This window comes from Pygocentrus nattereri, chromosome 27, assembly GCF_015220715.1.
Source record: "Pygocentrus nattereri isolate fPygNat1 chromosome 27, fPygNat1.pri, whole genome shotgun sequence".
In the NCBI taxonomy this organism is placed as follows: domain Eukaryota; kingdom Metazoa; phylum Chordata; class Actinopteri; order Characiformes; family Serrasalmidae; genus Pygocentrus; species Pygocentrus nattereri.
The window spans coordinates 23,739,039-23,811,127 of NC_051237.1; the positions used below are offsets into that span (position 1 = coordinate 23,739,039).

The 72,089-nt window shown below is 41.2% G+C and overlaps 7 protein-coding genes and 1 non-coding gene across 8 annotated transcripts; 3 read left to right on the plus strand and 5 right to left on the minus strand.

The window, feature by feature from the left end:
* Positions 1 to 2,661: 2,661 nt before the first annotated feature.
* On the minus strand, positions 2,662 to 3,600 carry LOC108438426 (olfactory receptor 6N2-like). The gene has a single exon (XM_017716218.2). It carries the CDS (start codon positions 3,598 to 3,600, stop codon positions 2,662 to 2,664), a length of 939 nt encoding a protein of 312 aa, XP_017571707.2.
* A 23,635-nt stretch (positions 3,601 to 27,235) lies between these two features.
* LOC119262605 lies at positions 27,236 to 27,400 on the minus strand. The gene has a single exon (XR_005129767.1). It is a non-coding gene; the product is annotated as a U1 spliceosomal RNA (small nuclear RNA).
* Positions 27,401 to 28,594: 1,194 nt separating this feature from the next.
* Positions 28,595 to 29,524, minus strand: LOC108438449 (olfactory receptor 6N2-like; the record flags this gene model as incomplete). Its single annotated transcript, XM_017716239.2, has 1 exon — positions 28,595 to 29,524. A coding segment is annotated over exon 1 (930 nt), but the record flags the coding sequence as incomplete, so codon positions are not given.
* Positions 29,525 to 35,671: 6,147 nt separating this feature from the next.
* On the plus strand, positions 35,672 to 36,613 carry LOC108438428 (olfactory receptor 52K1-like). Its single transcript, XM_037535577.1, has one exon. The coding sequence runs from the start codon at positions 35,672 to 35,674 to the stop codon at positions 36,611 to 36,613; it is 942 nt and encodes a 313-aa protein (XP_037391474.1).
* Positions 36,614 to 41,473: 4,860 nt separating this feature from the next.
* Positions 41,474 to 42,406, plus strand: LOC108438429 (olfactory receptor 6N2-like). The gene has a single exon (XM_017716219.2). The coding sequence runs from the start codon at positions 41,474 to 41,476 to the stop codon at positions 42,404 to 42,406; it is 933 nt and encodes a 310-aa protein (XP_017571708.1).
* Positions 42,407 to 46,929: 4,523 nt separating this feature from the next.
* On the plus strand, positions 46,930 to 47,862 carry LOC119262596 (olfactory receptor 6N2-like). Its single transcript, XM_037535578.1, has one exon. The coding sequence runs from the start codon at positions 46,930 to 46,932 to the stop codon at positions 47,860 to 47,862; it is 933 nt and encodes a 310-aa protein (XP_037391475.1).
* A 4,967-nt stretch (positions 47,863 to 52,829) lies between these two features.
* LOC108438430 (putative gustatory receptor clone PTE03) lies at positions 52,830 to 53,774 on the minus strand. Its single transcript, XM_017716221.1, has one exon. The coding sequence runs from the start codon at positions 53,772 to 53,774 to the stop codon at positions 52,830 to 52,832; it is 945 nt and encodes a 314-aa protein (XP_017571710.1).
* A 7,208-nt stretch (positions 53,775 to 60,982) lies between these two features.
* On the minus strand, positions 60,983 to 61,918 carry LOC108438431 (putative gustatory receptor clone PTE03). Its single transcript, XM_017716222.1, has one exon. The coding sequence runs from the start codon at positions 61,916 to 61,918 to the stop codon at positions 60,983 to 60,985; it is 936 nt and encodes a 311-aa protein (XP_017571711.1).
* Between the last annotated feature and the right edge of the window lie 10,171 nt (positions 61,919 to 72,089).

The following is a 72,089-nucleotide window of genomic DNA, read 5'->3' on the forward strand; positions in this document are numbered from 1 at the left end:
GAACAGAGAGTAGGCGAGTTGGGCTTCACCTGTTAAGAAAGAGGTGAGGCTTCCCACCCACTCCCTTTTGTCCCCGACTTCCCGTTTGTTGATGGTTTCAAATGCGTGATGCTTGGCCTCGATGTTGTCATTGGAGTTGGCGAGAAGGTAGTGTGCTGTTTCTTTGGGCCTTAGAAGAGGTGGGGTGCAGGTGCTGTGCGACGGATGGCCAGCAGATCTTCCGCAATGGTTCTGACACCGCTGGACAGTTCCTGTATCACCACATGCTGTTAAAGATTTATTTCTAAGTGATGTATGAGCTAATCTAATTCTGTTCCTGTAAGATGGCTGAAGAAAAAAATATTTTATTTGACTCATTACATTTTTTAACATGCTTCTTAGGTGCACAATGTCCACATTCTCCACCACTGTGGGGCACTCCTGCTTAGGAGATGGACCACAAAACATGCATACATGAGAAGGGAGTTTAAAAAATACTTTAATAAGCTTTATTCCAGGACAGAGGAACAATATTCAGGTTTAGAGGGGTTGAGGTCAGGGCTCTGTGCGAGCCAGTCAAACTCACCCAGTCATGCCTTTATGGACCTTGCTTTGTGCACTGGGGCACAGTCATGTTGTAACAGGAAAAGCTCTTCCCCAAACTGTTCCCACAATGTTGGAAGTGTACACATGTCCAAAATCTCTTGGTCTGTTGAAGCATTAAGATTCCCTTCACTGGAACTAAGGGTTCTAGGCCACTCCTTTAAATCCACCCCATAGCATGGGCCTTCCTTTCACCTTCCACTTAAAAGCACTGCTCTGATCAACTAGCACTGATATATTACCAACATCTTTAAGAAATCACTGGAACTTTGCTCTGTTCTCATGTGCTTCAAAACATCTATCATCCCAGGCCCCCAAAAATCAAGCATTAGTAGATTAAATGACTACAGGTCAGTAGCCCTGTCCTGTACATAGTCATGAAGGTCTTTGAATGCCTGGTCCTTGCCCAAATGAAAGCCTTCAGATCCTCTGCAGTTCAAGGTCTGCTGATGATGCAGTCAGCTTGGCCCATCACTTGACTGCATCTTGACAGACCTGGAACCTATGCTAGAATTTTCTTTGAGTATTCCAGCTTGGCTTTCAGCACCATAGTGTTAGATAGGTCTAACTATCCCAGCTGTCTGTGCCACATCCCATCCCCTTTAGCATTTGTCATGCAGTGTCACCTTGTGCTCTGGAGAGCATTACTGAGTTGACTCTTTACTCTGTCCTACTGGATGAAGTCTCAGCCACTCTAGTCCTTCACTCTGTAGCCAAAGGACCTGGTGCTTGTGTAATCCTTCTTGTGGTTGAAGACCCAGTGACTCTTCTCTTCTTATCTGTGGCTCAAGGTTCAGCCGTTGCAGAGTCTTCAGCCACAGGCAGGAGGACAAGAACATTCATCAGTACATGAGTGATCCTGCACTTATACAATAACACAGGCCAATCTTCTGGCCTTTGTTATTGTATAAGTGCAGGATCACTCATGTACTGATGTATGTTACTGTATAAGTGTGGAAGAACTCAGGTATGGATGTCTTTTACTGCACAAGTGTGGCAGAATGTAGATTCAGATCACTCTTATATAACAAATGTCTATTGTCCCCAGTTTTGAAACATTTTGCAACTGTATACAAAGGCCTATGATCTCCAAACATTCCTGGCCTATAAAGACTGATTCTGTTTTTTTCCATGTGAGATGGAATAAATAAATAAATAAATATATTTAAATTACCTTTCTACAACAATCTACTTCCACTCCCAGGTTGTAGAAATGTCAACTGCTTTGTTCTGCTTGGAATTCTGTCTAAGAAATTTGCTGGACTAGGATGGACAGGCACGCTCTCGGAGAGACTTTTCCTTGAAGTGTTCATACTGTTATTAAGGAAAGGGTGCTCTTTTCCAAGTAGTAGAGAAGGAACGATACTTGTGACTAAATGTTTTTCCAGCTCATTAAGATCAGTACACAAAAATGGGCACTTAAAGCAGTAAATATTATGCAGGCATCAAAACTGAGGTGTCTGTATGAGCTGGACAGGTGGAAAAAGATTTGTGATTCATGGTGTAACAGTCACTTGACACTATATATAAATATGCGTATGACTTAAGGAAAATATTGTAGTATTTTTTATTTTAGTTTTTAATTTATGACAGTTTTAGATTCAGATTAGGTGATGGAGTGGGATCATATAGAAGGATCAATCCCACAGTAAGACACCTGAAAACTAATGCTGTATACCTTTAATATACATTAATCTACAGGCTTATGGTTGAGTAAAGCAAGCTCACCTCACTGATCCAGCAGAAAGATGTAAACCTTATTGCACCACAGATCAGTTGACAGTTTAATTTTGTCATCAATATCATGAATTTAGAGGCTATGATATTGTGGACCTCTTTCTGAAATAAAAGGAATGCAAATAATAGCTTTTAAACACACAAATAATGTTTAAAACTTTTAAACGACAGTTAAATATATGTTCTTGTTTAGAATGTATTGGTACTGTGTGCTGAAATATGCTGATAAATGTGTTTCAAATTTTTAGAAAGAATAGGAAAAATAAAGAAATAATTTATTATATTTTGGATCTGATGGCATACACAATAAGAAGAATCATGTAAAGGTTTAAAGGAAAACATTTAAAAAGACATATGCATCTTCCTTTTCCACATAATTTTCTTGATTTTACTGTAAATCTCTTGCAATTTTAATCCATACATAACAGGATTAATAAGAGGAGGAATGACGAAACTTTCAACTGGCACTATCACAGAAATAATATGAGGTACATTTCCTTCTAATCTAGTGTTAATCACTTCAAAGCAAGAGTTAAAAGAGAAAGTTATGAAAATGAAAAGGTGTGGGAAGCAGGTCTGTAGTGCTTTTCTTCTGAACTCTTTTGAATTTTTGAAACAGACATCAAATATTCTAATATATGAGAAGATTATGAAGATCACTGGTGGAAATACAGTAATAATTAAACCAAATATTCCATATAAATTTGTAACAGACGTGTCTCCACAGCTTAATTTTGCAATTGAATAATCATTACAGAAAATCCTGTCTAATTTAAATTTACACAGCTGAAGTCGGGATGTTAGTATTATTAATATTCCAATTTCACAAGCAGGAAAAAACCAACAGAAAAATAAGAGCTTTTTAACAGTGGATATTTTAACAAGAGTTGCATATTGTAATGGTTTACATATTGACACATATCTGTCAAAGGCCATAACTGATAACAATGTGAACTCTGAAGCAGCATATGTGTAAATAGAAAAGGCCTGAAGCAGACAGGCTGAGTAAGATGTAACTGGTCTTTCAGACAGAAAATCACTCAGTAGTTTGGGATAAAGAGCTGATGTTCCAAAAAGAGAATTGAAAAGTAAAGCAGCAATGAAAATGTACATCGGCTCATGGAGACATTTGTTTGCGTAAATGACAAAAATAACAACAGCATTAACACAAATAATCAACAAATAAACTGTCAGAGTAATTATAAAATAAAAATATCTGTACTTCTGCAGTTCAATATGCCCGTCCATTACCAAGTACATAACATCAGAAGTATTATCCATGAATTCCCATGAAGTAACCCATAAATCTCTATCATATTAGATTTGTGTGTTGTGCTGGTCACAGTAACAGTCTACTTGAATCAGGCATCATTTAATAGAAATCATAAGAAATGATATACTGTAGCCTTACAGTCATGCCATGGCGAGGAAAATGTCTTTGTGTATTTATACTTTCTCAGATAATGACATCTAATTGTTTACTGCCTTGTCTCTAGCCCAGCCCACTTTTGCTTTTAGTGCAACAGGTAAACAAAGGATTCTCAGGATTTGCACTTTGTCCACTGAATTAAGTAAGGAACTTTTCTCAGTAGTGTATATATATATATATATATATATATATATATATATATATATATATATATATATATATATATATATATTAGGGCTGGGACTTTAACACGTTTATTTAGATTAATTAATTACAAAGATTTTAATTAATTAATTAAGTGATCCTTATTAGTCCCACAAACGGGGAAATTTCACCTCCGCATTTAACCCATCCGTGAAGTGAAACACCACATACACACTAGTGAGCACACACACACTAGGGGGCAGTGAGCATACTTGCCCAGAGCGGTGGGCAGCCCGATCCGCAGCACCCGGGGAGCAATTGGGGGTTAGGTGTCTTGCTCAAGGACACCTCAGTCATGTGCTGTCGGCTCTGGGGATCGAACCTGCGACCTTCCAGTCACGAGGCTCGTTCCCTAACCACCAGCCCATGACTGCCCCAACGCGATAAAACTTTTATCGGAATGAACAAAATTTTTTTTAAGTTTGGAGCCGCAACCTTTGTATTCGCGTGTTGTAGCACGACTGTAAATCTGATGCACAAGCGACATCCGCAAACAACAACGATGCACGACGAAGCCGCTTCTCTTGGTCCACTGAGGGACAACTTTAGCTTTAAAAAACGTCCTGATGGGACTTTCAAAAAGACTACTGTTGTATGCAAGTTGTGCAAAAAGGAGTTTGCTTATCACTGAAGCTACTATCAAGCCTAAAATACCATCTCCTCGCAAAACATGTTGGGGCAAGCACAGCCGACCCCACAGCTGATTTCAGCGTCCCCAGCAGCACTACAAATAACCGCTCCAGCCAGCCCACATTGGACCAGATGACAGGTTTCAGGGCCAAAATAAGTAAGTCTACGTCTGAAAAATTAAGCAACTCCCTGGCTAAATGGATTGCAACAGACTGTAGACCGCTTTCGGTGGTAGAGGATAGGGGGCTACAGTCTGTGTTAGATAGCGACATCGGACCCTGCTTAAGAACTCCCATGTAGGAAAACCATGGCGAGTAAGATTAGGCAGCTTTATGATGACAAAAAGCAGTCAAAACAAGACATATTGAATGCAGTTGATTGTGTTGCATTAACAGGTGACCATTGGACTTCCGTCAGCAATTCTAACTATCTTGGCGTGACCGCGCACACAGTATGCGTTGTTAACAAAGTATGGCAATTAGCATCTTTCAGCACATGCCATGTGTTGCGCATATTTTGCAGAGATCCATCACTGTGTGCCTGGACAGTTGTGGATTTAATGATGTACTAGCAAAGTGCCGCAAGACTGTGGGTCATTTCAGACACAGTCCAGCCAACACAATGGGACTGTATAAAGAGCAAAGGGCACTTGACCAGGAAAATGAACCCCTAATCCAGGATGTTTCCAAAATAATTTTTGTAATTAATTGCATTCATTAAAATTTTTAATCAAGTCCCATCACTATATATATATATATATATATATATATATACACACACATTCCTTTCTGCGTCTACACCCTGATACATGTTTTGTTCTACTTCAGTCACCAATTTATGCCCTGTTCCTCTTAATGATGCTGGTACTTTTTCTGGTTTTCATTCAGGTCCATATTTTGTGTCCATGATTAAGACGTTTTTTCAAATCAAATAAAGTCTTAATGTCATTCCTTAATATATTTTTAAGAAATTGGAAAGAAATGTCATTCTTCAGCCCCCAAGACACACAACAGCAGCACATTACACAGGACTATATAAAGTGCTTAAACCCAACGATGTGAAATGAGTCTGGAATATAAACTGAATACTCCAAACAATAAATATGAATGAGTAAATGCACAAGACAGTAAATACAAGGCAGCACAAAAAATAATTATATATGAGTGGGCTTCATATACATGTACATATGTACACATGCAGAATGTTGTTTGACATTGTCTTGCTGAAATAAGCAAGGTCTTCCCTGAAAAAGATGTCATGTTGCCAAAACATATGTAAAATGCTCAGCATTAATGGTGCCTTCACAGATGTGCATGCCACCCATGCCGTGTGCACTAATGCCCCCCCCCTAAACCATCATGAATACTGGCTTAGAACCATGCACTGATAACAAACTGAGGGGTCTTTAACCCAGAGGACACAGTGTCCATGATTTCCAAAAAGAATTTCAAATGTTGATTTGTTGGACCACAGGACACTTTTTCATTTCCCCTCAGTCCATTTTAAATGAGCTCAGGCCCAGAGAAGGTGGCAGCATTTCTGGGTCCTGTTTACATTTGGTTTCTTGTTAGCATTTAAGAGTTCTAACTTGCATTTGTGGATGCGGTGATGAACTGTTTTCACAGACATTGGTTTTCAGAAGTGCGTCTGAGCCCATGCCATAATTTCCACTGCAGAATCCGTTTTTCATGCAGTGCTGTCTGAGGGCCCAAAGATCACAGCCAGCAAATACTGTTTTTTGGCCTCGTCCCTTGCATACAGAGATTTATCCAGATTCTCTGTCTTTTAATGCTAACATGTACCATAGATGATGAAAAGCAAAAGTTCTTTGCTGTTTTACATTGAGAAATGTTATTTTTTAATTGTTGCACTGTTTGATGGTGCAGTCTTTCTCAGAGTGGTGAACCCTCCTCATCATACAAGGCAGGAGAGGAGAGGACGCTGGCGTGGTCTGTTCACCGCTTCTCCACCTGATTCTGCCCCGGTTTTTCTCAAGTTATCCAAGTTTGACATTCTATATAAAGTTAAGTTCGCTTTCGGATCTCATGCTACTGGTTCTGGATGCCTTCTTCCTACCTTTTGTTGGCAATTCATCACAGCATTTCACTGCTTGGAGACTCACCCTCACCGAAGTGTCACGTGGACCTTCACCTAGGCACCACCTCTGGCTCAAACTTGCACTGGTGTAGTCTGCCTCGATACCTGACTCCGGGATCTAGAGTCTCCATACTGAGTCCTTGCTGTTCACTCACTGTGTTGGATGTTTTTCCCCTGAAACATCACCGAGCAACAAGCTCTGCTCTCCATGATGTTGAATTATTCGGTCAGCCAGCTGATGAAATTCAACAATTTCACTACTCCATCATGCATATCAGTCATTAAACAACTCAAACTCCTTCGGTGACCTCGCTACATTCATAGGAGCTCGTGGAGAAAGTTAGTTTACTCTCGCTCTGGGCACGCCATCCCATCCATCTGATCAGCTGTGCGTGCCACGACGTCGTCATCAGAACGCTGCTGCTACTCACACTAGTGACGTTGGGGTTCCCGTGGCAACACTACTCACGGAGCGGGATGGAAAACATGGAGTGGATTTCAGTGTTCTCCAGCCTATACGGAGACCCAGTGCTCCATCCAATATCAAAATTTAATTATTCAATACACAGTCATTAAGAAATAAATCCTGCCTCATACATGACCACATTCTGGACAAGTGCTTGGATTTAATGTGCCTTACAGAAACCTGGCATCAACCAGAGTTTTTGTCTATATTAAATGAGACCTGTCCCTCTGGCTACAGCTACCTTCAGAAATCCCGCAGAACGGGTCGTGGTGGGGGTCTGGCTACTATCTACCGCAGTGATCTGGACTTATCTTATTTGCCTTTGCCTGAGCCTTCCTCTTGTGAATGTGTGGCGTTTAGATATAAACTGCCATCTCCTGTGACAATACTTCTCATTTATCAGCCTCCCAAACCAAACCCATCCTTCATGCCCGAGATGTACAACCTCCTCTCATCACTCTGTACAAACTCAATATTTAAAAGCCAATATTATTATATTTGGGGATATCAATTAGCCATATTCATGTCAACAATCCTTCCTGCCGCTTTGCAGCTGAATTTCTCCAACTGCTGGACTGCTTCAGTCTAAAGCAACTTGATGTCCCCACACATACTAGGGGGCACACTTTTGACTTGGTCATTACTGACTCTACCCCAATCAGAAATCTTTCTGTGTATGATTTGGGTATATCCGATCATAAGGTAGTCTCTATGGAATTGCCTATTTTGTCTCTGTCCATGAAGCCCAAACGCCAAATCTGCTTCAGAAATTTGAAAAAAAAAAAATCCAGAAATCATGACAGCCGACTTGAAGAATCCTCTACATACAGACCTCCCATCGGTCAATGACGCAGTGGAATTCTACAATAAAAGTCTGAGCAGAATCTTGGATCTTCACGCTCCTGCTAAAACCAGAAGTCACCTTCTCTCGTTCAGCCCCCTGGTTCACTGATTAGCTAAGAGAAATGAAGGCAGATGGGTGCATCCTCGAGCGTTGTTACAAAGCCTCTGGCCTCACTGTTCACAAGTTAGCGTATCGGGAACATCAAAAAGCCTACTCAAGATCCATTATGGAAGCACGGTCACAGTTTTATGGAAACATCATCAAAAACAGTCAAGGGATTTCTAAGCAGTTATTCACCACTATCAACCATCTCCTGAAACCACAAGCCCCCTTACTCACTGAAAGTACAAAAGAGCACTGCAACAACATCATGACTTTCTTCAGAACAAAAACCCACTCAATTCGTTCTGCTATTTCAATCTTCTCCACTCTACATGTGCAGGGTATGTTCTCACAGTCTGAGGTCTCCCAGCCCCTAAACTGTTTTCCAGAAGTCTCACAGCAAGAGGTTGAAGGCATTGTCAAGAAGATAAAACCTTCCACCTGTGCCTTGGATCCCTTTCCTACCTCTCTGGTGAAAGCAAACATCTCTGCCATAAGTCCTCTGATTACCACTGTAATAAACCACTCTCTCCAGGCTGGGTTTGTTCCATCTTCTCTAAAGGCAGCCATAATCAGACCACTGCTCAAAAAACCTACTCTTGATCCGGATGTCTTTGCAAATTATAGGCCCATCTCCAATCTTCCCTTTCTCTCCAAAGTACTGGAAAACGTAGTCGCCGCCTATCTTCAGCACCATCTTAAATGCAATAACTTTTATGAAAAATTTCAGTCTGGTTTCCGCTCTGCTCACAGCACAGAAACAGCTTTGCTCAAGGTCACAAACGACCTTCTGATGGCAGCTGACGCTGACTCACCTTCGCTCCTCATCCTCCTGGATTTGTCTGCTGCATTTGACACTGTTGACCATGGCATACTCCTCAATCGGCTTCATCACACCATTGGTCTCAAGGACACCGCCATAAACTGATTTCAGTCAATCTGACTGAAAGAACAGAGTACTTAACATATGGAAAGGCAAGATCCCAGACACACACTGTGACCTGTGGAGTCCCCCAGGGGTCAGTCCTGGGCCCCATCCTGTTTACTATATACATGGTTCCCCTTGGCCATGTCATTAGTCACCATGGAATTTCATTCCACTGCTATGCTTATGATGTACAACTTTACCTTCGAATTAACGCAAACTCCTGTGTAGCCTCTTCACCATCAACGCCATCATCACAACTTGCTGCCTGTCTAGAAGATATTCAGGTGTGGATGGAACACAACTTCCCCCAGTTGAACAGTGCCAAAACAGAGGCAATCATGATTGGCACCCCACATCAGAATGGTATTACATTCTCCGGCCACAACATTCCACTCTCCTCATCATTATCCAATCTTGGTGTGAGGTTTGACCCTCAACTTACTTTTGAGGCCCATATAAAACACCTCTGCAAGATCTCCTTTCACCACCTCAGAAACATTGCCAAACTTCGCCCCACTCTGACTGTATCTGATGCTGAAAAACTGGTTCATGCTTTCATCTCATCTAGACTCGACTACTGCAATGCACTTCTCATTGGGATTCCTGGCAAGAGGCTACAATACATTCAGAACCGCGCTGCTAGGATCCTGATGAGAGTGCATAAATATGAACACATCACACCCATCCTCTACTCTGTTTACTGGCTTCCCATCTCTACCAGGATCGAATACAAGGTTTCCCTCCTCACCCACCAGCGCATTTATGGCAATGCCCCTACCTATCTGAAAGAACTCCTTACTGTACTGACTTCATCACGATCCCTCCGTTCTATGAACACAAATCGCCTCCTCCCCCCCAGAACTGAACTCCACACCATGGGGGACAGGGCCTTCTGTTCTGCTGCTCCTCGATTATGGAATGCTCTCCCTGACCATCTGAGGGCACCACAGTCGATTAAGAGTTTTAAAAAAGGACTTAAAACCTTTCTCTTCAGCAGAACTTATAACTCGTGATCTTCCTATGTAGTGTAAAGATGTTTTATAGTAGCGCTTTGATTTCATAGAAATGCGAAATGCTTCTACTGTACAGCACTTTGAGATTTGCTTAAAATGTAAAGTGCGTTACAAATAAAATTCATTATTGTTATTATTATCATTATTATTGTTGCAGGGTTAGTGATATTCTGTCTGAACCATCAACTACACCAGAAAATGTTCTTGTGATCACAATAGTTAGTAACAAGAGGTTAATCAGTGTTAACTTAACTTTGCCTGAAGTTATCCAAGCTCTGCTAATCATCTGTTGTTCTCTGAAATCTAGCTTAAGCAGAAGAGATCTAGACACAGTTAGATTCCAGAAGTCAACAATCTATCATTCGAAGTTGTCAATTGTGAACAACTCTGAGATTTTATATTACACCAAACTGTCTACCTGTGACTGACAGAGGAAAGCTGCTTTCTACAGCTTTCAGCACTCCAGCTGCAGCCCACATTAACCTCAAAAAGCTTTTATGTAGCTGTTCGAGAGTGTAGCCCAGCTTGCAGCCCAGCAGCTCTACAAGCAGTTGGAGTATGACAGCTTAATGAAAGCAGTACTTCAGCTGTGCTTCAAGATGTTGAAGATGCCCACTGGATCCCATCCCATCTGCATTTTTTCAGCCAATCTCTGAGGACCTATTGCCCTTCATCACGTTTCTCATCAACAAGTCCTTGGCGTCGGGTGAAGTTCCATCAACTTTCAAGATGGCAAGAGTACTCCCCATCTTGAAGAAACCCATGCTTGACAGCTCTGATGTCAACAACTACAGACCGGTATCACTTCTTTCTTTCCTTTCAAAAGTTCTTGAACGTGCAGTCTATAATCAACTTTCTTTCTTTCTCACACAGAACCAGCTCCAAGACCCCAACCAGTCTGGCTTCAAACCAGCACACTCTACAGAAACTGCGCACATTGCAGTGACGGAGAACCTCCAATCTGCAAGATCGGCCAAATTGTCTTCTGTCCTGATCCTTCTTGATCTCTCAGCAGCTTTTGACACAGTCAACCATACGATCCTTCTGAACATCCTCACCAACCTCGGAATCACTGGTTATGCGTGGAAGTGGTTCAAGTCCTATCTGGAGGATCGCTCTTATCAGGTAACATGGAGAGGGTTCACATCCTCTCCATGCAGGCTCTCCACTGGCGTCCCCCAAGGCTCGGTCCTCGGTCCTCTTCTCTTTTCTCTTTACACTAGCTCTCTTGGTGACGTAATATCTTTTCATGGCTTCTCTTACCACTGTTATGCTGATGACACTCAACTAATGTTTTCTTTCTCTCCCTCTGACACACAGGTTTCCAGTCGCATCTTGGCATGCCTATCTGACATCTCTACATGGATGGCAGTCCAACACTTGAAGCTCAATCCCAGCAAGACTGAGCTGATATTCATCCCTGCGACTACAGGTCCTCATCATGATCTTGCCATCTCATTCGAGAACTCCCTGATTGTTCCATCTGTAGAGGCAAGAAGTGTTGGTGTGACTCTGGATGGCCAGTTATCGTTTTCGACTCACATCGCAAACCTGACTCGGTCATGCAGGTATCTCCTGTACAACATCCGAAGGATCCGACCCTTCCTCACCCAAGAGGCCACCCAGGTGCTAGTGCAGTCTCTTGTCATCTCAAGGCTTGACTACTGCAACTCACTCTAGGCTGGTCTTCCCATGCAGACCATCAAGCCTCTGCAACTCATCCAGAATGCGGCAGCACGACTCGTCTTCAATCTGCCCCAGTTCACCCACTGCTGCGCTCCCTTCACTGGCTTCCTGTAGCTGCACACTTCAGATTTAAAACCCTAATGCTTGCCTACAAAGCCAAAAATGGACCAGCCCCTACCTACTTGATGGCAATGGTGAAATCTCAAACTGTACCACGAGCCCTTCGATCTTCGAGTACAGCTCGGCCTGACCTGTCATCCTTCAAGGTGCACGGAAGACAAGCGTCGAGAATGTTCTCTGTACTGGCACCCAGGTGGTGGAATGAACTCCCACTGGCTCTCCGAACAGCAGAGTCTCTTGCTGTCTTCAAACGGAGACTGAAGACTCATCTCTTTACACAGCACTTAAATGAGCACTGAATTATAAGCTGCACTTATTTTATTGTACTTCACTGTGTATTGTAGTTTATTGTATTGCATTGAATGGCACAGAGTTCTGCATTCAACTCTGTTTCTTTTTCTCTTGGTGTCTGCAGTGACATTTTGTTTGTAGCAGTATCTGAGCTCAGGACTGTCTTTTTCTCTAAGCTATTGGTAACTAGCAAAGATACTTTCTCTAGATTGACAAAGCACTTCTTTTAAGTCGCTCTGGATAAGAGCATCTGCTAAATGCTGTAAATGTAAAAAAAATGTAATGTTGATAGTCAGTTTGGCTGACTCTTCATCTATGTGCAGCAGCTCTGTCTCTCATGTTGAGAATGGCTGTTATCCAAGTTTTGCAATGCAAAATGCAAAAAAAAAAAAAAAAAAAAAAATTCGACCTGGTGGTAATTTATTATCCAGGCAATTCCAAGATAGTTCTCAATTACAAAAGAGTGAGATGATGGATTAGGTAGCTGCAGTCCCCTGATCATGCATATGTCATGTCCAAAAGGCATATCAAGCCTTAACGGATACAGGCTGTAATCAGACCACAATGCACCAAAACTCAGTTCAAGATATGGCACTGAAGTTGATATATCAGGTTGGGTGATTCACAAATATCTTCTATGTTTATTGATCTTCGTGGAGGAAAGTGGCATATAGTAAGTAGTGGTATAACGGTGGTTGCATTTCTCATCCTCTGATTTTGGGGAGCAGTTTGCCAAAGATTTGGGGGTTAGTGAATGAGCTGCTTGAGGATGGGAACTGCATTAGTTGAATATGTGAGACAAGGGCTGTTGAGTGTGTGACAAGTGGATGAAGTCAATGACAGGACTTTGAATGGTGAGCAGAGAACAGAGGGATGGGTTTAATTAATTTTTAAGGTGGTTAACATGATATATTTGTTCCATTTTTTATTTAGCTGGCTGCTCAAGATGATAGTTGACAGGGCCTGGCTTCTCATTTGCAGTAAGGGGCCCTGCCAAGTGTTTAAGAACTTACAGGTGATTATGGATACCAGGACCAGGACATCGTCCCCTGATTTGAACTCTCTAGGATGGGCTGGGCAGTTGTAAACCCACTGTTGGGCTCTTTAGGCCTCAAGATTTTCCTGGATGAAAGGTGACACCGCATCTATTCATTATTGCATCTCTTTCACATACCCAAAAATAAAGTGAAAGGGGAATCCATTTTAACCACATTGAGGAGCCCCCCCAAGGCCTCTGACCATATAATAACTTAAAGGGAGAAAACCCTGTGGAGGCCTAAGGCACTTCACAAATGGCAATGACTACATAAGTGATCAGCAAGTCCCAGTCATGTCCATCTTGGCTTATCACTTTTTTTAACATGCATTTAAGAGTGATTAAACTGTTCCATAATGCCATCCGTCAAGGGGTGATAGACTGATGTGTATATGTGCTTTACCCTGAAGGAGCTGGCAGAGGTCAACCATGAGACAAATGGGTGCCCTGATCCGTGATAATGTCTTTAGGTATTCCAAGCCAATTGCAGAGCAGAAACAAGTCCATAGCAATAGCCTTAGATGTGGCTTCTCAGAGGGACTGCATCTGGGTAATATGAGCATAGTTGACTATGGCCAAGTTGTACTCATGTCCCCACCCTGATTTTGGCAGCGGCCCTACAATATCAAACAGGACTCCCAATTACAGACAGCAGAACGAGGGGAACAGGAGGCAGGGTGACAGTGCTACCTAAATCCATTAGGGCTTGAACTGGATTTCCATCTACTTAGAGTCTGCAAATGGGGCCCTCAGCCTTGGTGCAGCAATGTAGACTGCAGCTGGCCAGCCCTGCTTTGGCAGGATGAAGTGGAGTACCTGGGTCAAGCTCAATGGGCATAGGCTCATCCAGTAGACTGTGACAGACAGTGGGGCAATGAGGCTGGTTCTTGTTGAAATGGTGGTCTTCTCTCTCTGGTTCACACATTTGAAACCATGGACTAGGACTTGATGAAAATGTTGAGGTATTTCATAGAGCACAGGTTATGGCAAAGACAGCATGTTTTCAGCACACTCTGTCTCCTATACCATATCTCTTTGGGGCTGCTCATGGCAACCATCCCTCTAATGTTGTCTGGTAGGGTCAGTAGAATTCTCTCCATGGCAACCTGCTCTGCCACCTCTTCGACAACCAGTGCGCCCCAGGTTATAGCCAGCATTTTGTGATGAAAATAAAGTGGAGCATCTGCTGGCGAGGTGGTTGGCCATTTTTACTGGACCACTGGTGGCATTCGGCTGCAGCCCATTCTGGTCAGGATCTCTTTTTTTAGCTCATCGTGATCCCCTACTTCATCAGAGCAGAGAGTAGGCGAGTTGGGCTTCACCTGTTAAGAAAGAGGTGAGGCTTCCCACCCACTCTCTTTTGTCCCAGACTTCCCGTTTGGTGATGGTTTCAAATGTGTGAAGTTTGGCTTCGATGTTGTCATTGGGGTTGGTGAGAAGGTAGTGTGCTGTTTCTTTGGGGCTTGGAAGAGGTGGGGTGCGGGTGCAGGTGCGGTGCAACGGACGGCCAGCAGATCTTTTGCAATGGTTGTGACAACCCTGGACAGTTCCTGTATCACCACATGCTGTTAAAGATTTATTTCTAAGTGATGTATGAGCTAATCTAATTCTGTTCCTGTAAGATGGCTGAAGAAAAAAATATTTTATTTGACTCATTACATTTTTTAACATGCTTCTTAGGTGCACAATGTCCACATTCTCCACCACTGTGGGGCACTCCTGCTTAGGAGATGGACCACAAAACATGCATACATGAGAAGGGAGTTTAAAAAATACTTTAATAAGCTTTATTCCAGGACAGAGGAACAATATTCAGGTTTAGAGGGGTTGAGGTCAGGGCTCTGTGCGAGCCAGTCAAACTCACCCAGTCATGCCTTTATGGACCTTGCTTTGTGCACTGGGGCACAGTCATGTTGTAACAGGAAAAGCTCTTCCCCAAACTGTTCCCACAATGTTGGAAGTGTACACATGTCCAAAATCTCTTGGTCTGTTGAAGCATTAAGATTCCCTTCACTGGAACTAAGGGTTCTAGGCCACTCCTTTAAATCCACCCCATAGCATGGGCCTTCCTTTCACCTTCCACTTAAAAGCACTGCTCTGATCAACTAGCACTGATATATTACCAACATCTTTAAGAAATCACTGGAACTTTGCTCTGTTCTCATGTGCTTCAAAACATCTATCATCCCAGGCCCCCAAAAATCAAGCATTAGTAGATTAAATGACTACAGGTCAGTAGCCCTGTCCTGTACATAGTCATGAAGGTCTTTGAATGCCTGGTCCTTGCCCAAATGAAAGCCTTCAGATCCTCTGCAGTTCAAGGTCTGCTAATGATGCAGTCAGCTTGGCCCATCACTTGACCGCATCTTGACAGACCTGGAACCTATGCTAGAATTTTCTTTGAGTATTCCAGCTTGGCTTTCAGCACCATAGTGTTAGATAGGTCTAACTGTCCCAGCTGTCTGTGCCACATCCCATCTGCCTGTGGGAGATGGACATCCTAATAAACAGGAGACAGCAGGTACAGCTTGGGAAAGACACATCAATCCTCCTGACCCTCAGTACTGGAACACCACAAGGTTGTGTTCTCTCAACCCTTCTCTTCAGTCTACACTGATGACTGTTTCTTGGGAACCAGCTGTGAACCACCATGGTGGGCCTTATTGTCAATAGTGATGAGTCTACCTACAGAAAGGAAGTTGAGCAGCTGGCCTTCTGCTGCAGCAGCAACCACCTGCTGTTTAACATACAAAAGACTGCAAAGATGTTGCAATACCTCCCTTCCACGTTTTACACGTTAACGGCTCTATGGTTTCCACTGTGGAGTTACTCAATTTCCTGGGCACCACCATATCCAGGAACTTAAAGTGGGAGAGGAACATGGTATCTATAGCCAATAGAACTCAGCAGAGAAAGTTCTTCCGGGGATAACTAAAAGAATTCAACCTGCTACAGAGTCTGATGATCCAGTTCTACACACTCCATCCACATATTCATAACGATCTGGTTTGTTCCTCCAGTGAGTCAAACTCAAACCAAAGACAAACAAGTCAAACTCCTGAGCATAATCAGGACAGCGGTAAGGATCATTGGATGTATGTGCCAACGCTTCAGTACCTCTACGACAGCATGAATGAAGTGTGCTTGTAAAGTTAGAGTTGACCCCTCTTATCCTGGACATCAACTCTTCCAGACATGCCCCTCTGGTAAAAAATTTTGGGCCATCAAAACCACCACAGCCAGACATGCTAACAGCCTTTCCCCCAGAGCTGTAGATCATTAACCGCAGTGGACACTCATACTTTAAAAGCAAAGAAATGATACAGCAGTTTTTTTTTTTATCCTCACTGCATAAGGAATAAAATCATCCAAGGGATTTAAGGATAAAATCTAAAGAGCTCCATTTATCTTCCTATTCCAAATCATTCTCTAGATCCTGTTCAAAATCTCCTGCAGTCTCAGACCATATATAACAGGATTGATTAAAGGAGGAAAGACCAAATTTTCAACCAATACTATCATGACAAAGATGTGAGGTAAATTTGCTTCTAATCTGAGGTAGATATTTTCAAAACAGGAGGTCACAGTAAAACTAATGACAATGAAAAGGTGCGGGAAGCAGGTCTGCAGAGCTTTTCTTCTGAAATCTTTTGAATTTCTTAAACGGACATCAAGTATACGAACATATGAGTAGATTATGAAAGTCACTGGTGGAAATACAATAATAGTTAAACAAACCAATCCATATAAATTGTTCACAGATGTGTCTCCACAACTTTTAACTACTGAATAATTATTACAGTATATTCTGTCTAATTTGAATTTACACAGTTGAAGTAAACTGATGGAAACTGTTTACATTCAGTGGTTTGTGCTTATGATCATTTTAATAGACATCAGCATCACTAATTAATGACGTTCTACTAAAAGACTGGTTTACCAAGAGAGACGCTGGAGGATTTTCACCTAAAATGAATTCATGAAGTGAGTCTTGTTATAAAAATGATAACAGGACTTTAGAGCCATAATTACTCTTTTAGTACTTTTACTTTTGATACTTAAGTACATTTGAAGGTAAATACTTTAGTAATTTTACTCAAATTGAGGTCTAAAGGGAGGAACTTCTTTTACTGGAGTAATATTTTACCTTTGATATCTACTTTAACTGAGGCACAAGGTTTGTGTACTTCGTCCACCACTGCTACATTTCAGTTTTCAGCTCCAGTGTACGCTTACTACTACTACTACTACTACTACTACTACTACTACTACTACTACTACTACTAATAATAATAATAATAATAATCCATCATATTTGGATTTGTTTGTCTCTTGACTTTTTCTTTCTAGCTCTGGGTCTGTTAGAGGGTTCCTATTTCTCAGCTATTAGACAGAAAAAAAAGCACCTACTATCCTACACCACAGGTGCAGAGCATACCTATTTACCTTAATTACTGGTTCTTTGAGACCGCCTCTCTATTACACAGCCAACATGAGACAAAGCCTCCACTGCTGCATATCCTGAAACAGGTCAAGCAACCACCTGGCAGGCAGCAAACTTCTCCCACTGAGATTTGAAGTCTGCTTTAGCTGTATGTGCTGTAGAACCATTTTAACATGTTAAAAAGCCTTTTGGCCTGTTTTGACACTCACCTTTGAACGTAAATCAATCAGTGAGCTGGTGAATAGTTACATCTATAACAATAGCTTGTCTCACTTCCTTTGGGGTCTTGGGCCAGGGGCAGGTTGCATTTGCTGCAGTCTTATCAATTAGGTTCTCATGACCCGAGTGGAAGTCAAAGCAGCTTAGATACCATACCTACCATCCATTCTCACATTTCTGTGGAATAGCATTGTGCCATGTTATACAGTATCTCGTGGACTTTAGGACAGTGCTCAAATGCTGCATATGCAGCAGGCAGCAGTAATTCAGGGGGTAGAATTCTGTTCCTGGTCTGTTGAAATGTGTCTGGTGAATTCTGTTTATGATGTGAACAGCCAGAAGAAAGGGTCACAAACTGGTGCAAATAAAGCTGTTTTTCTTCAGGATAAAATAAAGACAATCTGCTAGTAGCTCTTGGCTAAGTACAATGTTGAATAAAAGTGAGCAGTGCTTAACCAATTTCTTCCCTCAGCTCCATAATAAATACAAAAGACACACACACACAAAAAAAAACAAACAACAACAAAAAAAAAAACCAACCACACTATGACCCATAAGGTCATAACAATGCAAGCCTTACATCACCAAGCACAATGCTAAGCTCAGATGGAGCAATGTAAATTGCCACCACTGGATCAGAGGAAATGTGTTCTGTGGGGTAAATCAGCTTCTCTATCTGATGGATGAGTCTGGGTTTGGCAAATGCCAGGAGAATGTTACCTGCCTGACTGCTGATAATTGGGGCTGTTTGGCCTAGGGCCCTTAGTTCCAGCAAAGGTAAATCTTAGAGCTTCAGCATTTTGGCAGTTGTAGCTTCCAACTTTATGGGAACAATTTGGGGAAGAACTGTTCCCGTTCCAGCATCATTGAGCCCCAGTGACCAAAGCAGCTTCATAAAGTCCTGACTGGGTGAGTTTGGTGTGGAAGAGCTTGACTGGCCCTCACAAAGCCCTGAAATTGTGAGCCAGACCCTCTCATCCAACATCTGTGTCTGACCTCACACATACTCTTCTGGATGAAAAATTCCCACAGACACTCTCCAAAATCTTGTAGAAGCTTCCCAGAAGAGTGGAGGCTGTTAACTGCACAGTATGATTGAGATTAAATGAGTCACCATCTGAGAGTCTGCTGGATAAATCTGGGTTACCAGGATACCAGGAGAATGCCGTCTGTCTGATTGCATGCAATCATGTTGTCATGCATTCTGCGAAGGAGCGGGACTTCATCTCCCAGAGTGCTAGGGGAGACCACGTGATCGATCACGTGATAGGGGACTCAGCCTTTGAAAACTCCAAACCCCAAGATTCTCAGACAGGTCACGTGGTTTCCCCATGCACCTATCAGCGCTCTCAGTCACCGGATTATTGAACTCTTCACCTGATGCTCATCCCCTGCTAATATTTAAGCAGGGATTCCGGTTGAAAACTTCGCGAAGTATTGTTTAGACAATCACTGAGCGTTCTCTGATTCTGCTATTCTGTATATTTTGTGTATCAAACCTTGGACGTATTTTCTGTCCAGCCTTTTGAAATGGTTCAGGGAAGACCACTTCCCATTTCAGCATTGACAAAGCCCCCAAGCACATACAAAGAAATTATGAGCACCAACTCTATTTTAATACCTATAATTTAAGAAATGATATGTTCAACAAGCACATATGGATAAGAGGCCATGTGTCCATATACTTATGACAATCATTGCTCATTTCTATGCAGTTTTGATAAATAAGGGCCACAGTTATTAAATATTCTGTGTCTTAATTCTCATTAAGTTGACAAAACAATTTACCAGAACAATGTCTACAGAGATCATAAGAGATTTTATATTTCTGTTAATATTAGGAACCAAAACAACTTAATGCTAGTGTATATTCTTGAGGTTCTAATTGTAGGCCAACTACAAAAACCCTAAAACAACTAGGCTGTTCTCGCATTTCCTGAAGTCCCCAGAACTGTTTCCTAGCCTTAACTAGGTTTCCAAAAATAAAATTTAATATGAATCAAAAACACCTTTGTCATGTGAGTTCAACAATTTTGACACTTATAAATGTTTCCTCTGTCTGCTGTCGGGTTGTTGAACTGCTCGCGGTGATTTTAAGGCCATATTATATCCTGCGGGAGTTTTCACACGCCATTGTTGTTTGTGTGTACTTGCCCCCCCGAGCGGACGCGGAGGTGGTGTGTGACGTCATACACGCGACCATCGCTAGGCTTCAGACACAACACCCGGATGCCTTCATCGCGCTGTCTGGTGACTTCAACCACGTCATGCTGGACTCCACACTGACCTCATTCACCCAGTATGTGGACTGTCCCACCAGGAAAAACAGGACAATTGACCTCCTGTATGCTAACATCAGTGATGCATACACGGCCATCCCTCTGCCCCCACTTGGAAGATCTGACCACAATCTGGTTTTCCTGCAGCCTCGGTACAAACCCTGTGTGATGAGGCAACCATCAACAACACGCTCCTTCAGGAAGTGGTCTAAGGAGGCAGAGGAGACCCTGAGGGACTGCTTTGCATCCACAGACTGGAGTGTGCTGCATGACTCATCTGAACTTTTGCATGGACACTGTGGTTCCTGTAAGTACTGTTCGCTGCTTTCCTAATAACAAGCCCTGGATTACAAGTGACGTAAAAGACCTCTTAAACAAAAAGAAGAGGGCCTTTAAAGACAAGAACCAGGAGGAGCTGAGGAACATTCAGCGGGAACTCAAGTCCTGCTTAAAGGAGGCTAAAGAGACCTACAGAAAGAAGGTTGAGCAGAAGTTACATGACAACAACATGAAGGAGGTCTGGGACAGTATGAGGACAATCACAGGATGCAAGCCAAGGAGTGACAGTGTAACAGCTGGAGGTGTGGAGAGAGCAAACAAACTCAATCTCTTCTATAACCGGTTTGATTGTCCGGTTTCATCCTCATCTGCTTCTGTCTGTCCTGCCATCACAGCAACCTCAGCCTCTGCCCCTCCGGACACCTCACTCCCTCTTCTCAGTGCTGCACAGATCTCCCTCCCACAGACTGTCAGCACACACAGTCTCCATTGAGGGGGTTGATGTGGAGATGGTCAAGACCTACAAGTACCTTGGTCTGCATCTGGACAACAAACTGGACTGGTCAACAAATACGGACACCCTGTACAGGAAAGGACAGAGTCGGCTCTATTTCCTGAGGAGACTGCGGTCCTTTAACATCTGTAAGAAGCTTCTGCAGATGTTCTACCACTCAATCGTGGCCAGCATTCTCTTCTACGCTGTGGTTTGCTGGGGAGGCAACATGAAGAGAAGAGATGCATCAAGGCTGGACAAGCTGGTCAGGAGGGCCGGGGCAGTGGTGGGAGTGGAGCTGGACTCTCTGGTAACAATAGCAGATAGGAGGACTTTGGATAAACTGCTTTCTATTATGAACAATGATAGTCACCCACTTTACACCATCATCATGAAGCAGAGGAGTGTGTTCAGGGGCAGACTGCTGTCACAGAGCTGCACAACAGACAGACTCAGAAGATCATTCATTCCGAGAGCCATCAGACTCTTCAATTCCTCCCATCGGGGACGGGAGGCTGCTGCTGACTGAGTTTAACCCAGTCACACTACATGGACATTATTCCAACTACTCAACCGCTTAATTATTTATTCACAATTACACTTCCCCAACCTCCCTTACACTCAAGTACATTTACTCATGGTGTGGCATTCATATATTCACATATTCACTTTACAGAACTATATTTTTTACATGTACATATTAATAATTCTATGGCACATCAGTCACTTTTATAACTTTTATAACCAATGTCGTTTGCACCTTGCTCTGTGAATTTATTTATTGGCTGTTAGAAAAATCTACTGCACTGCTCCATCTACAGATAGTTCTTTACCTTGTACAGAAAGTTTTTATACCCTTATATATTTTCTATTGTTCTGTGTTTGATAGATGTTGAATATGTTTCCTACTGTATTGTGTTGTTGCTGCTGGATGCCTAAATTTCCTTCGGGATCAATAAAGTATCTATCTATCTATCTATCTATCTATCTATCTATCTATCTATCCGACATTTGCGGACCTTGGCAGATCTCTTCCGGAATTTTGTTGTTTATTTGGGGCCTCAAATGAACTAAGCTTTACTGATTAGTCCTTTCTATACTATGAATGATTTTTATACCTATATACATAGCACTAATCATCAAAATTGGTAGTGATGAATGAGTAGGACTTCTGCTTCATAAGTGCCCAAATAACGTGGTCATATATAAGCAAAAATTTAAATGTTATGTAGCTGTAAATGTTAACCCCTTAAAATCCCAGACTAATTATATACCAAGGCTCATTATTCAGTAACTACAGGGACTTCAAGTATTTACTAACACATTAGGCCTTGGCTGTTGAAGAGGTTAAGTCATTTGTTCCTCTGATAAGTTTGTCCTACTTGCTTATGTTCTTTCTGTTGGGATCAATCTAAAGAGACATCTAAAACATCTCCATGACAAAGTAAATTGTACCCTTTGTAACAGAGAACCATGTCTTTATACTCTATAGGATTATCCAAACAAGCAAAATTAAGTTTGCGAGATATTACACACGATTATCAGTGTGTTTGCACTGATAGTGTAGGCCAGTTTGTATTAAATGTAGTTTTGTGAATAATGGGAAAAATACATGACTGACAGAAGGTTTGTCTCCTAACATGTATGACGAGATAAAGGAATTTTAATGTGTAAAGAAGGAGTCTCTTTAACGTTTCTGGATGATATTAAAAGCTATTACCAGTTTTCTGCTTTCTGGCTGTTGTTTTGGTCACTTTTGAATGTTGGTGATGCCTTCACACTCGTGGTAGCATGAGACAGACTCTACAACCCACACAAGTGGCTCAGGTAGTGCAGCTCATCCAGGATGGCACATCAATGCGAGCTGTGGCAATAAGGTTTGCTGTGTCTGTCAGCGTAGTGTCCAGAGCCTGGAGGTGCTACCAGGAGACAGGCCAGTACACCAGGAGATGTGGAGGAGGCCGTAGGAGGGCAACAACCCAGCAGCAGGACCGCTACCTCCACCTTTGTGCAAGGAGGAACAGGAGGAGCACTGCCAGAGCCCTGCAAAATGACCTCCAGCAGGCCACAAATGTGCATGTGTCTGCACAAATGGTTAGGTAAAGCTTTCTCTTATAAAGCTCCGCAACTTTGGAATAATCTCCCTATTAATATACGGGACTCAGACACACTCTCAGTCTTTAAATCCAGACTCAAAACATTTCTTTTTGAACAAGCTTTTAGATAAATTTATCATAGCGGTTCTCTCTAGCTGTAGCCTGCAGCTATTCTACTATTGTCCAGTGCACACAAACTTAGTCTGTACTGTTGGTCTCCCTTTAACGATTTCTCTTACAGCTCACACACCAAACACAAACCCTGTTCTAATCATTATCTTTCTCTTTTTCCCCTCATGTCCTGAGCTGCTGTCTGGAGGTGTCCATCCAGGGTCCCTGTGCTTTTTCACAGGCGTGCCCCGCTCTTCAGCATAGTATAAAACCATTCTAACCTCTTTTTCTTCCCTCCCACTCTGTTCTCTCTCTCTGTCTCTCTCGCATGCGTCGAGATGTTCGGTTGGCCTGTCTGGAGGTGCCGATTCGTGTTTGCAGCACTCTGGAATCGGCCCTGTCCCGCTCAACAGGGATTAACACAACCCTTCTAACCTATCTTTCTTCCCTCCCACTCCGTTCTCTCTCTCTATCTCTCTCACATGTGTCGAGATGCCCCGTTGGCCTGTCTGGAGGTGCCCCATTCGTGGTTCCAGCGTTCCAGCCATCTTTTTGCACTCTCTTTGTACTGTTGTTCTTGTTTCTGTTCTGTTTCTTCTGTGCGGGTCGACCCACGGGGGTTGGGTTCCTCGGACTGAGCCTTGGTCCCTTCTAAGGTTTCTTCCTCTTAAAGGGAGTTTTTCCTTACCACTGTAGTCACCACAAAATTGGCTTCACTGTGGTGATGCTCATAAGAGGCGTGGACCTGTTTTTTCTGTAAAGCTGCTTTGTGACAACCTTGTTGTAAAAAGCGCTATATAAATAAACTTGAATTGAAGCCGACTCCAGGTCAGTAATGGTGTGGGATGGCATTTCTTTGGAGGGCCACACAGCCCTCCATGTGCTCGCCAGAGGTAGCCTGACTGCCATTAGGTACCGAGATGAGATCCTCAGACCCCTTGTGAGACTATATGCTGGTGCGGTTGACGCTGGGTTCCTCCTAATGCAGGACAATGCTAGACCTCATGTGGCTGGAGTGTGTCAGCAGTTCCTGCAAGATGAAGGCATTGAAGCTATGGACTGGCCCACTCGTTCCCCAAACTTGAATCCGATTGAGAACATCTGGGACATCATGTCTCGCTCCATCCACCAACGTCGCGTTGCTCCACAGACTGTCCAGGAGTTGGCGGATGCTGTAGTCCAGGTCTGGGAGGAGATCCCTCAGGAGGTCCCTCCGCCACCTCATCAGGAGCATGCCCAGGCGTTGTAACGAGGTCATACAGGCACATGGAGGCCACACACACACACACACACACACACACACACAATACTGAGCCTCATTTTGACTTGTTTTAAGGACATCACATTAAAGTTGGATCAGCCTGTCGTGTGTTTTTCCACTTTAATTTTGTGTGTGACTCCAAATCCAGCCCTCCGTTGGTTAATAAATTTGATTTTCATTGATTTGTGTGATTGTTGTCAGCACATTCAACTTTGTACAGAACAAAGTATTCAATGAGAATATTTCATGCATTCAGATCTAGGATGTTATTTGAGTGTTCCCTTTATTTTTTTGAGCAATGTACATTCTCAACTTATTATGTATTCCTTAGTGATTCACTGACTGTTTGGCAGAGTTGCTTGGCCTTGCCCTCCTTCATTACTGTTACATCATTTAAGCAAACATTGTCAGCAGCTCTGCCTGTGAAAACATAAAACAAGAGATGCATGAAATGCAAGAAATATTGATGTGCAACAACCACAAAAAAAAAATAACATTTTGGCATTAGAGCACCCGTCCTGTTTTTACCTTTGCTGTATTTGTTTCTTAAAACAGTTAGTAATACTGTGTTTTTGTTTGTTTGCATTTTGAAGTGTGTGACATTAATGCGTAGAGGTCATATAAGCTCTGGATCGGTTTGGTTGAGTACTGCGTTTGGGAGTGTGAGCTACCGTCCTCCATTTACAGCATTTAGCAGACGCTCTTATCCAGAGCGACTTACAAGCAGAGCTTTGTCTCTCTAGAGAAAGTATCTTTGCTAGTTACCAGTAGGTTAGAGAAAAAGACAGTCCTGAGCTCAGATACTGCTCGAAACAAAAGTCACTGTAGATACCCAGAAAAAACGAATAGAGTTGAACACAGAACTCTGCGCTGTACAAAGCAATACATTTACAGCATTCAGCAGACGCTCTTATCCAGAGTGACTTAGAAGGAGTGCAAAACAATAAAATAACATAAGTTTAGCACAATATATTACAAACGATACTTAATGCAATGCTCATTTAAGTGCTGTGTAAAGAGGTGTGTCTTCAGTCTGCGTTTGAAAACAGCAAGAGACTCTGCTGTATGGAGAGCCAGTGGGAGTTCATTCCACCACTTGGGTGCCAGTACAGAGAACATTCTTGACGCTTGTCTTCCACACGCCTTGAATGTCTCGTGGTACAGTTCATTGCCATCAAGTCGGTAGGGGCTGGTCCATTTTTGACTTTGTAGGCAAGCATTAGGGTTTTAAATCTGGTGCAAGCAGCTAAAGGAAACCAGTGAAGGGAGCACAGCAGGGTGGTGATGTGGCTGAATTTGGGGAGATTGAAGACAAGCCATGCTGCCGCATTCTGGATGAGTTGCAGAGGCTTGATGGCATGCATGGGAAGACCAGCCAAGAGCAAGTTGCAGTAGTCAAGCCTTGAGTTGACAAGAGACTGCACTAGCACCTGGGCGGCCCCTCGGGTGAGGAAGGGTTGGATCCTCTGGATGTTGTACAGGAGATATCTGCGTGACTGAGTTAGGTTCACAACGACCGATAACTGGCCATCCAGAATTATACCCAGACTTCTTGCCTCTACAGATGGAACAATCAGTTCTCAAATGAGATGGCAAGATCATGATGAGGACCTGTAGTTCCAGGGATGAATATCAGTTCAGTCTTGCTAGGATTGAGCTTCGGGTGGTGAGCTGCCATCCATGAAGAGATGTCAGACAGACATGCTGAACTGCGACTGGAAACCTGTGTGTCAGAGGGTGAGAAAGAAAACATTAGTTGAGTGTCATCAGCATAACAGTGATAAGAGCAGCCATGACAAGATATTACATCACCAAGAGAGCTAGTGTAAAGAGAAAAGAGAAGAGGACCCAGCACAGAGCCTTGTGGGACACCAGTGGAGAGCCTGCATGGAGAGGATGTGAACCCTCTCCATATTACCTGATAAGAGCGATCCTCCAGATAGGACTTGAACCACTTCCACACATAGCCAGTGATTCCAAGGTTGGTGAGGATATTCAGAAGGATTGTATGGTTGACTGCGTCAAAAACTGCTGAGAGAACAAGAAGGATCAGGACAGATGACAGTTTGGCTTGATGAGAAAAGTGATGAAGGGCAGTAGGTCCTTTGACTGACAAATAATGCAGATGGGATGGGATCCAGTGGGTAGCTGGTTGGGTTACTGGATTTGATCAGTTGAAGGACAGCATCTGTGGAAAGAAGAAAAACAGTTTAAGGGATTGAGAACGAGAGGAGGAGGTCTAGTGGAAGGAGTGGGGACAGAGGGAAAAGACTGGCGGATTCTATCAACCTTCTCCTCAAAGAAGGTGACAAAATCCTCAGGGTTTGGGTCTTGGTTCTTAACCCCTGGTGGGATTCTGTAGCAGGCTATGACAGTGCAAGAGATTTAAAGAACATTTCCTCTTTCTGGAAAAAAAGGAGCGATTTTCCTTTTTTTAGATTCTGGCTGCCATGCCAATTCTAAATAAAGCTTTGTCATGGGCATGAATTTGAGTTGTCCAAGCTTCTGTGCTCATCCTATGCCAAAATGTGCTGTGTGTTAAGTGACAAGTAAAAGCAAAGTGCTGGAAAACTGTGTGTGCAATGACTTGCCTCTTTTAGTGCATGCAGTCTAAAATTTGGAAGTACTAGTCAGGCCCAGTCCAGTCGGGTATCAAAGTCATAGAAACTGGTTGGGGTCAGGCACCTCCATGTTTAACCTATCCATGTAGTGAAACATCACATACACACTAGTAGATACACACTAAGGGGCAGTGAGCACACTTGCCGGGAGCGCTGGGCAACCCTATCCACAGCGCCCGGGGAGCAGTTGAGGGTTAGGTGTCTTGATCAAGGGCACTTCTGTCATGTACTGTTGGCTCAGGGGATCAAACCGGCGACCTTCCAGTCACAGAGCTGGTTCCCTGACCTCCAGCCCATGACTGCAAAATTATGCAGTCGAGATTCCTACAGTTGGGGAATTCTCAAGGATCAGCAGAACTAAAGTGCAATGGCTAAGCCTTGACCTGGGTGATCCACCTTCATGCTCATGGTGTGACCCCACCAGGCAAGTAAGCCAGGTAAACCCCTAGCAGGTAAGGTTGTATATAGCAACCTTCTTCTGAAATGAGAGCGTGACATCCAAAGTGTGGGTTGCTGAACACTCAAGTCCCTAACTGTTGCACTCTGCTTGTTGGAGGCAGCCTTATCTCTTTAGGATGATGAGTTTCCATATGAGTTCAGTGACTATTTTCTCTATCCATAAATCATTTCATAGACATCTGCTCTCATCTCTTGTAGCTCAATGTGAAGCAAAGATATAGTCTTAAGCCCCGCACTGGGCCTGACTGTGCTGTCCTGAGGATCCACATTCACCTGCCTGCAATGTGACTGGACCCTTGTCAATTGGTTTATTTACATATGAAGACTCATCTTGAAAAAAGATAGTCAGACTGATTGAGGCTTGACCATCATTATGCCCGAGCACTTTACAATTTAGATAAGCCTGTGTTATTCATACATTTTTGAAAATACCAAAGTTTTTAACTAAGAATGTGTCCTACTTTGCCATCTTGCCACTGGAGCAACTGCAATATTCGACTAGCCTGAAATCAGGGTACTTTGCTAATGACTAGAGAGTTTTAATAAGCTACAAGCTGTGTACTTCACCCCAGCAGTAGCGTTTGTCCCCAGCTTGCAGCCTAGTAAAACTGACTGTTGAGCAGGAAGTGATACTGCATCCTTGTCCCTCATGGCCACAGTTAGTCAAGTGTTTTGAGAAAAAAATAAAATAAATTAAGTGAGCATTGTGTGTTTTATTTTTATCATGTATTCTGTCCTTGTCTCACTCTGCCAGGTATCTGCAGTCCTGTATAATGTGTTGCTGCTGTATGTTTGAGCCTAAAGATCAAAATAATGTTCCAATGTATCAAAGGGATATTTAATGATAACAATAAAGACCATTTGCTCAGCAGAGTCTGGTGCTCACAGGTCCTCTGCTGTACAGACAGCTCCACTCATGCTTTGTTGTCTTTACTCAGAGGATTTCTTTCTCTTCTGAATTGTAACCGTTCAACCTGAAAATCAGATGTAATCATGAATACAGCACAGCATTCTTTGGTTATTTAAACAGGGAGTTTATCATGATACATAAATGAAATGTATTTAAATATTTGAAAAAAAAAAAAAAACACATTAATGACAGACAAAAGCAGTAGAGTTTGGAAAAAAAAAACCTTACATAAACACACAGAAAAAAATCATTTTGAAAAAATGGGTCTTCCTTGTCCAAATAATTCTCTTAATTCTGTTCAAAATCTCCTGCAGTTTCAGTCCATATATAACTGGATTGATCAGAGGAGGAATAACCAGATTTTCAACTGACATTATCATGGAAAAAATGTGAGATACGTCACCTTCTAATCTGCTGTTAATCACTTCAAAACAGGAGGTGACCGTGAAACTGATGAAAATAATGAGGTGTGGGAAGCAGGTCTGCAGAGCTTTTCTTCTGAAATCTTTTGAGTTCTTTAAACAGACATCAAGTATTCGAACATATGAGTAAATTATGAAGATCAGTGGTGGAAATACAGCAACAGTTAAAACAAACATTCCATATATATTATTTACAGATATATCCCCACAACCTAATTTTACAATTGAGTAATTATTACAATATATTCTATTTAATTTAAATTTACACAGCTGAAGTCTGTATGTCAATATCACTGATATCCCATTTTCACAGGAAGGCAAAAACCAACAGAAAAATAAGAGCTTTTTAACGGTGGACATTTTTATAAGAGTTGCATACTGTAATGGTTTACATATGGATACATATCTGTCATAGGCCATAGCTGATAACAGTGTAAACTCTGCCATTCCATATGTGTAAATAAAAAAGGCCTGAAATGTACAAGCTCCAAAGGAAATGTATCGTCTTTCAGACAGTAAATCACTCAGCAGTTTTGGATAAAGGGCAGTTGTTCCAAACAGAGAATTGCAAAGTAAAGCAGCAATAAAAATGTACATCGGCTCATGGAGACGTTTGTCTGAGTAAATGACAGAAATGACAACAGAATTACAGCAAATTATCAGAATATAAACCATAAGCACAATTAGAAAGTAAGCAACTCTAAATTTCTCCAGCTCCACATGCCCTTCCAGAAATAAGTAAGTAACATTAGCAGAATAATCCATGAGTATCAATATGTATTTAACACAATCTAGCAAAAGAGCTTATGTAATTCAGTCCCACTTTATAAGGTAAAAGTCACAAGTGTAGATGTACTCTAGCTGAACAGTCACACTGTGGTGAGGAATCAACTGGATGCATATTTATACATGTGGATTCATATTCCTTGGTGATTTGCTGATATCCCCACATTCTGTCCTGGCCTTATCCATTGTTGCAATGTTTGTAAGTACACACACACACACACACACACACACACACACACACACACACACACACACACACACACACACACTTTCTAAGCCACTTCTCCCTCAGGGTCGCAGGGGGAGCTGAAGCCTATCACGGAAAGATACACCCTGGATAGGTCGCCAGTCCATCACAGGGCAGACAGACACACACCTAGACACAAATCCACGCAGACATGAGGAGAACATACAAACTCCACACAGATAGGACCCTGGTGAATAGAACCCAGGCCCTTCTTGCAGTGAGGTGACAGCACTACACACCACACCCATTTGTAAGTAATGAATTCAATTTAAGCAATGAAAAGCTTCTTATTAGTACATTTTTACTGGACTGATGTGTTTTTGGCAGTTCACTGACTAATGGATTGGCAAACTAGACTTGGCTCTCTTACCTTTGCAATAGTTGCCTATGAACTACAAATTGTGTACATTGAGACTTTTACAACATTGTCACTTGCTAAGTAAAACATCCATCCATTTTCTAAGCCGCTTCTCCGTCAGGGTCGCGGGGGGGTGCTGGAGCCTATCCCAGCAGTCTTTGGGCGGAAGGCAGGATACACCCTGGACAGGTCGCCAGTCCATTGCAGGGCAGACAGACAGACACTCACACCCAGGGGCAATGTAGCATGTCCAATTGGCCTGACTGCATGTCTTTGGACTGTGGGAGGAAGCCGGAGAACCCGGAGGAAACCCACGCAGACACGGGGAGAACATGCAAACTCCACACAGAGAGGACCCTGGTCACCTGGCCGGGGAATCAAACCCAGGCCCTCCTCGCTGTGAGGCGACAGCGCTACCCACCACGCCACCGTGCCGCCCTAAGTAATGAAATGTAATATCCCTGCCAGTGAACTGTTTGTCATTCCATCCAACCATCCATCCATCCAACCATCCATCCATCCATCCATCCACCCATCCATCCATCCTCAACCGCTTATCCGGGTCCAGGGAATGTGAACTGTGAGCTCATCTACAGAATGACTGTAGATGAGGATCTCATCTAAGTAGACAAACACATAGTGGCCATGTGTTTCATGGAGGACCTCATTAATTAAATGCTGGAAGACAGCCAGAGCATTCATCAGCCAGAACAGCATTATTGTTGTAGTGACCAAATGTCATGATGAATGCTGCCTTCCATTTGTCTCCCTGGTGACCCCAGCCAGTGAGAAAGATGGTCAAATGAATCCAAGTGATAATGCTTCCTTGATGTATTCTTCCATGGCTGCTTTCTCAGGACCCAAAAGAGAAAATAGCCTTCCCTGAGGAGGAGTGGCGTCAAGGAGGAAGTCAACTGCACAATCAGCAGATCTGTGCAGACGTAATATCAGGGTCCTGCCTTTACTAAAGGAGAGGACCCCAGCCTGCTATGGACTGAGCCAATCCAGGTGCTCAGTGTGCTGACCTAGATGAAGAGTGACTGGTGTGGCCTGCTGGATGACCCACCCTGACCCCAAAAGAGTTACATCTTTAGCATAAACAAAGACTGGTTTCACCAAGTATACTAGGGCAGATTCAGAGGTTTAGCCATCAAAAAGTTACTGGCTGCCCCTGAATCAATAAAAGCTTGGAGCCTCATTCCAGACTCCTGCTGCCACAAGAAGGTAACAGTGAGAAAGAATCAAGATGTCTTGGGAGATCATGTTAGATCTGCCACAGATGCCCCTTTCTGGAACAGACCTGGGCTTTCCCTTGAAGCTCAGAACAACCTGCATGGAAATGGTTTGGTTGTCCACAGTAGAGACACCAACCCTCTTTCATTCATGCTCTTGGCAAGAAAGGTGGTGCCCTCTAACGGATATGTGAACCAAATAACTGCCATAAACAGCTCTGAGGAGGAACACATGGTGGCCACTTTCTCCCGGACAGGAGTAGTGCAATTATAGAAGTTACTTGGGAGTGCTCAGTGGGGTGTCTTGTGGGCTGCTGCTCAAAAGCTAGGTCACATTGTAGGAGGAAGCCCCTAGACTAGTTTCAGCTCTATAAATCGATTGTCAAGCTGATAGGATCTCAGGAGGAGGAGGTGTTATAGCTGATTGAGCTGGAGTTTCCACTGGTTGAACTTGAGCAAGGGCCCCAGCCAGGCATTTAGTTTAGGATCTGCTGCAGAACCTGTTCATGGTGTACCATGGTGTTCCCTTACATAACTGCTCTAACTGCAATTGCTCTGTTTTTTTTGTCCATGTTATGGCTCAGTCTTGCTGCAACACACCAGGAGATTAGCCCTTTGTGAGGCATAAACTCACAATATTCTTGTTAGTAGACTGAAGCACTAAGGGGTGAACCACCAGGCGGACACTAGAGGGTGGCCTCAATTGCAGAGACTTGAGAAGAAGATAAAGAAAAAAAAAGGAATAAGTACCTACTAATGGGTTCAGATGAGGGATTGCTCACAGTGGGTTCCATGCAGACACATACCTAAGCGGGAGGTCTCCTTACCAAATTAAGAATTGGCTTTGGAGCAGCAAAATGTTTTATATAAACACCCCATTTTGGCAGAACTTTTTTTCTAGTTCACACACACACACACACACAGATGCAAATAATACAAAATCATCTCATGTTTCATCTCAAATTAAAGGTGAAACCATGCCAGAAACACTGGAATGACCTATAAAGTTGTGGAATAACAGTTGTAAGCCATGGGCATAACATGAATTTTATAAACAGTATCACAAGGAAAGCCTGATCAGCATGATTAAGACCAGAAGAGACCCCAGACTCCATGGGTAAGGGGGCCAATCAGCATTGAGAACGAATGTGACAAGGAGAGAGTTGTCTCCCACACCTAAGTACCATAAAAGTCAGAGCACTTCAGGTTGTTGCTGAAGTTGTTCCTCTTTTCTCTTCTGATCATCAAGATTAGAGTCAGAACTTTCCCATCCAACCTTCAGCTCAGTCTAATTCCTATTCATCAGAAGGTGAAACGACATGTGTAAACTTCTGCTCAGGCGCCTCTTTTTGTCCTTCACAGACTTATGGATAACTTAAACTCATGGAGAACGCTAATAATGTGACATACCTGACCCTGGAAGGGCACGTAGAGTTACAGAAATACAGATATGCTTACTTTATGATTACTTTCACAGTATATGTTGATTGTTTGCTTTAACTCATCATTTCTGTCATTTATACAAACAACTGTCTCCATGAGCCGATGTATATATTCATTGCTGCTTTACTCTGCAATGCTCTGTTTGGAGCAACTGTTCTTTATCCAAAACTACTGATTGATTTATTGTCTGAGAGACAAGTTACGATTACCACACCTGTTTGTTGCAAGCTTTTTTCATTTACATATATGCTGCTGCAGAGTTTACACTTATCAGCTATGGCCTATGACAGATGTGTCCATATGTAAACCATTACAGTACACAACTCTTCTGAAGATATACACTCTGAGAAAGCTCTTATTTGTTAGTTCTTGCCTTGCAGTGAAATCAGTGTGGGAATAATACTGACATCCCAGCTTCATTTGTGCAAGTTTACATTGAACAGAATATACTGTGAGAATTACTCAGTTGTTAAATTAAGTTTGGAGACACACCAGTAAACAATTTATAGGGACGGTTTGTGTTCAGTGTTGCCATGTTTCCTTCATAATCTACTCCTATATGAGAATACTTGCTGTGAGGTGGACCCAAGTGCAGAGAGAAAAACTGACAAGAAAGGGCCCTATATGAATTTACTGAGGTGATGGAGTGTGAATTTGGTGATGTGCATGCTGGAGTTGAGGTGGCTCTGAGGCAAGGGAAAGGCCAACAAAGTGAAATAACCTATTTGCTCTTTGGGTAACAAACAGTTTTTGTAGTCAAACAGTTTTTGAGTCATTTCTTGTTCAAGCCTCCTTTTCATCTTTTAAGCAGTTCTGGGGAAATTTTTCTCTTGTTTTTACAGCCTTCTTTTCTTTTTGTTTAAATACCCACATAGGCTAAATACCATATCAGTCACCCCACTACAAAGGTGTGACAAAGGGCTGCTCTTTGCCATGGCCTTAAGTAGAGGAGTCCACAGGTGTGCCATGTTGGGCCTAATCAGCCCGAGGGCATCTGGGAATTGGAGTTCCCTGAACTTATGGAACCTTGCCAACATTGCCCTCTGCTGGCAGTCAGCAGCGCAGGCTGAGGTCTTGCACAAGGATTATAAAACCAGATCAGAATATATAAATACGTACAAAGCTGTTTTCCTCAGTAAAGTGTGACAGTACAGTATAGTATATAGACTGTGGTATATCTTTGTCTCTTTAAATATTTGATATCCCCTGACTATCACCAGGTGTTAACACTAGTGAAAAACCAATTTTTGTGTTCACAGAGGTCCATGGATAATTTAGCAGAAACCTATGGATTATTTTAACAATGTCACACATCTGACTCTGGAGGGACACATTGAGTTACAAAAATGTAGATTAATTTATTTTACGATCAGTTTCATAGTCTATATATTGATCATGTGCTCCATAAGCTGATACACTATATTTTCAGAAGTATTTGCTCATCTGGCTTCACATGCATATGAACTTGAGTGGCATCCCATTCTTAATCCTTAGGGTTTAATATGATGTCTGACCATGCTTTACAGCCAGAATCGCATTTGTGAGGTCAGTCACTGATGCTGGACGAGAAGGTCGGGCTTGCGGTCTCCGCTCTAATTCATCCCAAATGTTTTCTATCAGGTTGAGGCCAGGACTCTGTGCAGGCCAGTCAAGTTCTTCCACACCAAAATCAGCATGAAAATTGTCCAAAACCTCTTGCTGCTGAAGCTTTAAGAGTTCCTTTCATTGGAACTAAGGGGCCGAGCCCAACTCCTGAAAAACAACCCCACACCATAACCCCCCCTCCACCAAACTTTACATTCGGCACAATGCAGTCAGACAAGTACCGTTCTCCTGGCAACATCAAACCCAGACTCGTCCATCGGATTTTCAGACGGAGAAGCGTGACTGATCACTCCAGAGAACATGTCTCCACTGATCTAGAGACCAGTGGCGGCACTTTACACCACTGCATTCCACGCTTTGCAGGCACTTGGTGATGTAAGGCTTGGATGCAGCTGCTCGGCCATGGAAACCCATTCCATGAAGCTCTCTACGCTGTTCTTGAGCTGTTCTGAAGGCCACATGAAGTTTGGAGGTTTGCAGTGATTGACTCTGCACAAAGTTGGTGACCTCTGAGCACTATGCGCCTCAGCATCTGCTGACCCCACTCTTGTCATTTTACGTGGCCGACCACTTTGTGGCTGAGTTGCTGTCGTTACCAATTGCTTCCACTTTGTTATAATCCCACTGACAGTTGACTGTGGAATATTTAGTAGTGAGGAAATTTCACAACTGAACTTGCACAGGTGGCGTCTGATCACGGTACCACGCTGGAATTCACTGAGCTCCTGAGAGCGACCCATTCTTTCACTAATGTCTGCAGAAGCAGTCTGCAGGCCTAGGGGCTGGCTTTATACCTGTGGCCATGGAAGTGAATGGAACACATGAATTCAATTATTTGGATGAGTGAGTGAATACTTTTGGAAATTTAGTGTATTTACTGTTGCTTTACTTAATAATTCTCCCTTTGAAGCATATAAATATATAGATTACCACACCTTTTTTCTTCCTTCTCTTCTGTTTTCTTCACTTAATTCAGTGGAAATTTACAGAGCACCAGCACTCTTTGTTTAACTGTTGCAAGAGACATGAAGGAGGGTCTGGTCTAGGTTCTGTCACTCAATGAAACACTACGTAATATGGGAATATTTGATCCTATATTAATGCACACAATGCCATTGCCATCACCTTAGCACAAGTGTAGGTCATCTTTACTTGTGATTTCTACTTTACTGACTTGACTGAGAATTTCAGTTACTGTGAGTGCTACAACTTACAGACAAATGTAATGCTCATGGAGGCTGATGGATTATGCTACCAATTATACGTTCTTACTTCTGGAAGGACATATACAGTTGGAGAAATATAGATATTTTTATTTTGTAATTGCACTTGCAGTCTACATACTCATTATTTGCTTTAATGCTGTTGTAATTTTCATTATATACTCAGACAAACTGCTTCATGAGTCAATGTACATTTTTATTGCTGCCTTGCTTTTCAATTCTCTCTTTGGAGCAACTGTGCTTTATCCTAAACTTCTGAGTGATTTACTGTCTGAGAGACAAGTTACTTATTACCATGCCTGCATGTTCCAGGCTTTTTGTATTTATGCCTATGCTGTTTCAGAGTTCACGCTGTTATCAGCTATGGCCTATGACAGATATGTGTCCATATGTAAACCACTACAATATGTAACACTTGTTAAGATGTACACTGTGAAAAAGCTTTTGTTTTTATGTTGGTTTTTGCCTTGCTGTGAACTTGGTGTTGGAGCTTTACTGACATCACAACTTCATCTGTGTAAATTCACCTTGAACAGAATATACTGTGATAATTTCTCAGTCGTTAAATTAAGTTGTGGAAACACATCTCTTAACAACTTATACGGACTGTTCATTCTGATCATTGCCATATTTCCCCCAATGATCTTTATAATCTACTCCTATATTAGAATACTTGCCATCTGTTTAGGGAATTCAAAAGATTTCAGAAGAAAAGCTCTACAGACCTGCTTACCACACCTTATCATTTTCATCAACTTTTCGGTCAATGCATGTTTTGAAGTTATCAATAATAGACTAGAATCAAACATACCACATATAGTTTCTATGATAATGTCAGTTGAATATTTAATCATTCCTCCTCTGTTCAATCCTATTATATATGGATGGAAAACGCAAGAGATTTTTAAAAGAATCAAGATCCTGATTTCATGGAAAAAAAGGAAACATGTATCTTTTTAAAATTTGACCAATTTGTTACTGTCTAATTATGGCTACTGTGCTATTATGCATCATACTGTAACAAATTGACCATTGATGCTATTTACAAGAGATAAGCAAAAATACATAAAACATTTGAAATATTGTACAAGGTTAGAATAATAAAAATTGAAAAGATTAAAAAGTTAACCTGTAATTGTAGTGAACATTTTAACTGTATTAGGTAGAGTAGTATAATCAAATTGTAATCAATCTTTTTTATAGAATATGGCTGGATCTATTTGTTTTATTTCGTTTCAGTTTTAAATGAGCCAAAGAATTGAAATTAAAGTGAAAATTATATACAATGATCTATGTGGTGTAACTCCCCTGAATTAATTTCATGCAAATGACCAAAAACTCTCGCCTCAAGTGTCTTTTTACTGATGACAGCAGCAACTTCACCTCAACAAGAAGGTGTCTGTATGTATAATGTAGCCCTTATCAAATGCATCCTAATCAATCAATGTGTACGCCAACCAGCTCTGATTTTTTTCTTTAATAATGGACACCTTACTGACTCCAGATATGTATGAAAAAATATATTACTAGGTGGATGAAATTACATGTGACATTATCATTTTATTTTATTTATTGTATGACTTTCTGTATCAGAATAGATAGATAGATAGATAGATAGATAGATAGATAGATAGATAGATAGATAGATACTATAAATACAATATATACAGTATGTTACGTGCTGTTAGAGTAAGCAGTAATACAGTAATACAGTGAACACTCTGTCATATGGAAATGCAAGGGATAATAAATAAATATTGTGTGCAACTCACAATATTACAAGATTAGTGGAGTCGTGTGGAACTCAGCAGGGTTATAGTGGAGGGAAAGAAGCTGGGCCTGAGCTGACTGGTTCTGGACCGAATGCTTCTGTATCTCCTGCCAGAGGGGTTTGGTTAAACAGTGTGTGGCTGGGAGGAGTCACTGATGATGCTGCGCTGGTGGTGGGAGTCTCTGATGGCAGGAAGCCATGTGCCAGTGATACGCTTAATGGTCCTCACCACTTTTTGGAGGGCCTTCCTGTCAGCCACAGTGGTGCTGCTGTACCTCACTGTCAAACAGTTGGTCAGGATGCTTTCAATGGTGCAGCAGTAGAAGAATGTGAGAAACTGAGGAGGCAGTAAATATAATGTTAATATAAAAATGTAATCTTCAGTTACTTGCTTTCTGAAACACATGTAAAAGTTCCGTATTACATTTTATATCATGACAGTGGAAAAACCATGTGGTTGGTTTGACTGTTCAGATCTCCACAGCACCTGTATGTCTGGCGGTCACCTCCACACCCTCCCTATTCTCAGCTGCTGATACTTCAGTCTCTACCTGCCTGGACATCAACACCTCATCTTTTTCTATTTATATTCATGCACCCCTCTCACAGGCTGACAGCACAGACATCACAGCCCCTTCTACGCTCTCTTCACACATTAATACATCTGATCTGCAGCACCACTGCAGCTCCCCCTCTACCCCTGTGCACATGTACATTTACATGTAGCAGATGCTCTTATCCAGAGCAACTTACAAGAAGTGCTTTGTCTATCTAGAGAAAGTATCTTTGCTAGTTACCAATATGTTAGGGAAAAAACAGTCCTGAGCTCAGATACTGCTAGAAACAAAAAGTCACTGTTGATACCCAGAGAAAAGGGACAGAGTTGAACACAGAACTATTGTGCAATACAATACAATACAATGCAATACAATACAATACAGTACAGTACAATATAATGCAATCAATACTTAATTCAGTGGTCATTTAAGTGCTGTGTAAAGAGATGTGTCAGTCTGCATCTGAAGACAGTGAGAGACTCTGCTGTATGGACAGCCAGTGGGAGTTTGTTCCCCCACCTGGGTGCCAGTACAGAGAACAGTCTTGATGCTTGTCTTCCACACGCCTTGAAGGATGGCCAGCCAAGCCGAGCTGTACTCAAAGCTCAGAGGGCTCGTGGTACAGTTCAAGATTTCACCATTGCCATCAAGTAAGTAGGGGCTGGTCCATTTTTGGCTTTGTAGGCAAGCATTAGGGTTTTAAATCTAGTGCATGCAGCTACAGGAAGCCAGGGAAGGGAGCACAGCAGTGGGGTGATGTGGCTGAACTTGGGGAGATTGAAGACAAGCTATGTTGCCACATTCTGGATGAGTTGCAGAGGCTTGATGGCCTGCATGGGAAGACCAGCCAAGAGTGAGTTGCAGTAGTCAAGCCTTCAGATGACAAGAGACTGCATTAGCACCTGGGTGGCCTCTCAGGTGAGTTAGGGTCGGATCCTATGGATGACGTACAGGAGATATCTGCATGAATGAGTTAGGTTTGTGATGTGAGTCAACAACGATAACTGGACATCCAGAGTCACACCAAGACTTCTTGGGGTCCTGGAGCTGGTCCTGTGTGATTGATTGTAGACTGCACTTTCAAGAAGTGATACCAGTCTGTTGTTGTTGACATCAAGCATGGGTTTCTTCAGGATGGGAAGTATTCTTGTGGTCTTGAAAGTAGATGGAACTTCACCTGATGACAAGGACTTGTTGATGAGAAAAGTGATGAAGGGCAGTAGGTCCTTGGAGATTGACTGAAACAATGCAGATGGGATGGGATGCAGTGGGCAAGTGGTTGGATTACTGGATTTAATCAGTTGAAGGACAGCATCTGTGGAAAGATATGGAAAGACCAGTTGCTCTAACATCACATGTCATGAAGACACTGGAGCTCCTTCGTCTACACCTTCTCAGACCCCAGGTTCGACACGCAACAGACCCCCTGCAGTTTTCCTACAAGTGAAAGTGGGAGTAGAGGATGCTATTCTTTACTTTCAGGCTGAAGGACTGTACATCAGAGACTGTGGTCAGCAGCACAGGAGCACCACAAGGGACTGTACTTTCCCCCTTTCTGTTCACAATGTACACCTCAGACTTTCAGTACAACTCTTAGACGTGCCACATGCACATCCCCAGGAGGGGGAGTACAAGACCCTGGTGAAGGACTTTGTGTAGTGGTGCCGTGGGAACAACCTGCATCTGAACACTGCCAAGACCAAGGAGATGGTGGTGGACTTTCACAGGGATGGGCCACACACACAGCCAATCTGTATTGACGGGGTTGAAGTGGAGAAAGGTAATGACCTACAGGTATCTCTGGCTGCAACTGGACAATAGGTTGGACTGGTCAGCCACCACAGACATCCTGTACAGGAAGGGGCAAAGCCGGCACTACTTCCTGAGGAGGCTGAGGTCCTGCAGATGTTCTATCAGACCACGGTTGCCAGCTGTTTTTTTCATGCTATGGTGTGCTGGGGAGGAAGCATAAAAGGAGAGACGAGATGTGACTGGACAAGCTGGTCAGGTGAGTGGGGTCAGTGCTCGGTGTGGAACTGGACTCTGTGGTCAAGGTGGCCGAGAGAAGGACATCACACAAACTGTTCTCTATCATGGAGGATGATGGCCACGCATTGCACACCATCATCATGGACAGGAGGAGCATGTTTAGTGGCAGGTTGCTGTCACAGAGCTGCTCAACCCATAGATTCAGGAGATCCTTTGTCCCCAGAACCATCAGGCTCTTCAAGGATTCAAGGAGATTTTATTGTCATTCACATCACATGGTACATGAGGTGGAACGAAATTAAGATCTCATGGTCCAGTTTACACCCAAGAGCTGTTATTAAAATAGATAAATAAATAGAAAGTACACAAGAGAGGGAGAGTAGGAAGTTAGCAGCAATATGAAGTCCAGAGTGCAAGTTTGCTATAGCAGCATGATATTGACTTAGAGCAGTGGATAAAGTGTCTAGATAAAGTGTCTCAGTGCGGTTTAAAGTGACAGTGCCTGTAACAGTACTTGTTCTTGTAAGTTGTAAGTTCTTGTAAGTTAACTTGTTCTTCTTCAACTCTTCCCATGGGGGTCAACAGAGAAGGGTGGAGAGAGAAAAAACACGAATCATCATGGGACTTACATCTCAGGCTAAATCTTATGTTTCTCTATCCATCTGCACATCTGGACATTGCTGCACTTTCTGCATATCTTATTGCACATCTGGACATGTTATTTTGGTACCAATATCTGCACATATTTATTTATTCAATAAGGTCATTATACGCAGTTACCTGCGCCTCCTTGTACAGTCATTACTGCACTGCATCTGTCGTCTCAGGTTATATATCTTATTACAGATTGTTGTGTTTTTCTAGTTGTGTATCTGCCTGTAGAGAGGATCTTTATATTTATTCTTCCTGTTATACTGTCTACACCCTTATTACTATTACTGTACAGTGTTGTGTGACTGACACTGACTGCTAAATGTCTCATTACAGGGACCTGTAAAGAGCTCTACTTTTTTGTTGAAGAAAATCTGCTCAGTGTCTGGACATTTCCTGTCCATTAAAAATGAATTCATATCAAAATGTAGAAGATTGATTTGTCATAAATGGATGTATTTTAAATATAAAATGTTCTGTTTATATACTGAAGCTAGACACAAATATAAGCACTGTAAAAATATAAAGCAACACAGTTTTTTCTTTTTCCTTTTCTAATTTCTTCACTTAATTCAGTGGAGATTTGCAGAGGACAGGCAAGCTTTGTTAACTGTTGCCAGAGACACGAAGGAGTGGCTGGTCTAGGAACGATCAATCAGTCAGTGAGCCACTACATAATATGGAACTATTTGAGACTATATTAATCCACACAATTCCTTTGTCATCACCTTAGCACAAGCACGGGTCATCTTTATTCATGATTCATACTTAGAATCTCAGTCATTGTGAGTACTAGAACATACAGAGAAATGTACTGTTCTTAGAGAACGATGGATTACTTTAAAGGAACTTATGGATTATTCTACCAATTATACGTTCTTACTTCTGGAAGGACATGTAGAGTTGGAGAAATATAGATATTTTTATTTTGTAATTGCACTTGCAGTCTACATACTCATTATTTGCTTTAATACTGTTGTAATTTTCATCATATACTCAGACAAACTGCTTCATGAGCCGATGTACATTTTCATTGCTGCCTTGCTTTTCAATTCTCTCTTTGGAGCAGCTGTGCTTTATCCTAAACTTCTGAGCGATTTACTGTCTGCAAAACAAGTTACTTCTTACCATGCCTGTATGTTGCAAGCATTTTGTATTTATACTTATGGTATTTCAGAGTTCACACTGTTATCAGCTATGGCCTATGACAGATATGTGTCCATATGTAAACCATTACAATATGCAACTCTTGTAAAAATGTCCACAGTTAAAAAGCTCTTATTTTTCTGTTGGTTTGCTCCTTCCTTTGAAATTGGTTTATTAGTCATTTTAACGTCCCGGCTTCAGCTGTGTAAGTATAAATTAGACAGAATTTACTGTAATAACTATGCAATTGTTAAATTAAGTTGTGGAGACATAACTGTAAACAATTCTTATGGACTTTTTGTTTTATGTGTTGCTGTTTTTCCACCACTGATCTTCATAATCTACTCATATGTTAGAATACTTAATGTTTGTTTAAAGAACTCGAAAGAATTCAGAAGAAAAGCTCTGCAGACCTGCTTTCCTCATCTTTTCATTTTCATCAGTTTCACTGTTACCACATGTTTTGAAGTGATTAATAGCAGATTAGAAGGAAATGTGCCTCACATTATTAACATGATAATGTCAGTTGAAAATGTGATCATTCCTCCTTTAATCAATCCTATTATATATGGACTGAAACTACAAGAGATTTTCAAAAGAATCAAGAAATATTTTTTATGGAAAAGAGGAAATGTTTAGATGTTGATCAGTTCTTTTTTCTCTCATCATTGCCTTGCTTATAAATAATGATTAAAAGACACTTAGGCTATTATCCATCACGTAACAGATTGGCTGGTGTGGGGATTGATGATAATGTATGAAATGTGTGAAATATTATGTGAGGTTCCCATAATAACAATAATCTATAATTCTAACCCTAACTGTAGTAAGCTTCAAGATGTTAACTGTAAAGATTACAGCTTTTTAGAAATATTAGCCATTATTAGAAATTGAAAGCATTGTGGAATACAGATTGTCTCAGCAGGCTGGTTCTATTTAATTGAATACAGTTTTAATTCAGCCAAAGAGCTGAAACTGAAGTTACAATTACCTTTTGCTGATATTTGTGGTGATCTTGCATAATCTTGCATATTGAAACCTGTGGTGAATCAAGCGTCAGTTTGCTGATGCTGATGACCTATAAAAGGCATCTTAATAAACCACTGTGTAGCTCAAATACCTCTGATTTTCTTTTACTCATGAGAATCTTTCTGACTGCAAATCTTCATATGACTGACTTCACTGTGTCATGACTCCCTTTGGCTCTGAACTCTCGCTGGACTCAATTTCCCAGAATCCCCTGGAAGCTCATGTGACTTTAGCCTCACTCTCACGCTCCAATCAACGCTCCAGTTCGCCAGAGTATTAATCAGTAACACCTGTTCTTCCCTGATTAGTTTAGTTTAAAGCCCTGGCTTGTACCTAGTCTCATTGTGAGATGTTGCTTCTTTCCACAGAGCTACTGAGCATCATTCCCAACTGTTTATTCCCCTTCTGACCCATTTTGCCTTGTTTGTTGACCTGCCTTATGCCTGATCCCTTTTGGACTCTTGTCTGGTTATGTTTGTGTTCTTGTGTTTTTTTATCTTTTCTGCATTTGACCTTTGCCTGTAACCGGACTATGATTGTGAATTCTGTTTGCACGAGTAAAGCCTCTCATTCACCTTTCATGTGCGAGCATTGCGTCATTCTGTTGTGTTACACGCTGTAATGTGAAAATACATAACAACTTATAAACGGGTTCTTTTTGAGACGTGTCTGACAGTGATATGACTCATTCACGGAAACTTGAAAAATCGTTGATATAGCACAACAACAGTCACACATGAGAAGAGACTGGATGAAATCACAGTGTTTTCAATAAATTGATACACAAAATGAAATCAAACAGTCTAAAGTCAGTCCAAAGAACAGTAGACAGGCTAAAACAGGTAAAACAAGTTGGGTGATATAAACAAGCCTGAGTTAATAACCAAACAGAAATACAGGCTCAGAATGCTAAGAAGGACTAGAGAGTTAACAATATATATTTCAAGGTTATTATATATATATATATATACTGCTCAAAAAAAATAAAGGGAAAATGTAAACAACACAATATAACTCCAAGTAAATCAAACTTCTGTGAAATCAAACTGCCCACTTAGGAAGCAATACTGATTGACAATCACTTTCACATGCTGTTGTGCAAATGGAATAGACAACAGGTGGAAATTGAAAGTAGATGGAACTTCACCTGATGACAAGGACTTGTTGATGAGAAAAGTGATGAAGGGCACTAGGTCCTTGGAGATTGACTGAAACAATGCAGATGGGATGGGATGCAGTGGGCAAGTGGTTGGATTACTGGATTTAATCAGTTGAAGGACAGCATCTGTGGACAGAGAAGAAAAAACAGTTTAAGGTATTGAGAATCAGAGGAGGAGGTCTAGTGGAAGGAGTGGGGACAGAGGTAAAAGACTGGCGGATTCTATCAACCTTCTCCTCAAAGAAGGTGACAAAATCCTCAGGGGTGAGAAAAGCGGGTGGAGGGGGAGGAGGAGGAGGGTTGAGAAGAAAGAAGAAAATGCTGAAGAGCTTGCGTGGATCAGATGCTGATGCTTCCAGTTTCCCTCTGTAAAATGATGACTTTGCAGCAGTAACTTGGAAAGGAGAGATTGGTAGAAGTGAAGATCCGATTCGAGCTGGGATTTCCACCACCTTCTCTCAGCTTTCCTTAGCTCTTGCCGGTTGCTGTGCAGGACACCCTTCAGACAAGGGGGCAGGTGGGGAAGATCTTGCTGGCCTGGAGGAGAGAGCTGCCCTGCAGATCAGGTTAGAGGTGAGCAGAGGATACTCCACACAAGGAAAGACTGGACAAAGTGTGTCCTAGACTACGTAAGTTCTGTGCTGCTGAGCTGGACCCTTCAGAACATCTTTAACCTGAGTCTGCACTTGGGGAGGGTTCCCACACTGTGGAAGACATCATGCCTCATTCCAGTACCCAAGAGGGGGTGACCCAGTAAACTCAATGACTTCCAGCCAGTTGCTCTAACATCACATGTCATGAAGACACTTGAGCTCCTTCTTCTACATCTTCTCACACCCCAGGTTCGACATGCAACAGATCCCCTGCAGTTTACCTACAAGTGAAAGTGGGAGTAGAGGATGCTATTCTTTACTTTCAGGCTGAAGGACTGTACATCAGAGACTGTGGTCAGCAGCACAGGAGCACCACAAGGGACTGTACTTTCCCCCTTTCTGTTCACACTGTACACCTCAGACTTTCAGTACAACTCTTAGACGTGCCACATGCAGAAGTTTTCTGATGAAACTGCCATTGTGGCTTGTGTAAGGGGAGGGCAGGAGGAGGAGTACAAGACCCTGATGAAGCACTGTGTAGTGGTGCCGTGGGAACAACCTGCGTCTGAACACTGCCAAGACCAAGGAGATGGTGGTGGACTTTCACAGGGATAGGCCACCCACACAGCCAATCTGTATTGACGGGGTTGAAGCGGAGAGGGTAATGACCTACAGGTATCTCTGGCTGCAACTGGACAATAGGTTGGACTGGTCAGCCACCACAGACATCCTGTACAGGAAGGGGCAAAGCCGGCACTACTTCCTGAGGAGGCTGAGGTCCTGCAGATGTTCTATCAGACCACGGTTGCCAGCTGTTTATTTCATGCTATGGTGTGCTGGGGAGGAAGCATAAAAGGAGAGACGAGATGTGACTGGACAAGCTGGTCAGGTGAGTGGGGTCAGTGCTCGGTGTGGAACTGGACTCTGTGGTCAAGGTGGCCGAGGGAAGGACATCACACAAACTGTTCTCTATCATGGAGGATGATGGCCATGCATTGCACACCATCATCATGGACAGGAGGAGCATGTTTAGTGGCAGGTTGCTGTCACAGAGCTGCTCAACCCATAGATTCAGGAGATCCTTTGTCCCCAGAACCATCAGGCTCTTCAAGGATTCAAGGATTCAAGGAGATTTTATTGTCATTCACATCACATGGTACATGAGGTGGAACGAAATTAAGATCTCATGGTCCAGTTTACACCCAAGAGCTGTTATTAAAATAGATAAATAAATAGAAAGTACACAAGAGAGGGAGAGTAGGAAGTTAGCAGCAATATGAAGTCCAGAGTGCAAGTTTGCTATAGCAGCATGATATTGACTTAGAGCAGTGGATAAAGTGTCTAGATAAAGTGTCTCAGTGCGGTTTAAAGTGACAGTGCCTGTAACAGTACTTGTTCTTGTAAGTTGTAAGTTCTTGTAAGTTAACTTGTTCTTCTTCAACTCTTCCCATGGGGGTCAACAGAGAAGGGTGGAGAGAGAAAAAACACGAATCATCATGGGACTTACATCTCAGGCTAAATCTTATGTTTCTCTATCCATCTGCACATCTGGACATTGCTGCACTTTCTGCATATCTTATTGCACATCTGGACATGTTATTTTGGTACCAATATCTGCACATATTTATTTATTCAATAAGGTCATTATACGCAGTTACCTGCGCCTCCTTGTACAGTCATTACTGCACTGCATCTGTCGTCTCAGGTTATATATCTTATTACAGATTGTTGTGTTTTTCTAGTTGTGTATCTGCCTGTAGAGAGGATCTTTATATTTATTCTTCCTGTTATACTGTCTACACCCTTATTACTATTACTGTACAGTGTTGTGTGACTGACACTGACTGCTAAATGTCTCATTACAGGGACCTGTAAAGAGCTCTACTTTTTTGTTGAAGAAAATCTGCTCAGTGTCTGGACATTTCCTGTCCATTAAAAATGAATTCATATCAAAATGTAGAAGATTGATTTGTCATAAATGGATGTATTTTAAATATAAAATGTTCTGTTTATATACTGAAGCTAGACACAAATATAAGCACTGTAAAAATATAAAGCAACACAGTTTTTTCTTTTTCCTTTTCTAATTTCTTCACTTAATTCAGTGGAGATTTGCAGAGGACAGGCAAGCTTTGTTAACTGTTGCCAGAGACACGAAGGAGTGGCTGGTCTAGGAACGATCAATCAGTCAGTGAGCCACTACATAATATGGAACTATTTGAGACTATATTAATCCACACAATTCCTTTGTCATCACCTTAGCACAAGCACGGGTCATCTTTATTCATGATTCATACTTAGAATCTCAGTCATTGTGAGTACTAGAACATACAGAGAAATGTACTGTTCTTAGAGAACGATGGATTACTTTAAAGGAACTTATGGATTATTCTACCAATTATACGTTCTTACTTCTGGAAGGACATGTAGAGTTGGAGAAATATAGATATTTTTATTTTGTAATTGCACTTGCAGTCTACATACTCATTATTTGCTTTAATACTGTTGTAATTTTCATCATATACTCAGACAAACTGCTTCATGAGCCGATGTACATTTTCATTGCTGCCTTGCTTTTCAATTCTCTCTTTGGAGCAGCTGTGCTTTATCCTAAACTTCTGAGCGATTTACTGTCTGCAAAACAAGTTACTTCTTACCATGCCTGTATGTTGCAAGCATTTTGTATTTATACTTATGGTATTTCAGAGTTCACACTGTTATCAGCTATGGCCTATGACAGATATGTGTCCATATGTAAACCATTACAATATGCAACTCTTGTAAAAATGTCCACAGTTAAAAAGCTCTTATTTTTCTGTTGGTTTGCTCCTTCCTTTGAAATTGGTTTGTTAGTCATTTTAACGTCCCGGCTTCAGCTGTGTAAGTATAAATTAGACAGAATTTACTGTAATAACTATGCAATTGTTAAATTAAGTTGTGGAGACATAACTGTAAACAATTCTTATGGACTTTTTGTTTTATGTGTTGCTGTTTTTCCACCACTGATTTTCATAATCTACTCATATGTTAGAATACTTAATGTTTGTTTAAAGAACTCGAAAGAATTCAGAAGAAAAGCTCTGCAGACCTGCTTCCCTCATCTTTTCATTTTCATCAGTTTCACTGTTACCACATGTTTTGAAGTGATTAATAGCAGATTAGAAGGAAATGTGCCTCACATTATTAACATGATAATTTCAGTTGAAAATGGGGTCATTCCTCCTTTAATCAATCCTATTATATATGGACTGAAACTACAAGAGATTTTCAAAAGAATCAAGAAACATTTTTCATGGAAAAGAGGAAATGTTTAGATGTTGATCAGTTCTTTTTTCTCTCATCATTGCCTTGCTTATAAATAATGATTAAAAGACACTTAGGCTATTATCCATCACGTAACAGATTGGCTGGTGTGGGGATTGATGCTAATGTATGAAATGTGTGAAATATTATGTGAGGTTCCCATAATAACAATAATCTATAATTCTAACCCTAACTGTAGTAAGCTTCAAGATGTTAACTGTAAAGATTACAGCTTTTTAGAAATATTAGCCATTATTAGAAATTGAAAGCATTGTGGAATACAGATTGTCTCAGCAGGCTGGTTCTATTTAATTGAATACAGTTTTAATTCAGCCAAAGAGCTGAAACTGAAGTTACAATTACCTTTTGCTGATATTTGTGGTGATCTTGCATAATCTTGCTTATTGAAACCTGTGGTGAATCAAGCGTCAGTTTGCTGATGCTGATGACCTATAAAAGGCATCTTAATAAACCACTGTGTAGCTCAAATACCTCTGATTTTCTTTTACTCATGAGAATCTTTCTGACTGCAAATCTTCATATGACTGACTTCACTGTGTCATGACTCCCTTTGGCTCTGAACTCTCGCTGGACTCAATTTCCCAGAATCCCCTGGAAGCTCATGTGACTTTAGCCTCACTCTCACTCTCCAATCAATGCTCCAGTTTGCCAGAGTATTGATCAGTAACACCTGTTCTTCCCTGATTAGTTTAGTTTAAAGCCCTGGCTTGTAGATAGTCTCATTGTGAGATTTTGCTTCTTTCCACAGAGCTACTGAGCATCATTCCCAACTGATTATTCCCCTTCTGACCCATTTTGCCTTGTTTGTTGACCTGCCTTTTGCCTGATCCCTTTTGGACTCTTGTCTGGTTATGTTTGTGTTCTTGTGTATTTTGTCTTTTCTGCATTTGACCTTTGCCTGTAACCGGACTATGATTGTGAATTCTGTTTGCACGAGTAAAGCCTCTTATTCACCTTTCATGTGCGAGCATTGCGTCATTCTGTTGTGTTACACGCTGTAATGTGAAAATACATAACACCTTATGACGGGTTCTTTTTGAGACGTGTCTGACAGTGATATGACTTGAAAAATCGTTGATATGGCACAATAACAGTCACAAATGAGAAGAGACTGGATGAAATCACAGTGTTTTCAATAAATTTATTATAAATTGATTTTATATATATATATATATATAAAGACATACACTTCGTAGCCACTACATGGCACCTATATGATCTTGTTGACTGTCCCACTTTCTACAAACCCGGGCTTTAAACTAAACTAATCAAAGAAGAACAGATGTTACTGATCAATACTGTGGGAGTTTTTGCCCATTCAGTCAAAAGAGCATACTCTATAGCCTTGGACTAAGTCAGGTATATATCTTCATTCAGTTGCTGTTATTGGTGTATGTTCATCACTGTGCATGAGCTCAAGGGTATCCTCTTCAACCTAATTTTTAGCTCTCAAGAGTGGTAACTTTTAATTGTGCATTATTTCTTGGATGTTATAGATGCACCAGCACAACCACCAGATTGAAGTCTCCTACATGAGGATGCACATGGTATTGACCATCCCATTTGTTGCTTTTCAAAGAAATTTGTCAAACAAAACATGTACCACTGAGATAGAAGTCACTGATGTCCTCTTTGCACTGCAACACTTTGAGGTCTACCTTGCAAGCAATTAGGCTCCTATTGCAGTTTTCACAGAACTCAAGCCCCTAGAATTTGTCCAGCGCATGGCTAACAAAATCAATGTCTAATGTGTTGGTCCCTCGTACTTCAGAGATTCAATATTGCTATTGTTCACTACCGTTGATGCTCACTCTAGGCGCTAGGGTTTTGTTTTTGTAGTGTGAATGGGTTCACATTTATGGGAGGTGTTATGTGTTGTGTTTTCACCAGGTCTTAGGTGTTCTGTGTGTACATTCCAGTTCCCACAACTTACTTTCGCCCCTTTTGCTCCCAGATCCTGCTGTGTTCACCTAAATTCCAACAACATATTGCCTCCAGAGGGGCGAATGCACTGGACCTTGTTTACACAAACTGTCAACACATCCTCACATACAGACAACTCATCAGATGCTCCAAATCAGTTCAGAAGTAGGTGAAAGCCTGGCCAACAGGAGCCATCTCTGTTCTTTAAGACTTTTTTTAAAGAAAAGACTTCTTAAAAAGCCATCTCTGTTCTAAAGGACATGTTTAGGAAGGCTGCCACTGACAGTGATTCTGTTAATGTGGAAGAATATACAGCATCAGTGTTTGGCTATATCAGCAAGTGCATTAATCATGTTACTGTCTTCAAGCCCAGAAACTGTGGATGACTGCTGAGGTGCGGATGCTGCTGAAGGCCCATGACTCAGCCTTTAGAGCAAGTGACCAAGCAGCCCTAAGAACAGAGAGAGATATAGACAATCTCCTATAGGAAATTACTTCTACACATTTGGAAGCAGAGAACAATGTGGCAGCAAGAAAGATCACCCCTCCACCCAATGATCAAATACTATGTCTGATGGCGGTTGATGTGAGGGAAAACTGCAGAGTTAACCCATGGAAGGCTGCTGGACCAGACAATGTTTCAGGCTATGGATTCAGAGAATGTGCAGAGCAGCTAGCGGATGTTCTCATGGACATCTTCAACATCTCGCTAAGCAGCACTGTTGTTCCAGCGTGCTTCAAGGACACCACCACTGTCCCTGTGCTGAAGAAATATTAAACATCTTGCCTCAATGACTACCATACCATCACACTCATGTGCATCATCCTGAAGTGCTTCAAGAGGCTTGTAACGAGGTACCTTAAGACTCAGTTGCCTCCTTCACTGGACCCTGTGCAGTTTGCATATCATCCCAACCACTCTACAGATTACGCCATGGCCACCACTCTCCTTGAAGCCTTCACTCATCAAGTTAGGATGCTGTTTGGAGACTTGATTTGAGCATTTAATACCATAATTCCTCAGCATCTTGGAAAGCTGAGCCTGCTGGGCCTGAACACATCAACTTGCAATTGGACCCTGCACTTTCTCACTGAGAGACCTCAGTCAGTCCAGAACAGGAGTAGCACCTCTAAACACCATCACACCAAGCACTGAAGCCCTCCAGGGCAGTGTGCTCAGTCCACTGCTGTTCGCTTTGCTGACTCACAAATGTTTTGCAGCTCACAGTCATCAAACCACATTATAAAGTTTGCTTATGACACGACTGCGGTTGGTCTCATCAGTAAGAATGATGAGTCAGAGAGGAAGTGTGGCAAAGTCCAAAGTCAAGACGGACTGGTCCAAAGTCAACAATCTATATCTGAATGTGGACAAGACTAAAGAGAAGGTTGTTGACTTTAGGAGAGCACAGAGTGACCACTCTACACTCACTATCAACAACTCCACTATGGAAATCATTGTAAGCACCATGTTTCTTAGTGTTTCCCTAGTAGCATCTCTGTAAAAGTTGGTCATAAATACAGTGTTGTGGCAGAGGGCTTTAGCAAGAACAATGCCAGAACCTGCACTTAATTGCCTCTTTGCACCACTGATCATCAGTCAGCTGATGCCCTCTGTGTTCACACTATGTATACTTTGACCATTCAGGAAACTGCTGTGGTGAAGGAGAACATCAACAGGACTGTAGGGCAGGGGCTCATCTGTCCCTCTAAATCTCCTGTATATTCCAATGTATGTTTTGTTTAGAAGATGGAGATCCAGGTATTGCCTCAGAAACTCTCTGAAGTCTGCTGTATTTACCTACTTGTAGGTCTTCTCACTGTCTTTGAGACAAAAGCCCACCCTCCTTATAGTTTATGCCTACATGAGGGCATATCATTGAACAGAGCAACCCATTTAATGTTACAGGCATGGATGGAGTTTATGAAATGTCTCAGAGTCAACGCCAGCCTCATAACCAGGCCCAGTCCCACATCCAAAGAGCAGGAGGAGAGGGAACCAGGAAGCTGACTTTATTCTTTAATGGTGTTCTAATCATTAGTTTGTGAAGTACTGCTAAGTGTAGGGGTGTACAGATATATATATTTTTTTCAATATAGGAAAATCGGATTAAATTATGTCACCTTTATTTGTCAGCGTTAAGTGAAGACCAGATATCTGTATGTGCAAATATATTGAAAATGTATAAAATGATAATGGGTTGTAATTATTTCTTCACATGACTGTTTACTTGTAAAATATGAATATGGTTCACCAAAGAGCTTGTTATTCATTTGTTTTATTAGACAAAAATAAAAGGTGACTGAAATATGAAATACATTTGTGTCTCTCTGTGGCATGTTTAAAACATTGTAAGCATATAAATATAAAATATAAAGCAAAGCAAAATGTAAAGATGTTCAAAGTGCAAATACTCCTTAAATTTCACATGAAGAATAATGTCATTGCCAGAGTCTATTTATGATTTCACCTGATTATAGGAAAAGATCTCCATAACCCACAGATGCTCACAAACTAAGTCACTATAGTGTACATTTTACTTATGATGAGGAATGATTAAGTGCTGTGAAGTGTTGATGAACACCTTTCAGGCTTTCTGTCCAGAAAGTTCTGTCTGTCTATTGATGGTGTGTCTTCTTTACTGTCCATCTGGAGCGAAAAACAATTAGCCTCATTCACCAACATAACCTTAAGGGGAAATAAATCTTAAAACCCATTGATATTTACCGTAGTTGTCTTATTTGGGATTCTTTTGTAGGTAAGTACAGAAATGACACACATTGAAAAGCAACTTAAAGAATAAATATAGGAAAAGAGGCCCTTTCAGAATAATCTGTGTTTACAGTTTCAGTGCAGTATCTTGCATCTGATATATTATGTGATATGATATAAATGGTAAGGTATATTTATATAGCATGTACAATCAAATGTGTTCATTTGGCACGGAAAGAAATATATAAGTAAGATGTTTTACTTTTTTTATTTTGTGTTTGATAACCAGGAAAGCATTCCTAATATACACAGTGAAAAAGTTTAGAATTTTAACCTAAAAAAAGTCTTCTCTTTCCAAATTAATTTCTTTATTATTGTAAAAATCTCTTGTAATTTCAGTCCATATATAATAGGATTGATTAAAGGAGGGATGACCATATTTTCAACTGACATCATCATATTAATAATGTGAGGCACATTTCCTTCTAACCTGCTATTGATAATTTCAAAACAGGAGGTGACCGAGAAACTGATGAAAATAATAATGTGTGGGAAGCAGGTCTGCAGAGCTTTTCTTCTGAAATCTTTTGAATTCTTTAAACAGACATCAAGTATTCTAACATATGAGTAGATTATGAAGAACAGTGGTGGAAATATGTTAAGACTTGAACTAAACAGTCCATAAGAATTGTTAGCAGATACATCTCCACAACTTAATTTAACAATTGAGTAAGTATTACAGTATATTCTGTTTAATTTAAATTTGCACAGCTGAAGTCGGTATGCTAGTAATGTTGATATGCAGTTTTGACAGGAGGGCAAAAACCAACAGAAACATATGAGCTTTTTCACAGTGGACATTTTTATAAGAGTTGCATATTGTAATGGTTTACATATGGAAACATATCTGTCATAGGCCATAGCTGATAACAGTGTGAACTCTGTACCAGCATAAATGTAAATCCAAAAGGCCTGAAACAGACAGGCGCCATAAGAAATAACCTGTTTCTCAGACAGAACATCACTCAGTAATTTAGGGAAAAGGCCAGTCGTTCCAAAGAGAGCATTGCAAAGTAAAGCAGCAATAAAGATGTACATCGGCTCATGGAGACGTTCGTTTGTGTAAATTACAGAAATGACAACAGAATTACTGCAAATTATTAGTATGAAAACTATGAGAGTAATTACAAAGTAAACATATCTATATTTCTCCAGCTCCACATGCCCATCCAAAGATAAATATGTAGCATTTGTAAAATCATCCATAAATTTTCTTGAAATAGCCCAAAAATGTCTAAAACTGGTTAGTCAGTGTAATCCGGTTGTGCTCACACCAGTGTTTTTATGTATTCAGTCAGGTGTCATAAAGTCCATGCATGAGAGTGAAGACACTGATTACAGTGAAGGTCTTGTAGCTGTACAGGCTGTGGTGAGCACAACAGCTTTGTGTGTCTATTTTTATATATTCTCTACTGGACAGATACATAGTCCTTAGCGGCTCTGATAACTGACTAATTAAGTACCCCGCCTCCCAATCAGAATTATTATTCTCCAAGTAGTAGCTCCACAAGTAATTTTTGTTGGTACAGATGCCAACATAATATGTACTATATAAAAATATAAAACAGAAAATGCACAAACAATCTACAAAAATGTGTGTGTGTGTGTGAGATATTATATATATATATATATATATATATATATATATATATATATATATACACATACGAAAAGCCTACTTTACTTTTAATGTTCTGTCACCTGGTGCCCTCTGTATTCATGCTGTCGTACTGTGTGACTTTTGACCATGGAGGACACTGTTACTATGGAGTACATCAACAGGGCTCCAAGGCAGGGGCTCACCTGTTCCTCTAAATCTCATGTATATTCCAATTCATTTGTTTGTATAAAGAAAGGTGGAGGACCATAGAGTAGGAATGCTGGAGTAGGCCCTCCTGATAGTCATTCCAGTTGTTGGTTGTTGTCACCATGAAATCGACAGTGGCAAGAGGTATCTGCAGATTATTTAATGAAACAGTGAAGGTCTAAGACATTTCTTTTAGCATCTGTGGTATGCACTTAAATTCAATTAAATTAATTATAAATCATTTTATATTAAATATGCTTGATCAGCCTGGCATGAGCAAGTTGGCCATGGGTATATTCATTGGCCTCTACAGTCTTCTGAACTTTCAATATTGTGATTATTTTGTAATATAATCAAACTTATTCAAAATACACTTTTGTTTGTCATTCTGTACAAATGTTTCACACTTGATTATAATAATACGGTTGCTTATGCATTTTTCAGACCTCCACATATCTCAGACAAAATTAGAGGTGATTGGATAAAACATCAAGAAATGGTAAGATGATATAACTTTTCAAGCTTTTTACAATTGTGGAGCAACTTTACCTTTTTTAAAGACTTAAATTGTCAGGCTACAGATGAACCATAACATTCAGAAATACTCTTTGCCAAAAGATGAATACAGTAAAGTCATTAACAGATTGTACATTTCAGAATTTGAAAGAAGAATGAATACATTTCAGTTGCAGCTATCGATTTGGCTTCCTCTGGTGGCTCATAAAATATAACACCTGATTGTGTGATAAAAATTTGTTCAAATCAAATTACACGATTTGATGAAAATTTAAGCAATTTACATATATTTGCAAGTTTTAAAGATCATTATTGATCCATCATTTCAAACAATTGTCATGTCTTTATTTAGATAGAAATAATGATATATTAGATTGCTGGTAGTACAGTAACCTATGCAAGAGCCAATTTAAGCAGATAGAGGCCAAATGTTAGAATTTTCTTCAGCTGATTATTTTCAATGTAAACATTAAAATTTGGGCACAATAAGACCATTGCTGACAGATTTATGGTCTCTGATGAATAAGCCTCTGAAGAATAAGCAATGCCGAACTGATTGATTCATAACTTGCAAAGATACCAAGTTCAAAAGACAAGATTTTATATCTAATTATTGGCCTTGAGACTTAACTGGATATTTTAAGGCCAAGCTTGAGACAATGCAATACAATTAAATAAATAAAAATGATAAAATCACTTCAAATCCTGATTTACATAAAAACAACAGAGTGTTTTAAGACTTGCAAAATTGTCAGGCTCGGTGGAACACATGATAAATATTGTAAAGCCTTTGAATGTGTGTATGTTTGAAGTAGTATTTTGCATTTCATGCTGGAGAATGTATTGCCATTCTTGACTCTGGCCAAGTGTGATAAAAAGAAACTTTGAATTGGCCCATGCTAAGCATTTGAAATGCTTGTTGAAGTTAAATAACTCTTTCCTTACATTGATTTTTTTTTTTAAATCACACAGTAGTAGAAAAATGTTGAAATATATTTCTGGCCAGTTATTATTAAGATAATAAAGATTGTATGAATTACTTGTGATAATGCAAGGACTAATACTTGAAAATAAATTTCAGACTCATCAGAATTTTTGCTCTCATGGTTCAGTTGATATTGCCCAATAAATGAAAAATTGTTCTATAGCACCACCACCTGGCAAAATGGGATCATTTAATTTGTCTAAGTAGTGAGGCGTTTTTTAGGCAGACCGTCCAAGTTTGTCCCTGGATGGCTTATGGTGTCTTCTCCCCAACCAGTTTTAAAGCAGAAAAAGAATACTAAGAAGACAAACTCTGGCCAAAATAAGAGGGGTCCATGTACCCATGATGCTTGGACCCCTAATGAGCATATATCCCAGATCTCTCAGACCTCTCTTAAATAAGACACACTCCTCCAAAATATTCTCTAATGGTTTTAATCATTAATTTGTGACGTATTGCTATGTATAGGTGTGTACTGATTTTTTTAAACAAAGTTTCACTTGTTAAACAATGTTGATGAAAATTACATAATTTAAGTGAAGGCCAGATACCTGTATATTCAAATATAAAGGGATATAAATATTTCTTCGCATGACTATATAGAGCTTTTAAAACATTATAAGCATATAAAGATGGAATATGAATTAAACCAATGGCCATGATGTTCAAAGAGCTTGCAATATTTGAAATACAAAGTCTATTTATGATTTCATCTGATTAAAGGAAAAGATCTCCATAACCCACAGATGCTCACAAACTAAGTCATAACAGAGTACATTTTACTGAGGATGAAGACTGATTATATGCTGTTAGCTGTTGATGAACAGTCAAAACATTTTCTGATGCTTTCAGGCTTTTTTGTCCAGAAAGCTCTGCTATCTATTGATGGTGTGTTTTCTTTATTGTCCATCTGGAGCAAAAACAATGGGTCTCATTCACCAACAAAATCTTGAGGGGAAACAAATCTTAAAACCCACTGATTTTACCATAGTTGTCTTATTTGAGATTCTTTCTTAGGTAAGCACAGAACTGACACACATTTCAAGAGCAAATTAAACATTAAACTTAGGAAGACTTTGGAAAATGAGACCCTTTCAGAATAATCTGTGTTTAGAGTTTCCGCATGAAATGTTATATCTGATATATTATTTAAAAGGTAAAGTTCTATAGAATGTATATTCAAATTTCAACATTGGCACAAAAAATATTAGTACGAAATAAAAGAACAATTTTCTTTTTGAAAAACAGGAAAACACTCTTATGTGCACACACAGTCAAACATTTTAGGATTTTAATTACATTTTCAGTCTCCTCTCCCAAATAACTTTCTTTATTGTTGTAAAAATCTTTTGTAGTTTCAGTCCATATATTATAGGTTCGATTAAAGGAGGGATGACTACATTTTCAACTGACATTATCATGGCAAAAATATGCAGCATATTTCCTTCTAACTTGCTGTTAATCACTTCAAAACATGAGGTAACAGTGAAACTGATGAAAATGATGAGGTGTGGTAAGCAGGTCTGTAGAGCTTTGCTTCTGAACTCTTGAATTCTTTAAACAGACATCAAGTATTCTAACATATGAGTAGATTACGAAGATCAGTGGTGTCCAAAGAAATTGCTAGCAGGTATGTTAGTATTAGTGATACACAGGTTTAGAAGTGTGTTTCTGGGAATTTTTGACCATTCTTCCAGAAGCGCATTTTTGCCAAACCCAGACTGGTCCATCAGATTTCCAGACAGAGAAGTGTGACTGGTCACTCCAGAGAACACGTCTCCACTGCTGTAGAGTCCAGTGGTGGTGCTTTACACCACTGCATTCCATGCTTTGCATTGCACTTGTTGATGTAAGGCTTGGATGCAGCTGCTCAGCCATGGAAACCAATTCCATGAAGCTCTCGATGTTGTTGCCTAATCTGAAGGCCACATGAAGATTGGAGGTTTGTAGCGATTGACTCTGCAGAAAGTTGGCGACCTCTGCACACTATGCACCTCAGCATCCGCTGACCCCACCCTGTCATTTTACGTGGCCGACAACTTCGTGGCTGAGTTGCTGTCGTTCCCAATCGCTTCCACTTTGTTATAATACCACTGACAGTTGATGGTGGAATTGTCACAAACTGCTTCACACAAGGGGCAGGAGTCAAGTGCAAGTTTAATTCCTGATGCAAGGTAGGTAATAACAAGCAGGGGGTCAGAAATCCAAAAAAGCAGGCCACAGAAAGCAGACAAATCCAGAGGGCAAATCCAAAAGAGTAGTCAAAAACAAACCAAGAGGCAAGGTCAAAACACCAGAAAACCAAATCATAAACATAAACGCTCAGAACTGTGGAAAAACCAAACAAGACTTCACAATGAGCACCTGCAAACGCAGGGTATATATACACAAGATGGCAGACTAGAGAGGTCAGAGGATCAAGAAATGCCTAGTATTCGGGAGACGGTGATCTCCTGTGGTGGGGAGGAGAATGGCAGGCAGCAGATGTGACACGAATATTTAGTAGAGAGGAAATTTCATGACTGGACTTTGCACAGGTGACGTTGCACAGGTGACATCCTATCAAGTTACCACACTAGAATTCATTGAGCTCCTGAGAGTGACCCATTCTTTCACTATTGTATGTAGAAGCAGTCTGCATGCCTAGGTGCTTGGTTTTATACACCTGTGGCCATGGAATTGATTGAAACACCTGAATTCAATTATTTGGATGGGTGAGTGAATATTTTTGGCAGTGTAGTGTAGCTCACTAATTCATGGATGTTTTCACATTTGCACTGTTCACAAATAAAAAAGGACTCAATAAACAACTTATCTACTCTTACTTTTTTCAAAATTTCTTTATTGATATTTTTGTATTGCAGTACATTATTTCATTAAGGGTTTTTATTTCTAATGTAGTTCAATTTATAATACTGTTCCAGATCAGCATTAACTCCTACTTCATTAATAGTGAGTTACCATGTTTCACATTATAGTACTATTCCTGATCATCATTAACTCCTAATTCATTAGTAATGAGTTACTGTGTGTTTCATATTATAATATTGTCCCCAATCATCTTTAACTCCTAGTTCTTTAACCGTAAGTTACCATGTATTTCACTTTATAATACTGTTCCTAATCATCATTAACTCCTAGTTTATTAATAGTGAGTTACCATGTGTTTCACTTCATAATACTTTTACTGATCATCATTAACTCCTAGTTCATTACTAGTGAATTATAAAGTGTTTCATATTATAATACTATCCCTGATCATCATTAACCCCTAGTTCCTTAATAGTGAATTACCATGTGTTTCACTTTATAATACTGTTCCTAAACATCATTACCTCCTAGTTAATTAATAGTGAGTAACTATGTGTTTCAGTTAATAATACTTTTCTAAAAAAAAAATAATACTTTTCTAAATCAGCATTAACACCTAGTTCATTAATAATGAGTTACCTTGTGTTTCACTTTATAGTAGTTTTAGAGTAGTTTTTACTCATGATTCAGAATTTTTATGTACCGTTGAGTGATGATTAATGATTATGTAACATATGACCAGTAAGCAGACACTCATGGTTATAAAACAGAGAAGAAGCTTTACTTTGGGATTCAGGCAGATATATATATATATATATATATATATATATATATATATATATATATATATATATATATAATATCATCGCCAATATGCAGGCATGAATCATTTCCAAAGTAAACCACAAGACACAGAAGGCAATCTAGGCAGGTCATGTGATAAAAACATACAGGTGAACACCATCAGTATTCAGGAGAACTTGAGAGGTGATAGGCCGCTGATGATCTTCCTGGAGTCAAGTGATGAGGTGGAGGACTCTGGGAAGTGTAGTTCATAGGCTGACTAGCTGAATACATGACAGATTAAAACATGTTCTGATGCCTCAGAGCCTTTTTGTTCAGAAACATTCGATGTTGCTGCTGGTGTGTCTCCTTCATTGTCTTCCAAAAAAAAATTTAATTCCAATGTTCCAACAACAAACAAATAGGTAACACTTTATTTGGATAGTCTGCTTTTAGACACTCTATATGGACAATTAACAAACCATCTACAGACTGTCAACAACCTGTCAAGAGACAGTCATCAACCAGTTTATCAATTGATTCTCAACCACATGTGCATATATCTTTATCTTTGTTTCAACAAACACATCATTAACTCAATCAATAGAATACATGTTGTTTATCAACTAAGAATGCAATTTAAGGTGTTAAGAAATTTTAATATGATTGTCATCAAAGGATTTACGGAGTCCATACAGACTGCAGGGTAATTTTAACAACTGTTCATTTATGTTTATAATTCATTATATTGTAAAGACTGAACACTGTGTAGTGTATTTCACACAGTCTGTCTGTACAGCTTTGTTGCAATATCAAGCAACTATCAGTAGGCATTCAACTAAATATCCTCTAACGGTCAACAAACATGTAAGTAGATCCCTGTTTCTATTCATGTGTGTTACATAATGTCACAGTTGATCATTTATACCGTACTACATGACAGCTTACTGAAAATCTACATATATGAATGTACTAGCAAAGCTTTGACAGCACTAGAAACAAAGTGATAGTCTATAGAATATCTACTAAATATCTACAGCTAGAGAGTAGACTATCCAAATAAAGCGAAAGCTTAAGCTAATGGGTCTCATTCACCAACACAAAGAGAAATGAATCTTCTTAAAACCCACTGATATATACCATAGTTGTCTTATTCGGGATTTTTCCTAAGGTAAGAACAGAACTGCCACACCTTCAAGAGCAAATTAAAGAATAAATTTAGGAAATGAGGCCTTTCAGAATATTCCGTGTTTTTAGTACAATATCTTGCATCTGCTATATCATTTAAAAAGTAAGGTAAACTTATATATATATATATATATATATATATATATATATATATATATATATATATATAACTTATATATGTACTTAATGTACAATCAAAATTGGCACAAAAATTGGCACAAAATTGGCACAAAAAGAAGTATATTAGTAAGATTTTTTTTTTTTATTTTGTGTTTGATAACCAGGAAAGTATTCCTAATATACACAGTGAAAAAGTTTAGAATTTTAACCTAAAAAAGTCTTCTCTTTCCAAATTAATTTCTTTATTATTGTAAAAATCTCTTGTAGTTTCAGTCCATATATAATAGGATTGATTAAAGGAGGGATGACCATATTTTCAACTGACATCATCATATTAATAATGTGAGGCACATTTCCTTCTAACCTGCTATTGATAATTTCAAAACAGGAGGTGACCGAGAAACTGATGAAAATAATAATGTGTGGGAAGCAGGTCTGCAGAGCTTTTCTTCTGAAATCTTTTGAATTCTTTAAACAGACATCAAGTATTCTAACATATGAGTAGATTATGAAGAACAGTGGTGGAAATATGTTAAGACTTGAACTAAACAGTCCATAAGAATTGTTAGCAGATACATCTCCACAACTTAATTTAACAATTGAGTAAGTATTACAGTATATTCTGTTTAATTTAAATTTACACAGCTGAAGTCTGTGTGCGAGTATAGTCGCAATGCAGTTTTGAAAGGAGGGCAAAAACCAACAGAAACATATGAGCTTTTTCACAGTGGACATTTTTATAAGAGTTGCATATTGTAATGGTTTACATATGGACACATATCTGTCATAGGCCATAGCTGATAACAGTGTGAACTCTGTACCAGCATAAATGTAAATCCAAAAGGCCTGAAACAGACAGGCGCCATAAGAAATAACCTGTTTCTCAGACAGAAAATCACTCAGTAATTTAGGGAAAAGGCCAGTCGTTCCAAAGAGAGCGTTGCAAAGTAAAGCAGCAATAAAGATGTACATTGGCTCATGGAGACGTTCGTTTGTGTAAATTACAGAAATGACAACAGAATTACAGCAAATTATCAGTATGAAAACTATGAGAGTAATTACAAAGTAAACATATCTATATTTCTCCAGCTCCACATGCCCTTCCAAAGATAAATATGTAGCATTTGTAAAATCATCCATAAATTTCCTTGAAGTAGCCTAAAAATGTCTAAAACTGGTTAGTCAGTGTAATCCGGTTGTGCTCACACCAGTGTTTTTATGTATTCAGCCAGGCATCATAAAGTCCATGCATGAGAGTGAAGATACAGTGAAGGTCTTGTAGCTGTACAGGCTGTGGTGAGCACAACAGCTTTGTGTGTCTATTTTTATGCATTCTCTACTGGACAGATACATAGTCCTTAGCGGTTCACTGACTAATTAACGGCCCGGTAAGTACCCCGCCTCCCAATCAGAATTATTATTCTCCAAGTAGTAGCTCCACAAGTCATTTTTGTTGGTACAGATGTCAACATAAAATAAAGTATATAAAAATATACACTAGGCAATGCACAAGAATATATATATATATATATATATATATATATATATATATATATATATATATATATGTGTGTGTGTGTGTGTGTGTATACATAAACATATTGTCGTGATATAGTTCTCCAAGTTTACATATTCTAATATTTTATTTCTGCATTAACATGGTAGTGCTTTCACCTCACATGGCACTGCTTCAGCCAATGCTTGGCATTGTTCACAGAACATTTGTGTGTGCCTGCTCAGTGGACTAGAAAAATCCAACAATAAAAATCCAAACAAGGCTTTTTGTACCTCAGTGATTGAGCATTCCTCAGTGTCATTCTGTGAGCTTGTATGGCCCACTGTTTCACTAATAAGTTGCTTCTTAGTATTTCCGCTTCCATACAATAACATCACCTACAGTTCACTGGACAAGCCAAGTAGGGCAGAAATGTGATGAGCTTACTGCTTGGAAACTCTCATCATGGTGTCTCATGACAGTGCCACTTTGAAAAACACAGAGCTCTTTATGACCCATTCTGCTGCCAGTTTTTGTCTGCGAAGGTCAAGGATGTGTCTGTTTCTCATTAAAACCCATGCACAACTCAAATACTTTATGTGAAAAATTACTATAAACTGATTCTGGAACTGCGGATAGCTTTATTTATTAGCACCATTTCCAAGACCTTGATATCAAGTACCATCAGGCCTGCCTCCACAGCTGCTCAGGAAGGCCCAAGGAAAAAAAAAAAACACCCTTTTGTTTCTGTAGGTAGGAAACAATGATCATGAAACCATGACCCTGTTTATGATTGACTCACTTCAGGATTCTATCATTCTAAAACTACCTTAGCTGAAAAATCACAATGTAACCCAACCTATATGGAGAATATTATCTCCTGATTGCAAAGACCATTGTATCTCCCTGGAATGTGGCTCCATCTCCACAGATAGCCCAGTAATTAACATGTCTGTAAACATTTCCCACAAATATAGTGTTGTGGCAGATATCTTTAGCTAAAACAATGTCAGAATCTCCACTTAATAGCCTCTTTGCACAATTGACCTTCTGTCAGCTGGTGCCCTCTGTGTTCATACTGTCACACTGTGTGACTTTTGACCATTGAGGACACTATTACTGTGGAGGAGTACATCAACAGGGCTCCAAGGCAGGGGCTCACCTGTTTCTTTAAATCTCATATATATTCCAATTCCAGTTAAAGGAAAAAGTTTCATTACACCATCAGTGCCTGGGTCTTTCATGATTGAGGTGGGAATCAATTCTTTGAAATCTGTCATCTAGACCTTCTCCTAAGTCTTCTCCCTGTCTTCCAGACTGCAGAATGCCTCTGCCATCTCACCTTTTATAGTTTATATCATTGGACAGAGGGACCCAGTTCATATTACAGGCTGTGACGATGCTTCGCCGAACTCCGTGAGGAGACACGAAGTCACCGGGTAGGTTGTAGCTGAATGGGTTTGAGGAATGGAGATGCAGGCTGAAGATGGACCGACTCGGAATGATTCCTTGCAAACACTGGCGTGATTTATTTACAAAAGTGAAAACACAAAAGAAAACTGTACAAACACAAAATAAACGATGGTTAAAATGTTGACCTGACTCAATAGCAGCACAGGTAAGTATAAGTAGTCTTAGGCCGCAAGGCCATAAGACTAAATTGTCTAGCTTTGCTCTACTCCTCAATCTCCTCACAATCTGAGGTGAGTATCTGAGCTAGCCTCCTCCCAGAACCTTTCCCTCACTTCTTATAGGGTTAGCCCCGCCCCTGCATTACCTGAGCTCTTCCATTCTCCTCAGCAGGGGTGTTGCTGTCCCACAAGTGTGGATTAAAAACAAGGATAAATAAAAGCACAACCGATATTACAAGGTCTCAAGATCCCATTACCGATAAAAGTGTCAAGCTGCAATATACACATTTGCTACGCTGTCTTACTCCACTTTCTGTGACATAGGCTACAGATATCACCCCTCTCATGAGCTAGCCGTGGGCCCTTCGGCACATTCGTGAGTGAGCTCTATCTGCTTAGCCTCCCTTTTGCTGCCTCTGCAAGGTAACTGTCAACAGGTGAGTATCACAGGTAGGTGTTCAGGTAAGTATTGCACAAACACACAATCTCTGGTGATGGGCAACGCATCTGCCTCATCACACACCCCCCCCCTTATCAACATCACAACTCATTGTGACGAGAGAGGAAGTCCGCAGTGGTGTTCTGCGCCCCCTTCCGGTAATGCACCTGAAATTTAAAGGGTTGTAGCGACAAATACCACCGTGTTATTCTAGCATTAGTGTCTTTCATCTTTGCCATCCACTGACACTTGGCCGGATTCGCAGTCAGTCCCGCCTTGCTGATTCGTCGCAGTACCTCGCTGACATGATACACATGCTCCTCCCAAGACTCACTGTAGATGACTACGTCATCGATGTAAGCTGCAGCAAACTCTTCTGTACCCTTCAGTAAACTGTCCATCAGCCTTTGGAACGTCGCAGCAGCTCCATGCAACCCGAAAGGCATTACAGAAAAATGGTATAATCCTGAAGGTACACGAAAAGCTGTAAGTTCCTTAGCCTCTAGACTTAAAGGAACTTGCCAATAACCCTTGCAAAGGTCTAGTGTTGACAGGAACTTTGCTTTGCCCAGTCTTTCGATCAGCTCATCCGCTCTCGGCATTGGATAAGGATCAAAAGCTGATACAGAGTTCAATTTAGAGAAATCGACACAAAATCTCAGTCCTCCATCCTTTTTTGGAACCAGAACCACTGGGCTGCACCATTCGCTGGTTGAAGGTTCTATCACCCCCATCTCGAGCATAGTCTCTACCTCCTTCTTCAGTTCTGGGATCAAACGCGCCGGTACTCTGCAGTTGGTCTGCCGGATTGGCTCACTTTTCAGCAGTCTGATGTTGTGCTGGATGTCGTCCGTCCTACCGGGGTCTGCTCTGAAGAGTCCTGAAGGGATGACTCTCTCCAGTTCCTCACGCTGTGTGATGTTGAGGTGAGACAAGTCAGGTGCTGAGCCGCTCTCATTGGCTGTTGGGAAGTACTGCTCTGTGGTTTCTTCTTCGTCCTGAACAGCTCGTACCCACAGTTGCTCTGAACTGTTGTGGTCTGCTTCATTCCATGCCTTCAGCATGTTGATGTGGAATGCTTGTGTCTTTTTCCTCCTATCGGGAAGAGATAACTCATAGGTCGTCTGATTGACCCTCCTGAGCACCTCATAAGGCCCGTGCCATTTTGCTAAAAGACTGGTATCCGATGTTGGCAGAAGAACCAGGGCTTTCTCGCCAGACTTGAGCACTCTGTTCCTTGCTGTGCGGTCATACCAAGTCTTTTGCCGGTGCTGTGCCTTCTCCATGTTGTCCCTCACAAGCTCTGTGATCTTTGACATTTTTTCTCTCATTTTGAGAACGTGTGAGAGAACATTCAGCTTTTGCACCGTGTCCTTGCCTTCCCAGGCCTCTTTCAGGACGTCTAACGGTCCTCTCACCTCTCTGCCATAGAGAAGCTGGAATGGTGAAAATCCCGTTGTGGCACCTCTCTGTATGCAAATAGGACATATGGGAGCCATGTGTCCCAATCTGCTCCAACCTCGGAGACAAAACGCCATAGCATGCACTTCAGGGTCTGGATGAAGCGTTCAGTTAGCCCATCAGTCTGAGGGTGGTATGGTGTGGTTCTGATACCCCTAACCCCCAGTAGTTTAAAAACATCAGTGAGCTGCCTGGATGTAAAATTAGACCCCTGATCCGTTAAAACTTCTTTTGGGATTCCTACCCGTGAAATAAGTTGGATTAAGGCGTTGACAATCTGCCTTGTCTTCACCTTTTTCAGTGCAAATGCCTCTGGGTACCTTGTTGCATAATCACATATTACTAGGATATAGCGGTTACCCCCACGACTTCTTGGAAGAGGTCCTGCTATGTCCATGGCAATATGTGAAAATGGAACGTCTACAATGGACAAGTTAATCATGGGAACCTTTCCTGCACTTTTTAAAGGGGCTGTAAGTTGGCATTCAGGACATGTTTTACAATATTCTACCACATCTTGGTATTGACGTGGCCAGTGAAACCTACTGACTATCCTACTTAGTGTTTTAATTGTCCCCATATGACCTGCCCAAGGCTCTGAGTGTGCCAGTTTGAGTACTTGCTGTCTTAAGTTTTTGGGGACTACAAGCTGTTCGTACTCGCCCTTGATCCTGTATAGAATGTTGTCTTTTAAAATGAACTGTTTGTCACCTTCAGCTGTGGCTTCAGTACATTTTAAAAACAAAGGTTTTAGCGTAGGGTCTTCCGCTTGCTGTTTGGCTATGTCAGATATTATCCCTGCTGCATCGAGTTCTAGTGGCATTACTTGCTCCTCTATGGTTGTACCTCTGACTTTTTCCTGCCTTCGAACAGCTTTAGATTTACGGTTTTTGGTGACTTCACAAAATGGTAGTTCCTTCAGTAATGCTACACTTTCTTGCCCTGCATTTTTAGTCTGTGCCCGGGTCATTACCATAGCTTCAGCATTATTCTGCTTCTGAATTAAGAGGTCTACCAGCACTGGTATGTCTCTGCCAAGGATTACATCATAGGGGGCTTCTTGCAAAATACCCACATTCAGTAAGTATATTTGACCATTAACCTCGATGTTAACCTCTGCTGTTGGGTAAATCTGCTCCCCCCCATGTATGCATTTAACTGTGAGCTCTCCTGTGTATTTTAACTGTGTCTCTGGGAGACAGTCAGCTAGCACTAATGTTTGGCTTGCACCAGTATCAAGTAGCGCTTTACGCTTTTTGCCTCCTACTTTGACTGTTAAAATCACATCTTTACTGAACTCTTTTGGTTTAAAACTCTCTTTCCCTGCAGGTGTATAACATAGCTAGTTAGTACTACTCTGAAGCTTAGGGCATGTGTTAGCTTTATGACCCATTTGATTACAGTTAAAACATTTGATAGTTTTATCTGGGCTGTATTTGATGTTACTAGTTCTGGCTTTAATTTTGTCTGAGCTTTGCCGGTAACCTTGCGTGGATGATCTAAAAACCTGGGGTTTAGAACCACTACCATAACCGTCCCCAAACTTACCGGGCTCACAGCTGTACCGTGGTGTGCTCAGATCTCCCAGCCGGAACTTTCCTTCTGCTTGTCTTGCTGCGATGTATGCTTCTGCGAGTGTGACTGCTTGATCTGTTGATGTTGGGCTGCATTCGATAATCCAGCTGCGGAGCTCAGGGTTCACCATCTTGAGATACTGTTCCATGATAATGGTGTCACCAATCTGCTCTTTGGTTTTTTCATGTGGCGTCATCCATTTCTCATACAGTCCCTTCAATCTGGTGTACAATTCCTTGGGTGTTTCATTCGCTCTCACAGCACCGTCTCTGAAACGCTGCCTATAAGTCTCTTTGTTAATTTCGTACTTTCTCAATACTGCACTCTTTACTTTCTGATAGTCACACGCATCCTCAGCATCCATTGCAACATAAGCCGCTCTTGCTTTGCCTTCTAACAAAGGAATCAGGTGAAGTGCCCAGCTCTCTACAGGCCATTGCGCAGCTTGTGCTAAGCGTTCAAATGTAGTCAGGAAGTGTTCGATGTCATCAGTCTCTTTCAAAGTAGGCATTCTGGGAGCTTGCCATACCATTTGCGCTGTAAATCGCTCCTGCTTCCACTGTCTTTGACTTTCCGCTGCCATTTGTGAAGTCCGTAAAATCCTTGGTTGAGGTTGCATTCTCTGCTCCTCGCTCCTCGCGCTGTCCAGACTCGCTGCAAGCTGGCTTTTCTGGACTTCTCCTTGTAAGAGTCCAAACTGATGCTGAAGTGATTGCCATCTTTGCTCCTGTCTTACCATTTCGCGGTGTATGAGCTCATCTTTACTCCTCTGTTCGGCAATGAAGCCCTGGAGTAACTCACAGACTTGCTCTAGGCTCACCGTTGTTCTGCCAGCGATGGACTCCGCTGATGTCATTGGCTGCCGCCATTGCTCTCTCGCACTCTCATTCTGCTCCTCCGCATGAGAGCTCGCTGCCACTTTCTTTGGAGGCATTTTTTTTTCCAGATATGCCTCAGAACTACACCAAAAGTCCTTTATGTACAGTTTCCTCAATCCTTTGTCACGCCGTTCATGGTCTACATGCTCGCCGCCATGTTTGTTTGTTTTTTTTTTTTCCGACTCCAGTTCTTCAGTGTTGTCTTTTCGCCATAGCTGTGCTCATTACAGCCATCACAGTGTGAATCGCTGCGGCCATTTGTAGAAATCTTACTCTGCTGTTGTCCTTATATGACGACTGTCAAGGGAAACAGACACCGCTGCCACCATAATGTGACGATGTTTCGCCGAACTCCGTGAGGAGACACGAAGTCACCGGGTAGGTTGTAGCTGAATGGGTTTGAGGAATGGAGATGCAGGCTGAAGATGGACTGACTTGGAATGATTCCTTGCAAACACTGGCGTGATTTATTTACAAAAGTGAAAACACAAAAGAAAACTGTACAAACACAAAATAAACGATGGTTAAAATGTTGACCTGACTCAATAGCAGCACAGGTAAGTATAAGTAGTCTTAGGCCGCAAGGCCATAAGACTAAATTGTCTAGCTTTGCTCTACTCCTCAATCTCCTCACAATCTGAGGTGAGTATCTGAGCTAGCCTCCTCCCAGAACCTTTCCCTCACTTCTTATAGGGTTAGCCCCGCCCGTGCATTACCTGAGCTCTTCCATTCTCCTCAGCAGGGGTGTTGCTGTCCCACAAGTGTGGATTAAAAACAAGGAAAATAAAAGCACAACCGATATTACAAGGTCTCAAGATCCCATTACCGATAAAAGTGTCAAGCTGCAATATACACATTTGCTACGCTGTCTTACTCCACTTTCTGTGACATAGGCTACAGATATCACCCCTCTCATGAGCTAGCCGTGGGCCCTTCGGCACATTCGTGAGTGAGCTCTATCTGCTTAGCCTCCCTTTTGCTGCCTCTGCAAGGTAACTGTCAACAGGTGAGTATCACAGGTAGGTGTTCAGGTAAGTATTGCACAAACACACAATCTCTGGTGATGGGCAACGCATCTGCCTCATCACACACCCCCCCCCTTATCAACATCACAACTCATTGTGACGAGAGAGGAAGTCCGCAGTGGTGTTCTGCGCCCCCTTCCGGTAATGCACCTGAAATTTAAAGGGTTGTAGCGACAAATACCACCGTGTTATTCTAGCATTAGTGTCTTTCATCTTTGCCATCCACTGACACTTGGCCGGATTCGCAGTCAGTCCCGCCTTGCTGATTCGTCGCAGTACCTCGCTGACATGATACACATGCTCCTCCCAAGACTCACTGTAGATGACTACGTCATCGATGTAAGCTGCAGCAAACTCTTCTGTACCCTTCAGTAAACTGTCCATCAGCCTTTGGAACGTCGCAGCAGCTCCATGCAACCCGAAAGGCATTACAGAAAAATGGTATAATCCTGAAGGTACACGAAAAGCTGTAAGTTCCTTAGCCTCTAGACTTAAAGGAACTTGCCAATAACCCTTGCAAAGGTCTAGTGTTGACAGGAACTTTGCTTTGCCCAGTCTTTCGATCAGCTCATCCGCTCTCGGCATTGGATAAGGATCAAAAGCTGATACAGAGTTCAATTTAGAGAAATCGACACAAAATCTCAGTCCTCCATCCTTTTTTGGAACCAGAACCACTGGGCTGCACCATTCGCTGGTTGAAGGTTCTATCACCCCCATCTCGAGCATAGTCTCTACCTCCTTCTTCAGTTCTGGGATCAAACGCGCCGGTACTCTGCAGTTGGTCTGCCGGATTGGCTCACTTTTCAGCAGTCTGATGTTGTGCTGGATGTCGTCCGTCCTACCGGGGTCTGCTCTGAAGAGTCCTGAAGGGATGACTCTCTCCAGTTCCTCACGCTGTGTGATGTTGAGGTGAGACAAGTCAGGTGCTGAGCCGCTCTCATTGGCTGTTGGGAAGTACTGCTCTGTGGTTTCTTCTTCGTCCTGAACAGCTCGTACCCACAGTTGCTCTGAACTGTTGTGGTCTGCTTCATTCCATGCCTTCAGCATGTTGATGTGGAATGCTTGTGTCTTTTTCCTCCTATCGGGAAGAGATAACTCATAGGTCGTCTGATTGACCCTCCTGAGCACCTCATAAGGCCCGTGCCATTTTGCTAAAAGACTGGTATCCGATGTTGGCAGAAGAACCAGGGCTTTCTCGCCAGACTTGAGCACTCTGTTCCTTGCTGTGCGGTCATACCAAGTCTTTTGCCGGTGCTGTGCCTTCTCCATGTTGTCCCTCACAAGCTCTGTGATCTTTGACATTTTTTCTCTCATTTTGAGAACGTGTGAGAGAACATTCAGCTTTTGCACCGTGTCCTTGCCTTCCCAGGCCTCTTTCAGGACGTCTAACGGTCCTCTCACCTCTCTGCCATAGAGAAGCTGGAATGGTGAAAATCCCGTTGTGGCACCTCTCTGTATGCAAATAGGACATATGGGAGCCATGTGTCCCAATCTGCTCCAACCTCGGAGACAAAACGCCATAGCATGCACTTCAGGGTCTGGATGAAGCGTTCAGTTAGCCCATCAGTCTGAGGGTGGTATGGTGTGGTTCTGATACCCCTAACCCCCAGTAGTTTAAAAACATCAGTGAGCTGCCTGGATGTAAAATTAGACCCCTGATCCGTTAAAACTTCTTTTGGGATTCCTACCCGTGAAATAAGTTGGATTAAGGCGTTGACAATCTGCCTTGTCTTCACCTTTTTCAGTGCAAATGCCTCTGGGTACCTTGTTGCATAATCACATATTACTAGGATATAGCGGTTACCCCCACGACTTCTTGGAAGAGGTCCTGCTATGTCCATGGCAATATGTGAAAATGGAACGTCTACAATGGACAAGTTAATCATGGGAACCTTTCCTGCACTTTTTAAAGGGGCTGTAAGTTGGCATTCAGGACATGTTTTACAATATTCTACCACATCTTGGTATTGACGTGGCCAGTGAAACCTACTGACTATCCTACTTAGTGTTTTAATTGTCCCCATATGACCTGCCCAAGGCTCTGAGTGTGCCAGTTTGAGTACTTGCTGTCTTAAGTTTTTGGGGACTACAAGCTGTTCGTACTCGCCCTTGATCCTGTATAGAATGTTGTCTTTTAAAATGAACTGTTTGTCACCTTCAGCTGTGGCTTCAGTACATTTTAAAAACAAAGGTTTTAGCGTAGGGTCTTCCGCTTGCTGTTTGGCTATGTCAGATATTATCCCTGCTGCATCGAGTTCTAGTGGCATTACTTGCTCCTCTATGGTTGTACCTCTGACTTTTTCCTGCCTTCGAACAGCTTTAGATTTACGGTTTTTGGTGACTTCACAAAATGGTAGTTCCTTCAGTAATGCTACACTTTCTTGCCCTGCATTTTTAGTCTGTGCCCGGGTCATTACCATAGCTTCAGCATTATTCTGCTTCTGAATTAAGAGGTCTACCAGCACTGGTATGTCTCTGCCAAGGATTACATCATAGGGGGCTTCTTGCAAAATACCCACATTCAGTAAGTATATTTGACCATTAACCTCGATGTTAACCTCTGCTGTTGGGTAAATCTGCTCCCCCCCATGTATGCATTTAACTGTGAGCTCTCCTGTGTATTTTAACTGTGTCTCTGGGAGACAGTCAGCTAGCACTAATGTTTGGCTTGCACCAGTATCAAGTAGCGCTTTACGCTTTTTGCCTCCTACTTTGACTGTTAAAATCACATCTTTACTGAACTCTTTTGGTTTAAAACTCTCTTTCCCTGCAGGTGTATAACATAGCTAGTTAGTACTACTCTGAAG

Bases quoted from the DNA above. Each gene is read 5' to 3' on its own strand.
- LOC108438426 (XM_017716218.2), bottom strand. From the start codon at position 3,600: ATGGATAATACTTCTGATGTTATGTACTTGGTAATGGACGGGCATATT.
- LOC108438428 (XM_037535577.1), top strand. From the start codon at position 35,672: ATGGATTATGCTACCAATTATACGTTCTTACTTCTGGAAGGACATATA.
- LOC108438429 (XM_017716219.2), top strand. From the start codon at position 41,474: ATGGATTATTCTACCAATTATACGTTCTTACTTCTGGAAGGACATGTA.
- LOC119262596 (XM_037535578.1), top strand. From the start codon at position 46,930: ATGGATTATTCTACCAATTATACGTTCTTACTTCTGGAAGGACATGTA.
- LOC108438430 (XM_017716221.1), bottom strand. From the start codon at position 53,774: ATGGATGATTTTACAAATGCTACATATTTATCTTTGGATGGGCATGTG.
- LOC108438431 (XM_017716222.1), bottom strand. From the start codon at position 61,918: ATGGATGATTTTACAAATGCTACATATTTATCTTTGGAAGGGCATGTG.